The sequence below is a fragment of the Hyperoodon ampullatus genome, assembly GCF_949752795.1.
Source record: "Hyperoodon ampullatus genome assembly, chromosome: 18".
Classification (NCBI taxonomy): Eukaryota; Metazoa; Chordata; class Mammalia; order Artiodactyla; family Ziphiidae; genus Hyperoodon; species Hyperoodon ampullatus.
In genome coordinates, this window is record NC_136931.1 from 36417075 (window position 1) to 36488926 (window position 71852).

The 71852-nt window shown below is 45.9% G+C and overlaps 1 protein-coding gene and 1 pseudogene across 2 annotated transcripts; both read left to right on the top strand.

Annotated features, from left to right (window-relative positions):
• Positions 1–10884: 10884 nt before the first annotated feature.
• LOC307065963 (ATP-binding cassette sub-family C member 12-like) lies at positions 10885–36366 on the top strand (the record flags this gene model as incomplete). The annotated part of the gene is given in 14 exon segments (XM_079722989.1): positions 10885–11003; positions 13731–13765; positions 13768–13885; positions 16198–16345; positions 16634–16867; positions 18171–18344; positions 18754–18786; positions 18790–18901; positions 22314–22441; positions 22445–22462; positions 24857–24964; positions 29759–30034; positions 33596–33667; positions 36241–36366. Coding segments are annotated over 14 exon segments (1701 nt in total).
• Positions 36367–62558: 26192 nt separating this feature from the next.
• Positions 62559–67592, top strand: LOC307066824 (ATP-binding cassette sub-family C member 12-like; annotated as a pseudogene). Its single transcript has 6 exons — positions 62559–62655; positions 63098–63257; positions 64546–64624; positions 65588–65701; positions 67239–67403; positions 67506–67592. The product of its transcript is annotated as an ATP-binding cassette sub-family C member 12-like (transcript).
• The last annotated feature ends 4260 nt before the right edge of the window (positions 67593–71852 follow it).

Here is a 71852-nt window from a genome sequence, read left to right on the forward strand (position 1 = left end):
AGGGTTTGTGTTTTTTGCAATTTTTTTCTTGTAGTTGATATTTAGTCTCATAACTTGTGGTCAGAAAAATGCGTGATATGACTTCAATCTTCTACTAAATTTATTTGGACTTGTTTTGAGACCTAGCATGTGATCTATCCTAGAGAATGTTCTATATGCACTTCAGAAGAATGTGTTCTGCTGCTTTTGAATGAAATGTTCTGTATGTATACCTACTAAGTCCCTCTGGTGTAATGTATTATTTAAGGCCAGTGTTTCCTTGTTGATTTTCTGTCTGTATGATCTGTCCATTGTTGTAGGTGGAGTGTTAAAGTCCCCTAATGTTATTGTGTTACTGTCAATTTTCCCTTTTATGTTTGTTAATATTTGCTTTATGTATTTAGGTGCTCCTATGTTGCTTGCATATACATCTACAATTTTTATATCTTCTTGTTGGATTGATCCCTTGATCCCATGTAATGTCTTTCTTTGTCTCTTGTTACAGTCTTTGTTTTAAAGTATATTTTTCTGATATATGTATTTCTACTCCAGCTTTCTTTTCATTTCCATTTGTGTGGAATACCTTTTCCCCCTCACCTTCAGTCACCTTGTGTGTGTGTAGATCTGAATTAGGCAGCATGTATATAGGTCTTATTTAGGTGTCCACACTCTATGTCTCTTGCTTGGAGCATTTAGCCCATTAATATTTAAAGTAATTATGAATAGGTATGTACTTACTGCCATTTTGTTAACTGTTTAGGGGTTGTTTTTGTAGTTCATTTTTGTTCCCTTCTTCTTTTGCTCTCCTCCATTGTGATTTGATGGCTATTTTAGTATTATGTTTGGATTCCTTTCTCTTTTTTGTGTGTGTGTCTAATACAGGTTTTTGTGTTGTGTTCCCATAGGGTTTATATATAACAGATGGTATATATAGGTGATTATTTTAAGTTGATCATCTCTTAAGTTTGACCACATTTTGACCCTGCGTTTTACTCCTCCATCCCTCATGTTTAATGTTTTTGACATCATATTTTACATCTTTTTTTTTGCTTATCTCTTAACTACTTATTATGGATATAGTTGATTTCACCACTTTTGTCTTTTAACCTTCCTATTAGCCTTGTAAGTGATTGATATATTACCTTTACTGTATATTTGCCTTTACCAATAGATTTTTTTTGTAATTTTCATATTTCTAGTTGTAGCCTTTTTCTCGCCTTAGAAAAGTCCCTTTAACATTTCTTGTAATGCTGGTTTAGTGGTGCTGAACTCTTTTAGCTTTTGCTTGTCTGTAGAACTCTGTCTCTACATCAAATCTGAATGATAGCCTTGCTCAGTAGAGTATTCTTGGCTTTAGGTTTTTTCCTTGCATCACTCTAAATATATTGTGACACTCTCTTTTGGTCTGCAAAACTTTTGCTGAAAAGTCATCTGACTATCTTATGGGAGTTCCCTTGTATGTAACTCATTGCTTTTACCTTGCTGCTTTTAAGATTCTCTCTTTATCTTATTTTTAGCCATTTTAATGACAGTGTTTCTTGCTGTGGGTCTCTTTGGGTTGATCTTGTTTGGAACTCTTTGTGGTTCCTGGACCTGGATGTCTGTTTCCTTTCCCATGTTAGGGAAGTTTTCAGCTATTATGTCTTTAAATATGTTCTCCACAACTTTCTCTCTCTCTCTCCTTCTGGGACCCTTATAATATGAATGTTAATATTCTTGATGTTGTTCCATAAGTCTCTTAAACTGTCCTCATTTTTTAAAACTTTTTTTTGGAGGGGGGCAGCTTGGGTGTTTTCACTACTCTGTCTTCCAGTTCACTGATCCATTCCTCTCTATCATCTAATCTATTGTTGATTCTTTCTAGTCTGTTTTTAATTTCAGTTATATTCTTCAGCTCCATTTGGTTCTTGTTTTTATTTTCTAACTCTTTGTTAAACTTCTCACTGTGTTCATCCATTCTTCTCCCAAGTTCATTAAGCATCCTTATAGTCATTACCTTGAACTCTTTATTGGGGTAACTTGTTTATCTCCACCTCACTTAGCCCTTTTTCAGGGGTTTTATCTTGTTCCTTCATTTGAAACATTTTTCTGTCACTTCTTTTTGTCTAATTTTCTGTTTTTATTTCTATATACTAGGTAGGTGGGTTAGTTTCCTGATCTTGAAGAAGTAGGCTTATGTAGAAGACGTCCTATGGGGCCAGCAGCACACTGTCCTCTGGTCACCACATCTATATGCTCTAAGGGTACACCATATGCAGGCTGCATGCTCCCTTCTGTTGAGGTGGGGCCAACCACTGTGGGTGTACTGGTGGTGGGGCATGCCCCTGCCCCGTCGGCTTCTAGGCTCTGCCTCGTGTGTGAGCCCACTCCACTGGTGGGCAGGTTCAGGTCTCAAAACTGCTGGCTGCAGGTCCCAGAAAGTCTTGAGGCTGGTGCTGGCCCACTGGTGGGTGGGGCCCAGAAGGTCCCTGAGCTGGTGCTGGCCTGCTGGTGGGTTAGACAGGTCCTAGGGTGGCTGGCTGTGGGGCTCAGATGGGCCTGGGGCTGGAATCTTAATTTTTTTTCAGTTTACATTTTAAAAAAAAATTACGTCTTTTGATTAATGACTTGTTGCTGTTGCTGTTTACCTTGATCAGTTGGTTGGAGGTAATGCTTATCAGGTTTCTTTGTTGTAAAGTTACTCTTTTTTTCCCCTTTTCCATATTTACTGTACTCTTGGAAGCACTGTATTCCATTGGATAAAGCTGGTTCTCAAAATGCTATGGGTTGATAATTCTGATACTGTTAGCATGTTTTTTTTCCCATCTTTTTATTTTTCAACCCATTTATGTCTTTATATGGAATGGATCTCTCATAAGCAGCATATCACTGGGTATTGCTTTTATATCCAATCTGACAATCTCTGCTTTTTAATTGAAGTGTTTACTCCATTTATATTTAATATAATTATTGATTTAATTGTGTTTATGTCTGTCAGCTTGTTATTTGTCTTCTATTTGCTCTTTCTCTATTCCTCTTTGCCTATATTTTTGGGGGGTTAATTTACAATTTATCGCTCCATTTTATTTCCTAGACTGACTTTTTAGCTTTAAGTCTTTATTTGTGTGTGTGTGTGTGTGTGTGTGTGTGTGTGTGTGTGTGTGTGTGTGTTTTCTAGGGCTAACGCTATGCTATGGCTTTATATTTTCATGTGTGTTATTGTGTGCTTATTTCTCCCTCTTTGAGGAGAGGAGTTGTCTTAGACTTCTCTCATACCATCATTATTCATTCATTCATTTATTCATTTGACATATTGTTATCAAACATCTACTATGTGCCAGGGACTTCTAAGTGTTAGAAATATAGCTGTGAATCAGACAGATATGAAGCCCACAGTTTTCTTGGGGAAATAGATAAGCAAGTAGGAAGGTTTTCCCAAAGGAGGAAATGTCTGAACTGAGCCTTGAAGGCTGAGCAGTGAAGTGCAAGTTTCTTCAGGTGAAGGGAGTGTTAGGTTGTTTCAGGTTGTGGCAGTGGTGACTGCAAAGACCCAGAGGCAGGAGCAACTGGCAATTTGCTCAGGGAGCAGTAAGACATGCAGTATGGCTGGAGCATAGAGTCAGGTGAAGCAAATGGGGGTGGAATGTGGAGTATGGTGCAGGTTGGCAAGAAGTTTAGGGAGTACCTATTTGATAACTTCTAATTTTTTTCAGGAATATAAAGCTGCATCCATGATATTCATGTCTTTAATATTCACTAATCAAATGATGGAAGAGATTTTGAACAGAATTATTGCCTATAAAACATGTGCCTTGTCCAGTTGTCTATAATGCTTCAGTTTCCACTTTGGGGGATTTGTCTTTTTGAGGTGAAGACATTTTGATTTTCAAATTCTATTATAAAAAAGAATATATTATTCCAGAGGAGTGCTTTTTGGAATATAATATAAGCAAGGGATTTTCTAAGGTTATTGGAGAAGAGAGTGTGCATCAGTTTACCTATATCTAGACTGCCTCAGATGAGAAAGTGTTACTCATTTTACATATACTGTCCCCCCACCCTGGCTTTATTGAGACATAATTGATATATAATATTGTGTAATTTTAAGGTGTACAATGTGTTAATTTGATAATGTATATATTACAAAGTGATTACCACAGTAGCACTAGTTAACTCCTCTGTCTACTCACATAATTACTATTTCTTTTTTTATGGTGAGAACATTTAATATTTACTGTTTTAGCAACTTTCAAGTGTATAATACAGTATCATTAACTATAATCACCAAAAAGTACATTAGACCCCCCAGATCTTATTCATCTTATAACTGGAAGTTTGTATCCCTTGACCAATGTTTCCCTATTTCTCCCCCCACCCCCAGCCCCAAGCCCTGACAACCACTATTCTACTCTCTGTTTCTATGAGTTAGGCATTTTTAGCTTTTCGATATAAGTGATACCAAACAGTATTTGTCTTTCTCTGTCTGACTTATTTCACTTAGCATAATGTCCTCAAGTTCTATCCATGTTGCCGCATATGGCAGGATTTTCTTCTTTCTCATGGTTGAATAATATTCCATTGTATATACAGTTGACCCTCAAACAACGTGGGGGTGCGTGGCACTGACACCCCATGCAGTGTAAACTCATGTACAGTTGTCCGTTGGTATCCAAGGGGCATTTGTTCCAGGACCTGGCACAAATATCCAAATCTGCAGATGCTCAAGTCCCATAGTCAGCCCTCTGTATCTGTGGTTCTGCATCAGTGGATTCAACCAACCCTGGATCATGTAATACTGTAGTTATTGAAAAGAACTGTATATAAGTGGGCCCACACAGTTCAAACTGATGCTGTTCAAGGGTAAACCATATATACACTGCATCTTCTTTATCCATTCATCCATAGATAGATACTTAGGTTGTTTCCATATCTTCATTATTGTAAAGAAAGCTTCCATGAACGTGAGGGTGCAGATATTTCTTTGAGATCCTGATTTCATTTCCTTTGGATATATACCCAGAAGTGGGATTGCTGGATCATTCAGTAGTTCTATTTTTAATTTATTGAGGAACCTCCATACTGTTTTTATAGTGGCTGTACAAATTTACATTCCCACTAACCATGCTCAAAGTTCCCTTTTTTGTATATCTTTGCCAACACTTGTTATGTCTTGTCTTTTTGATGATAGCCTTTCTCACAGGTGTGAGTTCTTATGTCCTCATGATTTTGATTTGAATTTCTCTGATGATTAGTTATGTTAGCACTTTTCTTTGTACTTTATGCCCATTTGTGTGTCTTCTTTGGAAAAATATCTATTCAGTTCCTCTGCCCATTTGAAATTGAATTGTTTTTTGTTTTTGTTTTGTTACTGAGTTCCTTATATATTTTGGATATTAACCACTTAGACACATGATTTTAAAATTTTTTCTCCTTTTCCATAAGTTACCTTTTCGTTTTGTTGATTGTTTATTTTGCTGTGCAGAAGCTTTTTAGTTTGACGTAGCCCTACTTAATTATTTTTGCTTTTTATTTTGCTTGTGCTTTTGGTGTCATTAAAAAAAATAGTCGCTAAGACCAATATTAAGGAAAATTTTCCCTTTGTTTTCTTCTAGGAGTTTTATGGTTTCAGGTCTTATGTTTTAAGTCTTTAATCCATTTTGAGTTAAAATTGTGGGTAGTATAAGATAGGAGAACAATTTTATTCAGTATGTGATTATGCAGTTTTATCAACACTAATTATTGAAGAGATTATCCTTTCCCCCTTGAGTATTCTTGACTCTCTTGTCAAATTTTAGTTGACAGTATATGTGAAGGTTTATTTCTGGGCTCTCAGTTATGTTCTATTGGTCTGAGTTTATTCTTATGCCAGCACCATACTGTTTTGATTAATAAAGCTTTGCAGCATACTTTGAAATCAGGAAGTGTCATACCTCCAACTTTGTTCTTCTTTCTCAGGATTGCTTTGGCTATTTAGGGTCTTTTGTGGTTTCATACAAATTTTAGGATTTTTTTTCTATTTCTGTGAAAAATTCCATTGGAATTTTGATAGGGATTGCATTGAATCTATAGATGGCTTTGGGTAGTATGGACATTTTAACAACATTAATTTTTCTGATCCATGAACGCAGGATATCTTTCCATTTGCATCTTCTTCAATTTCTTTCCTCCAAGTCTTGTAATTTTCAGTGTACAGATCTTTTACCTCCTTGATTAAATTTATTCTTAAGTATTTTTATTGTTTTTGATGTTATTGTGAATAGGATTATTTTCTTTATTTCTTTTTCAGATATTTTGCTTTAGTGTATAGAAACACAACTTGTTTCTATATGCTGATTTTTTTATCCTACAATGTTACTAAATTTGTTGATTAGTGCTAATGGTTCTTTTGGTGGAGTCTTCAGAATTTTCTATATATAAGGTCATATCATCTACAGAGACAATTTTACTTACCAATTTGGATGCATTTTATTTCCTTTTCTTGCCTAATTGGTATGGCTAGGACTTCCAATGCTACATTGAATAGAAGTGGTGAGAGTGGGCATCTTTGTCTTTCTGATCTTAGACGAAAAGCTTTCAAACTTTCTCCACTGAGTGTGATGTTAGGAGTGGGCTTGTCATATATGGCCTTTATTATGTTCAGGTACTTTTCTCCTACAGCTAATTTGTTGAAAGTTTTTATCATGAAAGGATGCTGTATTTTGTTAAATGTTTTTTCTACATCTATTGAGATGATCATATGATTTTATCTTTTATCCTATAAATGTGGTGTATTAATTTATTGATTTGTGTATGTTGAACCATCCTTGCATCCCAGGGATAAATCTCACTTGATAATGACATATAATCCTTTTAATGTGTTGTTGAATTCAGCTTGCTTATATTTTGTTGATATTATTTGCATCTATATTTATTAGGGAAACTTGCCTGTAGTTCTTTTTTTTCCTTTCTTGTAGCATCCTTATCTGGCATTTGGGAGTGTTTCCTCCTCTTTAATTTTTTGGAAGAGTTTGAGAAAAACTGTCATTAACTCTTCTTTAACTATTAGGTAGAATTCACTAGTGAAGCCATCTGGTTCTGGGTTTTCTTTGTTGAGAGATTTGTGATTACTGGTTCAATCACCTTACTCATAATTGGTTTGTTCAGATTTTCTATTTCTTCATGATTCAGTCTTAATAAGTTTTTTGTTTCTATGAATTTATCCATGTTCTCTGTTATACAATTTGTTGGTATATAATTGTTTGTAGTCTCTTATGATCCTTTGTATTTCTGAGGTATCAGTCCTAAGGCCTACTCTTTCTTTCCTCGTTTCTTCTTTTCTTAGACTAGTTAAAGGTTTTTCAATTTTATCTTAAAAAAAAGAAAACTCAGCCTTTGGTTTCACTGGTCCTTTCTATTTTTTTCAATATTGTATTTCATTTATTTCTTCTCTGATACTTATTATTTCCTTCATTCTGCTAAATTTATTAGGCTTAGTTTGTTCTTTTTTTAGTTCCTTGAGGTGTAAAGTTAGATTGTTTATTTGAGATCTTTCTTTTTTCTTAATGTAGACACTTATCACTATAAACTTTTACCTTGGTACTGTTTCTGCTGCATCCCATAGGTTTTGGTATGTTTTGTTTCCATTTTCATTTGTTTCAAGATATTTTTTATTTCCCTTTTGATGTCTTCTTTGACTCATTTGTTGTTCAGCAGTGTATTGTTTAATTTCCACATATTTGTGATTATTTTCAGCTTTCCTTCTGCTATTGATTTCTACTTTCACACCCTTGTGGTCAGAAAAGATACTTGATATGATGTTAATCTTCTCAAATTTGCTAAGTTTTGTTTTGTGACCTATCATGATCTATCCTGGAGAATGTTCCATGTGTACCTGAGAAGAATGTATGTTCTACTGCTGTTAGTTGAAATGTTCTATATATGTTTGTTTGGTCCATTTGATCTAAAAGATAGTTCAAGTCCAATGTTTCCTTATTGATGTTTTGTCTGGATGATTTATTTAATGTTGAAAGTGGGGTACTGAAGTCCCCTACTAATATTATATTATTATTCATTTCTCTCTTCACATCTGTTAGTATTAACTTAATATATTTAGGTGCTCCAATATTAAGGATATATGTATCTCCAGTATAATTATTATATCTTCTTAATAAAAAGACACCTTTATCATTATGTAATAACCTTTATCTCTTCATATATTTTTTGGCCAAAAATCTATTTTTTCTGATATTAGTATAACTACCCAGCTCTTTTGGTTTCTACTCTCATGGAATATCATTTTACATCCTTTCACTTTGAGCCTACAAGTGTCCTTAAAGCTGAAATGAGTCTCTTGTAGGCAGCATATAGTTGGGTCTTGTTTTTTCAAATCCATCCAGCCACTCTATGTTTTTTGATTGGAGAACTTAATCCATTTACATTTAGAGTAGCTATTGATACATAAGGACTTTCTAGTGCCATCTTATTGTCCTCTGGCTGTTTTGTAGTTCCCTTGTTCTTTTCTTCCTCTCTTGCTGCCTTCTTTTGTGAACTGATGATTTTTTGTAATGTTATGATATGATTCCTTTCTCTTTATCTTTTGTGAATCTATTGTAGGTTTTTGCTTTGTGGTTACCATGGGCTTACATAAAACATCTTATAGATATAATAGTCTACTTTATGCTGATAACAACTTAACTTTTTGCATACAAAAACCATACCATTTTATTTCCCCCCTTGTGTTTTCGATATTAAAATTTACCTCTTTTATATTGTGTATTCATTAACAAATTATTTCAGCTATAGCTTTTTTTAATACTCTTGTCCTTTAGCTTTTACACTAGAATTGAATGGTTAACACATTACCATATTATATTAGTAACATATTCTGAATTTGGTTATATACTTTTTACCAGTATGCTGTATATTTTCATATGCTTTCAGAATACTCATTGGTATCCTTTAATTTTAGCCTGAAGAACTCCTTTTAACATTTCTTGTAAGGTGGGTCAGTGGTGATGAAGTCCTTCAGCTTTTGTCTGGAAAAATTTTCTCTCTTCTTTATTTGTGAATAGTATCTTTGCCAGATAGAATATTCTTGGTTGGCATTTTTTTCTTTCAGTGCTTTGAATATACCATCCCAACCTCTCCTGACCTATAAGGTTTCTGCTGAGAAATCTGCTAATATCTTTATGGGAATTTCCTTGTACGTAACAAGCTTCTCTCCTCTTGCTGCTTTTTAGATTCTCTCTTTATTTGATTTTTGACTGTTTTATTAAAATATGCCTTGAAGAGGATCTCTTTAAATTCAGTTTGTTTGGTGACCTATTAGCTTCATGAAATGGGATATCAAAATCTCTAGATTTGAGAAGTTCTCAGTCATTATTTCTTTAAATTAGTTTTCTAGCCCCTTTTCCCTCTCTTTTCCTTCTGGAACTCCAATAATTTGCAAATTGTTTCCTCTGGTGGTATTCCATAGATTATGTATGTTTTCTTCACTCTTTTTCCTTTGCTCTCCTCTGTCTGGATAATTTCAAAGTTCTTGTCTTCTAACTTACAGATTCTTCCTCCTGTTGATACTCTATTACAGTTTTCATTTTATTTGTTGTATTCTTCAGATCCAGCATGATTTTTTGGTTCTTTTTAATGATTCCTATCCCTTTGTTAGACTTCTCATATGCATTTGAAGTAGCAGTCACCTCCTCCAGTCTTTACTAACTGCCTTTGGGAGAGAAATACCTTCTGTCAGCCCTGCTAGGGACACTGAGGTTTTCTCAGACGTTCTGTGGATTCCCCTGCAAAATTGCTCTTGTTGGACAGGGGTCAGGGAAGCACAAATGATGTATGTCTTAGCCATGAATCTGATGTCACTACTACATATACTCTTGAGTAAGTCCCTTTGCCTCTCTGGGCCTTTGTTTCCTCTTCTGTTCAATGAGGAGTTTATAAAAGATTGAATTTGAGGATACTTCTAATTCTGACATGCCATAGGTTTATCAGCCATTAAAACCTCAATGGGAATTGGTTTATTTTATGTTTATAGCCATGAAAAATTCCAGAGAGAATTCATAAGATGGGGACCCATGTATTTATAATAGTGATTTTTCTGGTTGCAAGTGACAGAAACCAACTTTGTATATTTAGGTTAAAAAAGAGAATTTATTGATAGGATATGGGGAGCAGAATGTCATAGAACTCTAGGGCAAGAATAGAGCTGTGTATCAGGGAAGAACTGGAACTAGAAATAGAAAACCTTCAGGAATCATTCTCTTTTCTTTTCATTTAGGTGATTGGTGAATGGGGTGGTTGGTTTGTGGACTGGACGGGCACTCCCCAAAGTGTCCTCTCTACCTGGATTGTTGGTTTCCCTTTGGGGCAGTAGTCACAGAAGTGGGGGGAATGTAGGATTGTTCAGATATGCCTGGTCCTGAGAGGTGGTCTCGTTGAAGTTCTCTGATCCTTGGGTGTGGGGACATGGGAACGTGGGTGCACAAGCTTGGGTATCTGAAAGGATCAGAGAGAAAAAAGGGTTTGTATGTGTGACAAACTTCATTCTGGGTCACAATAAGGCAGAAAATCCACCATCTTGTTGTTCTTTTGCCGGGCTGGGACTCAGTCTTGGTCATGGGCTGACTCCTGGTAGAAAACCTGTAACAGGCTTTTCTGCTCCCAGTCAACCCAAAATGGGAAAGAAGAGGAACAGAATGTCTTTGCTAATAAGGAAGGCTCTTAGTGGAGTTGAGAGAGTTGTGGGGTCTCTGGCCACACTCTCCCATGAATGTGGAGGGTTGATTGGTGAAACCAGGTCTGAGTGGTCAGAGAAAGGGAGCTGGTCTGGGAGGAGTAGGGGCTGCCTGATATCATTCCAGAGTATCTTCTCATCTCCTCATCTCTCTGCTGCAGAGTGGAGGTCCCAAAGCCAGGATCCCAGGGCTCTAGACTGCCATCAAGATGGTGGGTGATGGCCCCTGCCTTATCTCTGATCTGGACCGGCAAGGCCAGCAGAGATCATTTTCAGAGAGATATGACCCCAGCTTGAAGACCATGATCCCAGTGAGACTCTATGCAAGGTAAGCCAGGAGGAGGATTGGAGGGAGGTCCTGGGCAGAACTTCTAGGAATCATTTCCAGCCCATCAGGAGAGTGGACCCTGACCCTGTTCCCCATGCTGCTGCTCTATGTGCTTGTTCTTTTGTCTTTCCATCCATCCATCCATCCATCCATTTTTTTCATTTATTGACCATTCACTTCATGAATCCTCCTGTCCTTTGGTGAAAGGGAGACAATAACAAATGTTTAAGAGAGCTTTCCGTGTGCCAGAACCTGTTCAGGTGCTTTACAAACATCTTCTCATTCACTCTTCACAACCACCCTGGAGGTGTTGTGATTATCTTTATCTGATGGGTGAGTAAGTGAGACACAGCAAGGTTAAATAACTTGCACAAATTTAAACAGGTAGATTTTGCTTTGTAACAAACTGCCTCTACATTTAGTAGCCTGAAACAATTGCCATTTATTTAGCTTACAATTTTATGGGTGGGTCAGCAACTTGGGCTAAGCCTAGTTGGGTGATTCATCTGGTCTTGACCAGGCTTTCTTATGCATCTGCTGGTCAACAAGATGGTTGTGCTTCTGGGGGTTGACTGGCTGGGGGAAGGTGGGCCACATGGGCTATGAACCTCGACCAAACTAACCTGCCCTTGATCACATAGTAATGCAGTAGGTGGCCAAGAGGATGAGATGAAGCATATAGGCCTTCTTGAGACTCAGGCTCAGAACCGGTACACCATTTCTTTCACTGCCTTCTGTTGGCCAAAGCAAGTCACAAGTCAGCACAGATTCAAGTTGTGGAGAAATGTCTTGAAGGAAGGAGCTCCAAGGGTCTGGGATACAGGTGAAGAGAGAGAATTGGGTCAGTTTTGAACCACAGAATAAGAACTCAGGCAGCCTGATTTCCAAGCTCACATGCTTAACTATAACATCATATTATAATATTATATATGTATTCTTAACATTACATTAACTATAACATTATAGAAAGCTGCCTTTTCTACATGAGAAGTGCCCTATAGCTTGCCCTCTGAGCAGCAGAAGGCCAAGTGGCATCTTTATAATGAGGTGATACAGCACTGCTCTCTCCTAGAATCCATGGACCAAAGATACACCTGTGAGCCCTCTAAGGTGAGAGGTGAAGGTTGAAAAGTGAGGGCATGGTGCACCATCCTTAGCCCCTTGCAGAAGAGCTCTAACTACCCACTGTTTTGGCTCAATTTACAATTTCTTTGTGGATAGGAAATGTGGGATAGTGCTTAAGAGAATGATGGGACCCTGGAGTCAGCAAGAAGTAGGTTTGAATCCCTACTTCACCACTGACCAGCTATAAGATTTTGGGCAAGTACCCTAATGTCTTTGTGCCTTGACTTTCTTGTCTATGAAATGGGATCATAATATTTCTCAACTTCCTATCTCACTGAGCTGTTGTTAGGATTATATGAGGTAATGCATGACTTCATCATTAAAGTTACCCTTTAGGAAACATTTACTATGCACCAGGCACATAGTACCTTATTAGTATTATCTTAGCTTGGGTTCTCCCAAAAGCACAGCCTGAATCAAAAACTTGGATGCAGGTAGCTTATTTGGGAGGTGATTTCAAGAAGCAGGAGGGAAGATTTAGGGGAGAGTGAGGCAGGGAAGGAGAACATGGGGTGTGTCATCAATGTCACTGCTGTAGACATGGGGACTGGATTCTACTAGGTCCCCCCAAGAAGTGTAAATTTTCCACCCATAGGATGGGTGGTGGGGGCATTTGTCTGTGGGCTCCTGTACTCCATTAGTTAGGTTTTCTTCTCAGCAATTAGTAGATAACACTCTTGTGTCTCTGACTCTCATTCCATCTTAGATGGCTAGTTCCTCAAGGGCAGAAACATATCTCTTCCTCCTTCTTCATTGTTTCTTCCTTTTCTTCTTCCTCCTCTACTTCCCTTTCTCCCTCCTTTTACCCACCCTGTCCTCCATACTTATCTGCTAGCTAATATTTATGTAGCAGCTTACATGTATTAATCCTCACAATAAACCATGAGTTTGCCTCTAGCTCTTGCCTCCTTGGACAGCCTCACCTCTACTTTGGCACACTGTGCTCTGGCCCTCCCCATCCTCCTGAGAGTAAAAGCCAGGCGTCCAACTCCTCTGATGATCAGCTACTGGGTCTCCATTTCCTCATGCCAAATGGAGCAGGTACCCTCTTTCCCATGGGGTGGTCACTGGTAAATATTCAACAACTGGCTCACTAAAAAATTCCCTGGTTCATAGCATTTATCACTCTTTTGGTGTAAATTCTCCTACCATGGCTGATTTCAACATGATGTCACTAAGCGCAAAGTTGGGAACAGATGTATGGTAATAGAGCCCTATCCTGTATGGTATTTCCACCACAGACACCATAAACTTATATAATCTAAAGAACAAATACGAGTAAAATCTAGTAAAATAATCTTGGAAGCTATGAGTTTTGAGTATTGATTGCCTTTGTCTTTAAGATAATGTACTTACATTTATGTAATTTAATTTTTAATATAGGCTGTGTTTAAGAACTGACTTGCAGAATTCCTAAAAATCGAACAATCAGCTCTTGCAAGCTGGTAGGAGCTGGCCCAGCACACCGCTGCTCATGGGGCTGCTGATGTGAGTCACAGGTCTGAGCGTGGCTCTGGTTATCACTGTAGTTAAGAATTCCAGCCAGGGACTCAAGGCAATGACCCCAAAAACCTGGAACACCGAGTGTTTCACTTGTTTTAGGCTGGCACCCAACCCTGTGGATGACGCAGGGCTGCTCTCTTTGCCATATTCTCTTGGCTCACGCCAGTGATGGTGAGAGGCTACAAGCACACGCTGACTGTGGACACCCTGCCCCCAATGTCACCGTATGACTCATTTGACACCAATGCCAAAAGGTACCAGGATTTGTCTGGGTCATATCTAGAGAGGAGCCCACTTTGGGAAGGGACCTGTGAGTCCTTGTGTGTGCTCCCATTTCCCTTTGCGGAAATCAACGCCCACTGGTTGGGTGGCTGTTCTCATGGCTTATCTCTGAGATGAGGGCTGGGCTGACTGACCTTCCTGGTCTAGTCTAGGGGAGGTGAGTATTGGGGAGGTTTGGTAGGGAGAATGAACTTCTTGAGAGCCTCAGGCTGCAGGACCATTCTGGCAGGGCTATCAGCTATTTTGTAGGAGCACTGCATCAGGGCAAGAGTGGCCGGAATCTCACTTTGCTCTGTGCTGGCTGGACACCACCTGGGCTGCTTCTAGGCACGGTGTTGTATTTCACTTTAAAAATTGTCATTGGACTTAAAAAAATTTTTTTTATTTTATATTGGAGTATAGTTGATTAACAATGTTGTATTAGTTTCAGGTGTTACAGCAAAGTGATTCAGTTATACACATATATGTATCTATTCTTTTTCAAATTCTTTTCCCATTTAGGTTATTACAGAATATTGTGAGCTTTTATATTACAAAATATGTTTAGGTTGAACCAAATGAAAACTTCCAATATTTGACAATTTTGATTTGCAAAAACATGTATTTCATTGATTCAACCTAATTCAGATTCATTATAGAAATGTCAAAGTAACAGAAGTTTAAGCAGTGGAAGTATCCCCACTGTACTCCAGGCCCACTCCCCAGAGGTCAGCACTGTTAAATGCTGGTGTGTATCTGTCCTGGATTTTTTCTACTCAGATTAAACACACCCTGTGCTACCATCTTCTGCAGATCAATACCTCTTCTTCTTCCTCCTTACTCACAGGTCATCTTTTTTTCTTTGAACAAAAACTGAAGCATACTATCTCATGGTTAACCATTTTGCTATTTTCAGTGAAGAGTTTATAAAGATTTTTCCACAGCCCAAAACCTCAACTTCATTCTTTCTAACGGCTGCATTGAACTTCAAGGTTCATGTCTTAAACAATGGGGAAGATCTCATCGCCCTCTCTCTGCATTTGTTTCTTCTGGAATTCTCCTTTTCTTTGGCCTCATATGCTTGAAGGGCTGGGACTTATAATCATGCTCTTGCAATTGCTCCTACAATTGTCATCCCCTCATCTGTGTCCTGCAGAAATCTCTGTCAGTGGTAGTTTCCAAAATCTATAGTCTGGAGAAAGTTGCCAGGGAGCACGGAGGGAAAGGGGCTGGACTAGTGCCTGTGGACCAGGTTTTCCTTCTACCTCTCTGTCGGTTTTTAATGTTGCCTTCCGTCTACCCAACATCAACTTAGATCCTCTTCCCTTCTGTGCTAATGTTCTCCTGCAAAGGCTGACCCACCAAACACATGTTGACGACCTTAATAACGCACTATCTTCAGTCCATGCCTCTCTTCCAGACTCTGAGTTCATACACCCAGCATCCGACTGGACTTGGATGATTCACAAGCATCCTATATCTAAAGCTGCATTCTTGATCTTCAGCCCCGCCTGACGATGTTCCCTCTTCCCCCTTTCCCCATCTCTGTGAACTCTATTCCCACAGTTGGTCAAGTCAGAAAACTGGGGCTCCTCCTTTTCTCCCACATCTAATTCATCAGTAAGTCCTGTTGTCTCCCCTGACCACCTTTCCCTAAATCCAGTGTCAAGCCACTGCCACCTCCCACCTGGATGCCGATGGTCTCCCACTGTGGTCTCCCTGCTTCCGTCTTTGCTCCCCACCCCCATAACCCACTACCCTCACAGCAGCCAGATGTTCTTATAGATATGTAAAATGATCTTGTCACGTCGCTTAAAAGCCTGCAGTGGCTTCCTTTGCAATCTAATCTCCTTCCTGAGGACTGTGAGATCCCATGAGATCTGGCCCTGCCTTGCCTCCCCGTGTCCCCACACGCCTGTCACACTGGCCTCCTTTCAGGTCTTTGAAATGGACAAACTCCTCCCTGCCCTGGAGAAGATTTTTTTCTTGGTTTCTCTGTTGCCTCAGTGTTTTTATCACAACTGGTATTGTGCCAGAGACAGGCAGGAGGAGGAAATCAAGGCCCGGAAAGAGCCCAAATGACAGATACCAGCTTGTGCTGTGTCAGGGCTCTGCCCGCTGCCTTGCTCATGTCCCATCCACCCTCCAAAAGAAGAAGGGAGAACAAATGCTGTTCTTCTGAAACCACCACTGCCAGGGATGGGGGTTGTGCTAAGAATTCTTGCAAAGTTTTTTCCATCAGAGTAGCTTTGAACAGCAAGTGGGAATGTAAATCTTTTTCCTTCTTCCTGTTCTTTCATCGCAGATTTCGAATCCTTTGGGATGAAGAGGTAGAAAGGATGGGTCCCGAGAAAGCCTCTCTGGGCCGAGTGGTCTGGAAATTCCAGAGGACGCATGTTTTGATGGATATCGTGGCCAATATCCTGTGCATGATCACGGCAGCCACAGGGCCGGTGAGCGCACTGGTTCTTCTTCGGCCTTGTCTCCCAGGTCCCCAGACTGGCAAAGAATGTCATTAGTTACTTTCTCTACGATCTGGTGGGTTTAGTACGTTGTTGTTATCTTTGCGCTCCTTGGGGGCGAGTTTTCATAAAGCTAATCCTTGTCAAGCACAGCAGCAGCCACTGAAATTAATTAAAAAGTTTGCCTCATAAAGTCAGCTTGCTGACGTTATCTGAGGCCTCCTGTACCTACCTTGACCCCCAGCAGCACTCTTCTCTCTTCACCGCGCTGTTTTACAGATGATTCTCATTCACCAAATCCTCCAGCAGACCGAGAGCATTGCCAGGAAGGTCTGGGTTGGCGTCAGCCTGTGCACAGCCCTTTTCACCACGGAGTTTACCAAAGTTCTCTTTGGGGCCCTTGCCTGGGTCATAAATTACTGCATGGAGATCCGGTCGAAGGTGACCATCTCCACCCTGGTTTTTGAAAACCTGGTGTCGTTCAAGAGGCTGACACACATCTCTGTTGGTGAGGTAAGTTGGTCCAGAAGGAGTTTAACTTTAGGAAACTAAATTCCAAGTTTTCTGAATATGTGTGAGATGTACTTCCTGGATGGAATATCTGCCCCCCTTTTGGTTGTCAATATCCTGCCCATCATGTCCCATCTCCTTGCTAAATGAAGTGGTGGAGACTCAAAACACCAGAAGAATTCAGAGAAAGGAGAGCTCCATTCAAGCTGGAGAATTTGGAAAGGCTTCCCTGTTCCAGTTGGAACAGGGCTTAGGGGTGACCTCATCCAATCCCTTTGATCGTCAGTGAGGACACTGAAGCAGTACAGAGAACACTACAGCATTTAATAAAATTGATTGACTAATGGATCTGATGATTCCAACTGTGTAGTATTTGGGATGCCAAGTCCCAACAAAGACCATGCCTGTTGGACTTAGAGCTGACATTTTCTTAAGCCCTTAATCCTTAGCAATAAAATCTTCACCCTTTACACGAGAACATTTCCCTGGCCAAGGGAAACCTGGGTGGCGTGAAGTAAGGGAAAAGACTTCTTTCTTTCTTACACTTGTTCTTTCAGTTTGTTCAAAATATCCTGTATCAATTACGATTAGATTCAGTTGCATAAACCAAAAACCCCCAAAACAGTGGATTAAACCGGATGGATTTATTTCACTCTGTGTAAAAGGAGTCTGGAAGAGGATGATCCGGGGCTGGAGTGGGGACTTCCAGGCTTTTCTATTTTTCTTCATCACTACCTTAGCACATGGCTCCCATAATGGTTCAGAATGGAAGCTGCAGGTCCAGCCATCCCAACCATGTTTCAGAGAGCCGGTAGGAGGAAGGAGACTTCCAAGTTGAGTTGGCTCCCTGTAAGAATTCATCCCCAAAGTTCCATTCAGCACTTTGGCTTATACCTCACTGCCCTTAACATAATTACATGGTCACCATGCTTCCACAAAGGAGGCTGGGAAATGTGGTCCTTTTGCTGGGCCCATGGATGCCCTGATTAAGCAGGGTTGTGCTAATAAGGAAGAAGGAGATAGATAGAGCTATGAGGTAGGCAGCTGGCAACCTCGCCGGCATGTTCCCAGGTGGTACTTAAGCCTTTCTTCATTGGGATTCTCAGTTCTAAAAGACAGGCCTCTCCAAAGTCATACTAAAATGAGACCCACGAAACTCACCCTGTTGGTCCTCTGACAATTCTCTCCCCCTATAAGTCAGTTTTTCTCTTCCTTCCTCAGACCCCTCAGCCATTCCAAAAGCCTTCAGTTGAGGAAATGTTTAGGTGGCCCTTCCAAAGGCTGAACCCATGTGCTTTCTTTCCAGGTGCTCAATATACTATCAAGTGATAGTTATTCTTTGTTTGAAGCTGCCTTGTTTTGTCCCTTGCCAGCCACCATCCTTATCCTAATGGCTGTCTGTGTGGTGTACGCCTTTTTCATTCTGGGGCCCACAGCTCTCATCGGGATATCTGTGTATGTGCTATTCATCCCCATCCATGTAATGGCAGGTCTTTGCTGTTGTACTTCACACACACTCTCACTGAAGTGAACTTTGTGTCTAGGGCCTGGCCCTGAAGTCTGGGCCCTTACTTTGAGCTCACAAACAGTACAGTATTTTTACAACTTGAATTTGAATACCCTGGGGAAGGGGAGTATGCTTCTTCAGTTTGTCAAAGTCCCCAGCACTTTCCTTGCATCCTGGCAATTCATGCATTTGCATCATCTGCCCTGACCCCAGTCGTGTCCCCCAGAGCACATCAGCCACAACTCAAGGGAAGGATTCATCTGAGAATCTCGGGCCAACTTCCCTTAGAACTTTTCCTGACACTTACACTCCAATCCCTGGATTTTTAGGCCAACTGCAACTCATCAATTCTCTGAACACACTGTTTGTACCTCGATGTCAGATATTTATGGCTAAGCTCAATTCAGCTTTTCGATGATCAGCAATTTCAGTGACAGATAAGCTAGTTCAGATAATGAATGAGTTTCTGACCTGCATCAAGCTGATTAAAATGTACACCTGGGAGAAATCTTTTACGAATGCCATCCAAGGTAGGATGAGCAGTTGCTGAAAGAACCACTTACCCTGTAGAATGTGCTCTTCTAAGGGGTTCTTAAGGGTCCTGGGGCCGGGCATTCTGGAAGTTGGCTGAAGCGACCCCCGAGCTGATCTGTAGGCTTTTCAAAAAATTACAGAGATTTTAGAATAGACCCAGGCATCTCTTCTGCTGAACCCAAGGGCTCAGCAGGTGAGTGACATATGGTTTAGCCATACTGAGGTCAGTGAATTCTTGTACTGGTCAGTTACCTTTCACAAAAACAGTCCACTAAAACATTATGAGCAGGAGAAGAGCTGGCTCAGCTTGATTTCCTTGACTTGGAAGATGTCCACATGGACACACACACACACTAACACTTACACACATGTCCCCTCCTCGCCGGCAGCAGCCTCATCAGGATCGGATGTCTCACTGACTTGACATGTTTTGGGCAGATAAGAGAATGCATATATAGCTGTTTTGTTTTAAAGACGATATGAAGACTATTTCAATCAAATAAAAATGCAAATCTAATTGCAGGAATATTTACATAATTGCTGACATAGACTCAGGTGGTTGACCGGTTAATGATTTGAAACACCCTTACAACTAACTCTCTGGATCCACAATTACACTTTTAGACCAGCATGTAATTGGGCCTGAAGCTGTTTATCCACATTTTAGGAAGTGGCTTTAGAAAACCTGCTTTTGAGACTGCCAAAGGAAGTGCCCCAGGTTGGGATGCTGGCAGCCCTATTGTACCCTCTTTGAAGACACAGAAATACTTCCTCACACACTGAACTCACTTTAATACAATTTATTTGATGTGATTAAATTTGATTCCATTTGACATAATTCAATTTAAAACTCAATTTAATTCCAGTCAGTTTAACTCAATAAATATGTACCAACTTCCTACTATGTGCAAGGCCATGGGAGTCACACAAAATAATTAGGAAAAGGGTCCCTAGTTTTAAAATTGAAGGAGGATGAGTTAACTAAGCTCAAAAATAGCTATTAGTTTGTTGGCTCTACTTCTAGAATATATCTGGAATCTTTCCGCTTCTCTTCATTCTACTGTCACCCTAGTCCAAGCAATATCCTCTCCCTTCCAGACTATGGCAAGAACTTCTAGATGCAACCCCTGCTTTCCTCCTTCCCCCTAAAACCCATGATGCACTCAGCAGCCAGAGTGACCTTTTAAAAATGTCAATCAGATCTCGTCTCTCCCCTGCTGAAAAAGCTTTAGTGGCCTCTTATCACACTTAGGTTTTTTCAAATTTAGCTCTTTTGGATGAAGTCCAGATTCCTTCCGATGGGCTATTAGATCCAGCACAGTCTGGCCCCTGCTGACCTCCCGACCTCATCACATCTTATCCAGGCCTTGATACCTCTGCTTGAGCCACACAAACCTTCTGTTTTTAGAACAACATCCACACCCATTCATGCCTCAGGATCTCTGCCGTTGCTGTTCCCTCCGCCTGGAATGTCTTCTGCTAGATGTTCATGCTGACTTTGTCTTGACTTTGGGTCTCCTGAAATCAATGTCACCGACTCAAGAAAACTTCTTGACCACAGTCTCAAGCAGGTCCACTCCCCATTCACCTCTTAATCACTTCATCCTGTTCATTTCTCTCATATTACCCAGCACAGTTTATAATTATCTTATTTACTTGTTTGTTTCTTTATTGTCTATCGCCCCTACTGGAAGAGCCAAGACCCTGTTTGTCCCTATATTCCCCAGCACCCAGCACAGACCCTGGCCTATAGCAGACATCAGATTAAAATGTGCTGAATGAGTGAACATGTGAATTCATTATAGGATAAAATGGGTAAAATGCCACAAAAGAAACTGAGAGGAGCTCCACGGGTGTGAGAGATGAGGAAAAGCCTGCTGGCAGAGGTGGCGTTTTAGACAGGCCCTGAAGGATAGCAGGGATGTGGACACAGATGGAGCTGGGGAAGCCTCCTGGGCAGGAGCAAAGGCCTAGAGGCTTTGCGTGGGGAGAAGGAGGTGGCTGGTGTTCTTGAGGGGAAGGGCGTGTGGACAGCATGCTTTGGATCCCAACCTCTTAAGAGACAAGTCACTTAACCTGCTAAGCCTTTCCTCTACTGTCAGAAGGGCATAATGATGGCTTCTGCTGTGTCACACTGTGGTGAGAGCAGCCTAGGGAGAGCATGCCTGTGCAGGGTGCAGCCCAACACCTGGTCTGTAGTCAGCACTGAGCGAGAAGGGCTGTGACACCATGTTGCTAATGTGAAAGGGTTTTTGCAGAGGACGCTGGAATTGCCATTAAGGACTCTTTAAACAGCAGGGGAGGGAAGCTTGAATTTTATGTGTGAGTGGTGCGGAGTCATGGCCTCATCTGGACTTATGGAAGGGAGATGTGCTCTTGGGTTTTTGTAGCTGTTCCTGAGACAAAGGGCAGGGGCCTCAATCTGGCAGTCTTCAGGCTGCCATATGTGTTTTGTTTGGCCCCTACAGTACTTTAACTTTTTCAATTAGTTCCCAACATTTAAGAGTAGGGAGATGTCTCATAAAATTCCACATCTCAGACTTCAAAACAGTCTGGTGAGCCTGGGACATCCTCGCTCTGGTCTTGCTCTCTGCCCACTCCCTTCATTTACCTTACTTGCCTGACCCCTGTAGGCATCTGAGGGTATGACTCCTGACACACAGAGAATCAGATCAGAAGGGACCTTGGAAACCATCCAGCAATGGCAGCTGACACGCACTGAACCCCCAGTACATGCTGGCATTGTGCTCCGGGCTGTCTGTGCTTCCTCCCATTTAAACTTCACAACAAGAGCCCTTAACACTTATTTGCAGGAGAACAGAGCAGGAGTAATATGTTCCTTTTTTTTTTTTAATTGAAGTATAGTTGGTTTACAATGTTGTATTAGTTTCAGGTGTACAGTAAAGTGATTCAGTTATACATATATATATTATATATGTATATATATAATATATATATGTTCTTTTTCAGATTCTTTTCCATTATAGGTTACAAGGTATTGAGTATAGTTCCCTGTGCTCTACAGTAACTCCTTGTTGTTTATCTATTTTATATATAGTCGTGTGTATCTGTTAATCCTAGACTCCTAATTTATCCCTCTCCCTGCCCCTTCCCTTTCGGTATCCATACTTTGTTCTCCATGTCTGTGAGTCTCTTTCTGTTTCCTAGATAAGGTCATTTGTATTACTTTTTTAGATTCCACATATAAGTGCTATCACATGATATTTGTCTTTCTCTGTCTGACTTACTTCGCTTAGTATGATAATCTCTAGGTCCACCCTTGTTGCTGCAAATGGCAATATTTCATTCATTTTTATGGCTGAGGAGTATTCCATTGAGTAATACGTTTCTTAATGCTGGTGCTTGACAAGCAACATAAGACCACCGTGGACTGTTTCTATTTCACAGATATAAGGAAGAGGGAAAGGAGATTACTGGGAAAAGCTGGATTTGTCCAAAGTGGAAACTCAGCGCTGGCCCCCATTGCATCCACCATAGCCATTGTACTGACATTTACCTGCCACATCCTCCTGAGATGAAAGCTCACTGCCCCAGTGGTAAGCACCTCTTTAGAGCTGGCCTCTTCTGTACCCAACTCTGCAAGTGCCAGGTGGGTAGCTCCTCTGGCACTGGCATCAGAACACCCAATCATGGTGAGACAGAAAACAGCAGAATTCCACCCTGACTTCTAAAACAAGTACTTGAGCTGACTGGGAGCCGAGGAGAGCTTAGTAGCAATTCTTATTCAGTCTACAGCAGGGCAGGGATAGTAGTTAATGCTGGAACACAATTTTATGTTTGGACATTGAAACCAAGGAGCCCTTGGCTATTTTATTCTTATTTATCCATATATACGCCAAGAAGAGAGTTGGTGAAAGTTCTCCGGGTGGGAGAGGTGTCAGTATTGGGAGAGGCAGTGTGGTGTCCGGATCAGGGTCCCCCTCGTTTAAAGCCCGACTCCACACTTGCTAGCTATGACTTACAGCAATTCACGGAACCTCTCGTCTCGGTTTTATTATCTGTAAATGGGGTGATGACAGTCCCTTTCGTTGTGAGGATAGAAGTTGTCTTGTGAGGATAGAAGTTGTCTTACACAAAGCACTCGGTCAGCACCTCGAATGCGGTAAATGCTGCATAAGTTGTTGCTGTTCTCATTAGCCTTATGCTCAGCCAGGCCAGGCATATTCAGGTTGAAAGCCTCAGAAGGAGAATTGGAGTGAACGTGAGGGGCTCAGGACCTGAGCTAGAGAAGAAATGGCCCTTGACTGAAATAAAGAAACAAACATTTTGAATATTAAAGCAGTGTCTGAAGGGGAAGTGGTTGGAAGAAAGAACACAAAGGCAAGAAAAAGAGAGAGAGAGAATGAAATAAAAAAAGGAGAGGTATGCTCCCCAGAAAAGAATTGCACCAAAAATCAGGGATCTGGAGGGGAGTGTGAGGGGACATTTGAGAAGGCAGGATGCTCTTCTGGGGCATTCGTTGTGGCGCTGTCAATCCAATTACTGCCCCGTGTTTCTTTGGGAAATACTTTAATTCTCTTAGTTTCTTCACACACATTTTTCTCTCACACACTCTGGGGACTTGAACATAGCCACGAACCGAAAGCCAAAATGAACAGCAATGGTTGATGTACAGAATGAATGCTACTGGATTATTGTGGCTGCTGTCTACCATGCCAAACCAAAAAAAAATTTTTTTCCCAGAACACACCAGGCAAATTAATTTGAAACCAAATTAAGTGCACATTGTTAATATTTTTTAAAACAATGATTTAGAAGAAATCTAGACCAAGAACAAATTCCCTGAATGCGAGGATCGTATTTCTTTGGACTAAGAATCCCTTTCAGTCTCCTCCTCTGCCAGAGCCACATGAGTAGGAGGTCAGCCCTGAGGAGCTGTCACGTCAGGCAGCCCAGGGGCTCTGCTAGCCAGGGCCTGGGTTTCCTGAGCCAAGATAGTGCTCTATGACCTGGGGGAGCTGAATTCTCTTTGGGGATATATTTGGGACCAGATGTGATGAAGGGAGCATCCTTCATCATCCTCTTAATGAACTAACTAGAATTAGTTGAAGCCTGGGGGCCCTGTCCATGGGGCCCATTCAACAGCAGGAAGGATCACTCCACAGTTGTCGATGGAAGTTGTGTTTTTAATTTCTTAGATGGGTGGTTAGGGAGAGGCAGCTAATTACAAGTTGGACAGATGAGAAGATGAAAGCTGAGAGATGAGATCATGCCCCGTGTGGGGCACCCACAGAGCAAGGAAACTTGTCTTCATTGAGGCTATATGATATTATCCACCCACCAGGCAGGGCTCAGTGGGGAAGGCCCTAGTGAAGGGAGGTCATTGTTCATTGTTTTGGAAATGACAGTGGAACCGAGGCTCTCAAATTGGTCCCTTATGTGTGTGTGGAGACAGGGCATGGAGGCCAGACCCTGAGGGCAGGAGAACCAGCAACCAGCCTGGGCCAGGCACATCATTCTAGGGAGCTTCCACCTTCAACACTGGTCTCTGTGTGGTATGTAAAAGGATGCTCTATCTCTGAAGGGTCAGATGCCTCTGAAGCAACTGAGAGAAGGGGATAATTTAGGAAAAATCTGCATAGGTTTTTGAGCGAATGGTCTAGGCCAAATAAGGATATGGTATGGATGGAGATTTCCAAAGGCACTCAATTAGAGGCCCTTTTCAGACCTTATCCTCTGGATTGACAGAGATAAGGGGATATGTTTCCCACCATTTTGGTGAAAATCCAAACGCAAAATAGTTTAAGATGTTAATACCTTTAATTTGCCAACCCATGATTTCTGAGCCATGAAATGAGAAAATTTTTCCTCTGAGAATCCCAACTGTGCTACTGTTTCTCATCTCAGGAAGTTTAATCCCCACAGACTTAATGGTTCAAAGCCAAAGCAACATCCCATCCTGAATTCTATACCTCTCTTTTGTTCTTCAGGCATTTAGTGTGATTGCCATGTTTAATGTAATGAAGTTTTCAATTGCAATCTTACCTTTCTCAGTCAAAGCAGCAGCTGAAGCCAATGTCTCTCTAAGGAGAATGAAGGTATAAATAACACTGGGTGAGCAGGGAAGAAAGATCTCATTTTGGGGCAGGAAAATTCCCAGATAAGGGGAGGCTGTGTCAACCCATTGGAGGGCTGGGTCACTGGTTTGGTGGGTGTTGGGAGAAGACCCTCCATTCAGTGTTGGATACACAAATATGCATCAAGCAGGATACAGGCAGAGTATTATAGGTGGCCTGCCCTTTTAGTAAAAATGAGATGGAGTCTCCACCCAGGGAAATGATGTTCCTGACCCTCTACTCTTTCTCCAAGCCATAAATCTTAACTTGTTCCAGGAGTGGAGTTCAGTTTGCACTGAGCCATCTCCCCTTTGCCTACCTAGTTTGTCCTAGGATGTGTGTGGTGACAGAAGTAGATGAAGATGGTGGGGGGGGCACCATATTTATACACTCATTTAGTCATTTTATTTATTAATTTATTCATTCATCAAAGATTTACTGTGTGAGTCCCAAACAGGATCAACACAAAGAGAACCACACAAAGACACATTGTAATTAAAATGGCAAAAATTAAAGATAAAGAGAGACTATTAAAAGCAGCAAGGGAAAGCAACAAGTTACATACAAGGAAACTCCCATAAGGCTATCAGCTGACTTCAGCAGAAACTCTGCAGGTCAGAAGGGAGTGGCACGATATATTTAAAGTGATGAAAGGGGAAAAACTACAACCAAGAATACTCTACACAACAAGACTCTCATTCAGATTTGATGGAGAGTTCAAAACTTTACAGACAAGCAAAAGCTAAAAGAGTTCAGAACCATCAAACCAGCTTTACAAGAAATGTTAAAGGGACTTCTCTAAGCTAGAAAGAAAAGACCACAACTAGAAACATGAAAATCACAAAAGGAAAAAGCTTATCAGTAAGGGCAAATATACAGTAAAGGTATATGTATCAACTATGTATAAAATATGTATAAAATTGGTAGGAAGGTTAAAAGACAAAAGTAGTAAAATCATCTAAATCCACAATATATAGTTAAGGGATAACAAAACAAATTGATGTAAAATATGGAAAAACAGTACTTGTGGGGGAAGAGAGTAAAAACTCAGGGTTGTTAAAATGCATTTGAAATTAGGAGATCAGCAACTTAAAATAATCATATATATATATATATATATATGTATAGATTTCTATATGTAAACCTCATGGTAACCACAAACCATACATTTATAATAGATAAACACACACACAAAAAAGAAAGGAATCCAAACATAACACTAAAGATTGTCATCAAATCACAAAGGAAGAGAGCAAAAGAAGAAAAGAACAAAAAAGAACTACAAAAACAACCCCAAGACAATTAACAAAATGATGATAACTACCCATTATTACTTTAAATGTAAATGGACTAAATGCTCCAACCAAAAGACATAGAGTGGCTGAATAGATATGAAAACAAAACCCATATACATGCTGCCTGCAAGAGACTCACTTCAGATCTAAAGACACACACAGATTGAAAGTGAGGGGATGGAAAAGGCATTCCATGTAGATGGAAATCGAAAGAAAACTGGAGAAGCAATACTTATATCAGAAAAAAATAGACTTTAAAACAAAGACTGTTACAAGAAACAAAGACATTACATAATGATTAAAGGATCAATCCAAGAAGAAAATATAACAATTATAAATACATATGCACTCAACATAGGACCCACTTAAATACATAAAGCAAATATTAACAGATATAAAGGGAGAAATTGACAGTAGCACAGCAAAGGAAAGCATTGACAAAACGAAAAGACAACCTACTGAATGGAAGAAAATATTTGCAAATGATATGACTGATAAGGGGTTAATATCCAACATATATAAACAGCTCATACAACTCAACATCAAAAACCCAAACAACCCAATTAGAAATGGGCAAAAGAACTGAACAGAAATTTTTCCAAAGAGGAAATGCAGATGCCAACAGGCACATGAAAAGATGCTCAACATTGCTAATCATCAGGGAAATGCAAATCAAAACCACAATGAGATATCACCTCACACCTGTCAGAATGTCTATCATCAAAAAGAACACAAATTACAGATGTCGGGGAGGATGTGGAAAAAAGAGAACCCTCGTATACTGTTGGTAGAAGGTAAATTTGTGCAGTCACTATAGAAAACAACAGTGTAGAGATTCCTCAAAAAACTAAAAATAGAACTACCATATGACCCAGCAATTCCACTCTGGGGTATATATCTGAAGAAAACAGAACACTAATTTGAAAAGATACATGCACCACAATGTTCATAGCAGCATTATTTACAAAAGCCAGGATACGGAAGGAACCTAAGTGTCCATTGAGAGATGAATGGATAAGGAAGATAGTAGTACATATACACAATAGAATATTACTCAGCCATAAAAAGAATGAAATTTTGCCATTTGTAGCAGCGTGGATGGACTTGGAGGGCATTATGCTAAGTGAAATAAGTCAGACAAAGAAAGACAAATACTGAATGATATCATGTATATGTGAAGTCTAAAAAAGTAAAGCATAAAACCCTGAATATAACAAAAAGGAAACAAACTCACAGATATAGAGAACAAACTAGTGGTTACCAGTGGGGAGAGGGAAGGGGAAGGGGCACGATAGGAACAGGGGATTAAGCGGTACAAACAGTTATGTATAAAATAAATAAGCTACAAGGATATATTGTACAGCACAGGAATATAGCCAATATTTTATAATAACTTTAAATGGAGTATAATCTATAAAAACTTTGAATCACTATGTTGTGTACGTGAGACTAATATTGTAAATCAACTATATCTCAATTAAAAAAAGATTTACTGTATGCTTCCTATATGCAAGGCACTGTGGAAAGTGCAAATACAAGGAAGAGAGTCTTTACTCTTAAGAGCCTCCAGTCTAATACAGGACCAGGTATCCCAGTAATTGCTATATATAGTAAGCGTGGAAGTGATGTGTAGGAGGGGCAGATAAAGTGGTTTTGAAGTTGAGGCAAGGAAAGGAGAAGAAGAAGCACATTTCAGGCAAGTGAACAGTGCATTCAGACCTCTGTGAATTGATTGGAAGATCTTATTCACTCAAGTCTGAAATGTGGATGTCATTTTAAGCATCCTAGGTGCCTGTATCCCTCTTCTCCCTTACCATCCACACTTAACCAATCAAGAATCCTGTTGGGACTTCCCTGGTGGTGCAGTAGTTAAGAATCCTCCTGCCAATGCAGGGGACACGGGTTCGAGCCCTGGTCCGGGAAGATCCCACATGCCACAGAGCAACTAAGCCCGTGCACCACAACTACTGAGCCTGCGCTCTAGAGCCCGTGAGCCACAACTTTTGAGCCCGTGTGCCACAACTACTGAAGCCCATGCGCCTAGAGCCTGTGCTCCACAACAAGAGAAGCCACTACAATGAGAAGCCTGCGCACTGCAACGAAGAGTGGCCCCCGCTCGACACAGCTAGAGAAAGCCCGCGCACAGCAACGAAGACCCGATGTGGCCAAAAATTTAAAAAAACAAAAAAAGAATGGCACAGATAATAGTTAAAAAAAAAAAGAATCCTGTTGACTCACCTCCTGATCACTGTATTCCTTCAATTTTAAGAGGCACCATTTATGAGATTGGATTGGAAGGTGCACTGTTGAGTTATTACATTTTGAACAAAACACAGAGTTAACCTCATCACATTAATTGTGTAATGATACCCAATATCTTAGACTAGGGGAGCAATGCTATTTCTTGACTCCGCAACCTCCACTCTGTCCCTAGTGTCATCACCTTCATTCAAGACTTCATAGTCTCTCATCTGAACTATCACAGTGACTGAAGAACCAATTGTCTTTTTCCAATGTTGTCCTTTTCAAATCCATATTACACTGTTAATTGAGCTTTAAAATATTTGTCTGATCACTGACATTAACCTGCTTGAAATCCTTGTCCTTCACTCTCCAGGACTGAGCCTGAGTCCCCCATCAGCAGGTCCTCAGTTATGTCTCCACTTCATTTCCTATCCCCTTCCTACCTTGAGCTCTGGCCCTCAGTTATACTGAATGTCTTGTCTTATACCTCTCATCCCCCCAAACCATGCTACTGCCTGTTTTTGCTCATGCTGTGCCCTCTACTAGAAAGCTCTCCTCCCCTAACCCCTCCCTCATCTTTGCCTGTACAGCACTGTACAGACTCAGCTCAGGCATCAATTACATGGGCCTCCAGGATGCGGAGCCAAGTGTCCCATCTCTGGCAGTTACAGGGCTTTGTCCCTGTCACATTTCACTGAAATGATCTGTGCATGTTCCCATCTCCACCTGGACTGCAGTCTCTTTAAGGACAGGAAGCATGCCTTATTAATAATATTTGCATTTCTGCTGTTTACCCCAGAATCTGGCACAGAGTAGGCACTTGGCAGGCGTTTTGTTGAACTGAGCTGAGTGAGGACTTAGGAAGAAGACACAGCAGAGACTGAGCATGTGACCTTGGTTTCATAAGCATTAGTGTCAAGCAGTTAAGCCAACCACCAAAAGACTGGCAAAAGCTGGCCGTCTTGGGCATAAGGGTAAATTGTAGCTGGGATCAGCATTCTCCAATGTGGGTGACCCAGATAGGCCTTGTGGTTAAAAAGGCATCTGTTCTACATAGTATGAGCTAATAGACTATTTTTGCTGCAGCTTCTCCTTGGAGAATATCTTCAGAATACCTTTCCTGGATGTCCCAGGTAGAATTCCCAAGATTATGATTTGGGGTCATTAGAAGATATACTGGGATGATTCTTGCAAATGGATGACGTCTGCCAAGTTAATTTTGTTTCTTTACTCTTAGAAAATTCTCATAGCTAAAAGCCCCTCATCTTACATCACCCAACCAGAAGACCCAGATACAGTCTTGCTTTTAGCAAATGCCACCTTGACATGGGAGCAAGAAACCAGAGAGAAAAGTGACCTAAAGAAAGTGCAGAACCAGAAGAAGCATCTTCTTAAGAAACAGAGGCCAGAGGCATACAGTTTGAGTCCATCAGGTCAGGGAGTCACCAGCACCCAGGAGCAACGTGGCAGCCCCAGATCGGTTCTGCACAATATAAGCTTTGTGGTGAGAAAGGTGGGTATGTGTTCCAAAGGTGTGGCCTCCATCCTTCTTCCTTGTGTCACATGGCCATGGCCTTCTCAAGGCTGAATATAATTCAGTTTGAGCAGGAGGTTGTGGTGGGACATCTCCATTTCTCCCCAAATTTTAAAGCTATGCAAATGAACCCTGGAGACATCTCTTCAAACTGAGAGAATACCGTTGTCTTAGTGGTTGTATTAGTGTCGATCTTCAAATTCCACAGGAGTTGAGAGCCAGTTGCAGTGTTTAATGGACAATCCATTTCAGGTGGCTAGACTCAAACTGACTAGCTTTCATAAGTCTTTTCAGATTTGTTCTTAATTTCACGTTGGAGTCCAATAATAGATTATAATAGCTGACAGTTATGAGCAATTTCTATTTACAAGGCACATAATTAACTCATTTAGCTACCCCAATAACCTTATGAGGTGGGTGTATAGCTGCCCCACTTTATGACTGAGGAACCAGAGACACAGCACGTTAAATAACTCGTCCAAGTCAAACAGCTCGAAAGTGGCAGAAGAGGGCTTCAAACCCAGGGTGCCTGGTGTCACCATCTGCTCTTAACCACCAAGCAACACCGCTCTTGTAAAAAGCAAAATGAGTGCTACAAGCAGCCTAGGAACAGAAGCCAGCCAGATTCAGCTGGCTGCTCCCCTCCCCTTGGGATTGGAGGGTAGAGTCCTTAGAGCAGCTCTGCATTTGGGGAATGTTTGACCTTCTCTTGCACGTGGTTTTCTTGCCCTGGGTACTCGTCAGCTGTGCTCCCCGGATGGCAGTGCTGATTTTGCTGCAAAGGGCTCAGCATTAATCTTGTGCCTAATATTTTTATCTCCCATCTTGTTGACTCACCCTTTCCCCATGTGAGCACTATAGAGGGAGAGGTTCTTATGTATTATGTGATGCTAGGCTCAATAGCTGGTGTAGAGTGATACCTCTTGTGGCTCACAAGGCTCTCTGCACATATTCATTGGAAATGATATTTGGTTGGCTGAATGCAGTTGAGCTTGGCTCTCAGTGAAGTCCTGCTGTGTGCAGCCCACTTGCTTTCTCATCACTTTTCCCCGCCTATGACATGCAGCACCCAGATTACTTCAATCTGCCTTCAGCGTTGCTCCAGAGAGGACTCAGTGAACTGCTCTCGTGTTGTAAAGAAGCCTCCTCTTAGCCCTTCAATCGCTTTCCTCCTTTTTAGTACATTGGTGGCTCGTGACTTGTCGTCAAGGACATGGTCAAATATTTTGTGAAATAAGGTGAAGACAAAGGGTGCAGCACAATATCTTGGGGATGAGGGCTATGCCTCTCTAGCCTGGTGGACCCGGGTTCCAGTCCCAGCCACTCGCCAGCTGCATGGCCTTGAGCACATTGCCTAACCTCTTCAAGCCAGTTTCTTTACCTGCTCCATGGGTATTTTAATAATAGTACCCACTTCACAAGGTGGATGGAAGGACGGAAAGACACATCACGCACAAATGCTAAGTCCCCACGGACAGGAGCTATTGCTGTGGCCTTTTTCCTCTAACAATCATGTCCAGCTTAAGTGCTGCCCTTAAATGCCCTAAACTCAAGGCATCTATGTTTTTCCAAATTTAGTTCTAAGATCCCATTAGACCATAGCCTCCTTGAGGTCAGGGCACGTATCTGTGAACTTGTTCACAGTCGTGTGGCCTTACACTGAGCCCAGAGCCTGGCACAGAGTAGGTTTCCAATAATGTTTTCCAGATAATCAGAAACTCAGGGGTGCAGGCCTCCTGGATTTCCTGCTGAAGACAAGGATGAATCTAGAAGGCTTAGATCTGGCCACAAGTAGTGGACAGGACTCAACAAAGAGCCAGGTGTCTAGGGAAGCTGGATCCATCCCTGTGTCTCTTTGTCCCGAAGTCTTCATAATGCCCCGGTTCCTTCTAGTCCTTTTGGTGGAATTAAAATGGATCCACTTCACTTACCTGCAGCGCCAGTGACAGTAAAGGCAGGGACTGCATCTGCCTTGATTAGTTTTATTGCCAGTGCCTAGTGCAGTATCTGCTGTTCAGTAAAGACTTATCCAAGGGCTGAATGATGACAGGCAACAGCCCTCTTGTGCTGGGGGTAGCAGGCAGACGAGGGGCCCTCTGGTCTAGCTCAGGTGGGAAAGAAGCCACATTTGGCCCCGTGCTGGGCATCTTTGCTCTGAGGCATCACTGGGAGCAGGTCTCAGTGAGAATGTTCTAGTTGTTCCAGCTGCTGCATTGCAATATCTGCTTGAACACAAGAGTGGTCTCACCTCAGAGTCTCCACATGAACTCCTATTCTGCCAGCAGTGCCCCGCCCCCCCCCCCCCCCCCCATAACTACACGGCTCACTCCCTTGCCCACTCCGGGTCTTACTCAGACATCACCTGTAGCAGGCACTGTCAGTGACCCATCCGTGTGGCCTGGCCATCTTCCAACTGCCAGATCTGCATCTGTGTGCCTGAGGGCCCTCCCCACCACCCTCAGTAAACCAATACATCAACAGCCGAGGGAGCAGCTCTCAAACACTGACTGTTAGCTACTTATCCTGACTCCCTCAGCCATTGGGAGGACAAAGCCATGCTCAGTTTCCACAATTCCTTGAGTTTCCCAGCAGGATTGAGCTTCATTGGCCTCCTGTGGGAGCTGACCTAACAGCACTCCCTTGATGGGCCACCTTCCTCCTCCTGCACCATCCCCCTCCTCCCAGCTGGTGTTTTCTGCACCTCCCCAGCAAGCTACCTTCACTCAATTCCTTGCTTTGGGGTCTCCTTCTGGGAGAACTCAAGCTAAGAGGCCCACATATCCAGTAAGTCTACCCACCCCCATCTCCTCGCTGCTTTATTTGCTTCCATGGCATGTATCTGACATACTCCATATTTTACTTACTTATCTTGTTTACTGTCTCCCCAACTAAAACATAAGCTCCATGCGGGCAGACCCAGACTTTTGACTGTGATGTTCTTTGCTGTATTGTGCTATTCCTGGTGTTCAGAACAGCACCTGGCACAAAGCAGGCTTTAGCAATGATTTGTTAGTTGAATTAATAAACCTGAGGCTGTAGAAAAATCCATGAACCCAACACGCTGGAACAGCATAACCGCTCAGTGATTTCAGACTGAGTTGTGATGGAGGAAGGATGCTTTAAGAGGACTTTTAAAAAGCACCCAGCCTTCTGTACTTGCAGGCTGTCACTGTCCCTCTGGGTTGTGCAGCCTTTGACGTCCATTAGATTTACTTTCCTGGAGTCGCGGCACAGGACCACCCTCATGTTCAGGGCCTGTGTGTCCCAGAGCAGCGCAAGGCTGTTCTGCATCGGTGCTTATACATGATTTCTAGAAGCCCTCTGGGTGCTGTGCTGGGTTGTGCAGAGGAGGCTCTTAATTAAGACTGAGGCTCCTGCCTCCTATGAGGCCGTGTATCGGGGTTGGGGGGCGAGGCTGCAACTGCCACCTCACAGAGCCAGCAGTGCCCCACTGGTCCCTGCTTGGCCTGGCCAGTGCAGTTTGGTAGTGACCCTCTAAGAACTCGGAGAATGACTGTCTTTTTTCTGTTTCTCTGGTAGGGGAAGGTCGTGGGCACCTGTGGGAATGTTGGAAGTGGAAAGACCTCCCTCCCTGCAGCTCTCCTAGGACAGGTAAGCTGTGTGCTGGGCGTTGTGACGATGCAGTGGTTCCCTGCCGGCTGCGTTTGGGGCCCTGGGCTCGGCCACACTGGACTCTGTGCTCAGAGTTAACAGTGACGCCCAGGAGGTCAATGCACTTGGCAGTTCCAGGCCCATGGCAGGCGGGGCCGGGCCTTCCACGTGCTCTCCCCAGTTTGCCTCCTGAGGACATGAGTTAAGCAGCAATAGCTTCCTTGCCTGGAGCTCCATCTTGGTCAAAGGAAGCAATGGGTCATTAAATCCGTGGTTTTCTCATGACATGCTTGGCCTGTGCCAAATAGAAAGGCCGGCCAGGCAGCTTGGCGGGGAAAAACCCAGGAACCTGAGACTCTCGGTGACTTTAGATCCATCTCCATTTCCCCAGCGTCTGCCCTGAGCAGCTGCTCCTCAATGGAGGAGGAGCTGAATGAATGTGTGAACCAAAGCACACCTCGTGGTAGCAAGGGAGGGCGGGTACACTCTCCTCCTTTGTCTGCTACTTCTAGCTGCTTGACCCCAGGGAAATGGCCAAGCCATTCACTGTATCCACAGTAAATGAATAGTTCACAGTTGCCAAGGCTTCTCATTCCAAATGAATGAGAAACTTCCTGGGGAAAGAAATTAAGTTCTCTTTCTCTCCACTCTGTGTTCTTAAAGGGAAGGTTGGAGGGCTTCCCTGGTGGCGCAGTGGTTGAGAGTCCGCCTGCTGATGCAGGGGACACGGGTTCGTGCCCCGGTCCGGGAAGATCCCACATGCCGCAGAGTGGCTGGGCCCGTGAGCCATGGCCGCTGAGCCTGCGCGTCCGGAGCCTGTGCTCCGCAACGGGAGAGGCCACAGCAGTGAGAGGCCCGCGTACCGGAAAAAAAAAAAAAAAGAAAAGAAAGGGAAGGTTGGACACCTGGGATTGTCTTCGCCTGCAATAGAGACAGGGGGATGCTAGGCTCTGAAGAGCCCCTCCAGACCAGGGTGACTCCTTCTGGCCTCAGCTGACTCATTTGTAGAAAGAGTGACAACTCCTTCCCTGCTTGAAGGCAGAGGCAGGGGCTGAGTCAGGTGAGCTGTGGCGGTCCCTCAGGCTCCAGGATTCAGCGTGAGTGCCTTTGATCACCCTAGAGTCGGCAGGGACATTACAGGTGACCCAGCCCAATTCTCCACCTCATAACATGAGTCCTTTCCACTGAATCCTATAAGAGATGAGTCAGTCTCTGCTCAGATGCTTCCAGTGATGGGGAACTCATGATCTCTTTAGAGAGATTTGAGGTATATGGGAGTGAAATTTGCCTCCCTTTAACTTCTACCCTATGGTCTGCTCCTGTGGAATGTCCCAGAGAAAACAGAATCCATCTCCCATGTGACAGTGGTGGGATCAGGCCCCTCACGTGGTCACTGGCTTAAGTGAGTGGGCTCTGGACGACGTGGGTTCACCAGCAATCTCAGTCTCATGAGCATGGATAAGTCACTTAATCTCTCTGAGCCTTGGTTAGCTTATCTGTAAAATGGGGCTAAGGATGTTGTGATGATGATTAAATGAGATAACTGATATAATAGTAGTTACAGGACAATTCCCAGCGCCAGCCACAGTGATTAGCGTTTTATATGTACTTAACACAGTGCCTGGCATACACCTTATTCATTTTAGCTATTATTATTATAGTTGTTGTTGTTGTTGTTGTTTTATTATCATTCTCTCTTCTCCAAGTCTAATGTTCTCTATCCCTTAGACCATTCCTGAGGAGGAAAGGAGTCACATCCCTCGGCCACCTTGGCTATGGTCCTTGGCTGTCCCCAATACACTGCCACTGGCCCATGAGCACCAGCCCTGAGTACCACGGTCTGCCTCATACACCCTTTCCTGACAGCTACAAACATGGCACCACCACTAGCCTCTCCCGTTATCTGTAGAGGCTCACCATGAAGGGCCATCTTAAATGAACATGGGTACTCAGGGTCACAGATGGGAGCCCATGCATGTTTCTTAATTGGATTCCTCATTGTTTTGAAAGTTCAGAAGTTCCACATGACACTAGACTTTCCGATCCTCTTGAAAAATTAGAAACTCGCCACAGCAGGCTTGCAACCTTGCTTGGCACCAACTGTGCAATGGAGTCAAGGTTGCTTCCTTAGGATGGGGCATGCCAGGGCCACCATCCACAGCAGTGCAGGCTGTGCCCTCTCCCTGGGGGCCTGGCTGAGGAGGGTGGGGTCTAGCCAGTGCACCTGGGGGAAGAGGGAGCCTTTGCGATGGGTCTGCTCAGAAAGCATCTCATCCTAGCTGCACAAAGGTGCACGTATGCCAGCAGCAGCCCTGCAGCCTGTGCTCTCCAGAGCACAGGGCTCACCTCTGCCCCTTCTGGAACATTCCCACCTGGCCTCTCGCAGATGTTTGACTTTGAGACCCTTGGTCTGGACAGCCGGGCTTTGCAGTGTGTGGCAAGACAACCTGTCACCCTCTTGCACCTTCCGAATCAGTGCTCATACAGTAAGTGGGGGGCAAGTGTGCAATAGGCCCCTGAGGAGAAGGTGGCAAGGCCTGGCTCCTGAAGGTTCTCTGGTGTTGTTGCTCCAGATGCAGTTACAAGGGATCGTGGACGTCAATGGGACTCTGGCCTGCGTTTCCCAGCAAGCATGGATCTTTCAGGGAAATGTGAGAGAAAACATATTAGTTGGAGAGAAGTATGATCACCAAAGGTAATATTAACTTTGAAAGCCTGAGGCATTTTAGTATTTGGTATAATCTGCTACAGATGCTGATGCCATTGGTAATGATTGCTAACTGGGTTTCTTTAATGAGCTCTGATTAAACATTCGTCAGATCCGAATGGGTGTTGCTTTTTCTCTTCCTGATCCAAGAGTTCAGGAGAGGTGCCTTCTGCAGACCTGTGATCACGCTCTCAGAAACGTACGGAATCGCCACTCAATCCCAGTGCAGAGTAGCATATGTTCTGAGGTTCTCTGTAACAGCGCATATGGTGTCTGACTGGAGGAAGAGGAATCTGGCAAGTTTGCTTTAGGCCAAGTAACAAGAACTTTCCTTGAAATTGAGTGCAGCAAGTATGCAATTAGTCAGCCCTGAAACTATTAATTGACACCAGTTTTCAGGATATATCACTGTTGATGTCCTCAAAACGACCTCATGGAATGAAAACAAAGTTCAAGTAATAATTTTTGAATTCACTTTGGACCATTATATTTAAGCTCTGGAAATAGCTTCCTAAGGTTCTTTGCCGAGTTTGGTGTGCTGCCATGTACATTCTCTCGTTAGAGCCCCATAACCACCCATTTAAGGGAGATCCTGGCATCATATCCCCATTTTACAGATGAAGAGGTTGAGGCCCAGAGAGGAGAGTTGACCTGCCAAAGGTCAGAGCTATTAAATGTCAGAGGAACTGCAGGCCAGCATCATTTGTTCCCACTGGAGCTGCCTGACAGCCCCCTCAAGTGCCACGATGCCAAAGGAAAGACAAATGGAGTTGGTTTTACAAATCTGGCTGTCAGCTCTTTAACTGTGGTCTGGACTTTCACATCTTATTGCCTGAATCCACAAACTCTATCCTTACTGACGCCATTGGCCAGCATGTGGGTTCTCAGCAAGAGATCTGTTACTTCCCCTCCTTTTCCCTGGCCACGGCATCCTGTCATCAGGAGGCTCAGTCAGGGCATCCTTGGCACCAGCCGAACTGTTCTGCTCAGCATCTCCTGGACTGCCTCTGCCTGTGCCTCCTCCCAGCCCTGCCTGGAATGGCTCCTCTTTTGCCAGAAGCAGACTAGAGGGAGGGATTCCTGTCTTTTATTATTAGGACATCAGAGAGCAAATATTTACCAAATACCTGCAAGACACAGGACTATGCAGGACCATGTGGGCCAGCAGGGTGGCTCAGATATAACTTTGCCCTTGAGGTGCTCAAGTCTGTAAAGGGTTGTAGGAGATGCACAATGGGCCAAGGGCAGGAGACTGTGCTGGACTGTTCAGAGGCAGCAGAGATCACAAGAGGGAAGAGAGGGTGGCGATTGAAGTGGGCCCTGAAGGATGGACTGAGCACCCTTCCTATGTGACATCTCTAGCAGGGGTTCTGCTCCTGGGGTGGATATTGAGACTCTCAGGACCACAGGAGCAGGAGTGTGGGAGGAAGTTTAAGATGGGAGTGGAGCTGGCAAGAAGATGAAGATGTGCTGAGCAGTCTGAATCTCATAGTCAGAGATTGGCAAAGGTGATAACATTCATTATAACTACCGCTGATGGAGAATTTGCGCACCAGACAGCGTTCTCTTGGCTTGATATGTGTGTGCCCACTTCTCACAACCCAATGAGAGTTATTAGCCTATTGTGTAGGGTGGAGAGTGAGGATCAGGGAGGTACAGTCATTTGTTCAAGGTTACCCAGCTGGATTCAAGCCCAGGTTGTTCTGATTCCAAAGCTACTGGTCTTAACCACCAGACACACCAGCCCTAATGTTGATACCTGGGCACAATGCTCAGGGCGTCAAGTGCTGCCAGGACGTAGTGCGCCACCTGCCGGGCAGCTACCTGTGATCTGCCTGCTCACTCTAAGCTGGCACCACCCACACGCTTCTGCTCGTCTACTAGTGGTCTTGCGGCCTCTGGGAGGCCTCCTCCAGCGACCTCAGCCCTCATTGGTGACTCCCTGCTCTGACTCCCACGAGCAATTTTCCCTTCAGTTGTTTCACGTGCACTGATTTCATCTTTCTTGAATGGTGGGAAGCCTGTGAGCAGAGGGGCCCTCCCAAGTCAACTCTGCATCAGGTGAGCAGGGCAGAGGTCAAGAGGAAGCTGCCCTTGGACATCAAAGACCAAGCAATCAGCCACCTCCTTGCCTGCCCATGACACCAGTGCACCTTTGGAGCAACCTAGGGCTGCATGGATGTGGGGTCTTTCTCACCGTGCTGACTTCTAGTTTCCACCCACAGGTATCAGCACATGGTTCGTGTCTGTGCCCTTCCGGAGGACCTGAGCACCCCACCTTATGGAGACTTGACTGAGGTGAGTCGAACCCAGAGCTCAGCCCCACAGCGGCTCATGGCAGATAACCGCCAGGTCCAATGGGCTGAAGCTCTGCAGGCACCAGCTCCTTCATATCCATGTGCCCCAGAGGACAGAAAGATCCCAGGAAATGTGGGGAAAGTCAGGTTCTACCATTCTGCATCCTCCACCTGGGTCCTTTCTTGGGAGATATCACAATGGATGTGACACTGACTCCACTTCTGCTGGGCTCAGCCTGGTCACTCTTGGGGTCACTTCCAATTTGCCTGTCATCTCAGGGAAGGTTCCTGGTGAAAGGTGCTTCCTCACCTCCTGGGCCAGCTCTGTCATCCTAAGACAGAGGTCAAGGGTACAGCATTGTGGCTGGAGGCTCAAGGGTCCCTTCCTGCCTCACTGGCCCTGCCCGCTCAGGAGTATAAGGGTCATCTCCAAACATTGGCCCCCAGGGTTTTGTTTAAAGGGCTGGCTGGGTCCTGGGCTGAGCCTGCCAACTCAGGTGGCCCAGGGGAGTCACCGGGCCACCTTCTGTCTTCCCATCCCAGTGCATCCTCTGCACAGTCTTCCCACTCTGCCCAGGAGCCCAAAGAATGAGGCATCCTGAAGAAAGCCCAGTTCAGAGCACATTGTCATTCTCTGCTGGTACCTCCGTGTGCCTGCATCAAGGAAATGGCCATCACAGCCACTGCAGCCCTGGCCTCCCTGCCAGGGTTTGCCTCCACCCACCCCTACCTGCCTGCCTAGGTGTGCACTCACCTTCCAGGCTCTAGACCTTTTCTTCTGCCAGTTGCCACCCTTCAAGTTCCCACCCCAAATCCACACCCTTGAGGAAGACTTTCCCCAGACCCAGAGTCTAAAGTAATTTGCCCCAAAGTACTTAGTCTATGCTTCTCAGTTGGCACTTGTTAAATTCTGCTTTGTGCCATTATTATGTGTATAACTAACCACCACCACCACCCCCGCACACCGCTAAGATGCTAGTTCCCAGTAGATAGGGGAATTTTCTGGTCCTACTTCATGTGTCCAGCCCCAGTGCTCAACAAAACACCTGGCTGAACTCCTGGAGGCTCACTTGGGGGTCAGTTGGATAGAATCACCTGAAGTAGGTAACCTGAGCTTTTCATCTTTTCAACAAATGTTTATTGAGCACCTGCTCTGGGCCAGGTGTGGTGCCGGGCCTTAGGGATGTAATGATGAAAAAGGCTGACATGTCTGTTGTCTTCGTGGAGCTTAGACTTGCCTAGTGGGGGTGGGGAGTTGATCCACAGGTAAACAAAGAGAAACACCTTGTCCCTCTTCTCCCAGACAGTTTTCCTTCCTGTTCGCTTGTCCACTTGCCCAGAGCTTCCTGCTCAACAATGCCCTTTGGTGTTAGTGGTCAAGAAGTAGCCCCTCCCTACAGGGTTGCACTGGGATGGGGCTGTTGTGAGCCAGGTACCCCTCACTCAACACTGGAAGGAGCTTTTCCCTATTCGCCACTGCCCACCAGGCTTCCTGCAGAAGTGGAGCTTTCCACTTTCCAGGGTAACTGGTGTGGCCAGGGGGTTCCTGTAAAGGGATGATGAGCAGTCTGCAGAAGAATCTAGAGAAGCTTCAGGAAGTTCCTGGTCCCCAAGGACTGCAGGGTGGGGAATGGGGTCCAGTGATGCACAGTAAGTAGCATTGCCCTTGTCTGCAGATCGGAGAGCAGGGCCTCAACCTCTCTGGGGGGCAGAGGCAGAGGATCAGCCTGGCCCCAGCCGTCTACTTGAACCATGAGATCTACCTGCTGGATGACCCGCTGTCGGCCATGGACGCCCATGTGGGGAAGCATGTCTATATTTTTTTTGTGGTACGCGGGCCTCTCACTGCTGTGGCCTCTCCCGTTGCGGAGCACAAGCTCCGGACGCGCAGGCTCAGCGGCCATGGCTCACGGGCCCAGCCGCTCCATGGCATGTGGGATCTTCCCGGACCGGGGCACGAACCCGTGTCCCCTGCATCAGCAGGCAGGCTCTCAACCACTGCGCCACCAGGGAAGCCCGGGAAGCATGTCTTTGAGGAGTGCATTGAGAAGGCGCTCAGGGGGAAGACCATCGTCCTGGTGACCCACCAGCTGCAGGTGACTGGGAACAGCAGGACCCATGAGGTCATGAAATGGGTGTGGCACTTGATGCTCACAGAGTCTCTTCTTCTGCCTGAACCTGTTGTCCTCACCTGGACCAGGTCAGGGAAGGGGAGAGGTGCACAGGAGACACCGTGGTGCACAGGAGACACCGTGACCGTCCTCAGCCATCCTGGCTCACACCTGGCCCTGCCTGCTCCTCTCTGTGCACAACTTCCGTTGCCCTACCTTTGGACTCAGTGGGGCCAAGACCTTTCCTCCATCAGAGGGAGATTCTCCAACTCTGGACCACTGACCCCTACCTGTGGGGTGGACACGAGGCACCTTCTCCAGCTCTGGACCACTGATGCTGGGGAGATGGGAAGTCGGGTAGGAACATTTAGACCAACCTTTCCTCCCGCAAGGGCTGGGCAGGCCTGAGGCCAGGGGTGCCCGGGTGTGGGGTGGCAGGGGATGATAGATCCCTTGATGAGAGGCCCAGATACCCCTGGCATCACTCTCCAGGGGAAAAAGGCTGGAGACCAGGACTTCAGGACTAAGGCAAGAAGCTTCTCCCTGCCCAGAGCCACCCTCTCAGGCTTAGGAACATGAATATTGCCCAGGAAAGGGACTGACTGAATCCCCTGAATAAGCTTGGGAATTTGTCAGGGTGGGGACAGTTCTTACTGTGTCAGCCCCATGTAAAGGGCTCTGGATGCCTGGTGGGAATCCAGGACCCCTCTCTACCCTGAGATAAGCCAGGTTACCCCTGTCCTACAGTGACTCCCCAGAGATGTGCTCTGTGTGTGTGTGTGTACGTGTGCACGCATATGCGTGTGCATGCACATGCGTGTGCGTCCCCTGCAGGAGGAGAGAGCCCACAGGACTGGTCTGTAATGAGAGGTCAGTTGGAGCAGAGGCAGCAGAAGTCCTGTCTTCTGACTCTCCTACCACCTGTGGGGAAATGTTAAACTAGGGGTAAGAGGCAGGACTCTCAGCCTTTGCAAAGGTAAGTCAAGCTGGGATGGGAGCTGGCAGCAAATGAAGTTGCCATGGCTACAGGGTGCTTTAGCCAGCATCTTTAGGCTCCTCTGTCAGTGGCCAGAAGGACTGGCCAAAGAGGGAAAAGTTTCTTCAAGACCCAGGAAAACCAGGCCTTCCTATACCTGTGGCTTTGCCCCCAGCCTCTGCCTCTGTTTGCTGAGGGCTAGAGACCTCAGAATAGGCTCCAAGCATCTGAATTTTCCGTGTGGGGATTGCTCAGGTTTCCTCTGAGTGGCATCTGTCACCTCCAGGAAGCATCCAGCTGGGCTGGTGCAGACAAGACCTCCTCGTTCCTCTGCTGGGCAGGGACCAGGGTGAGGAGAAGGTTGCATTTCTTCTGGGCCCCCATGAGGTGACTGGGAACGGGCTCTTGCCCATCTAGGGTGCTAAATATGGTGACCACAGCTCTGCACTGCAAGGGTCCAGTCCCTGGAGACCATGTGTAGCAGGGAGGGCTGCCCTCCTGGAGTCCTGGGGGTGCACAGGGAGACTCCCAGCACCTGACGGATGTGGATCAGAGCTGTCTTTGCAGGAGTCCTCAAGGGGGGAGAATGTGACCTTGGCCCTGGCCCAATCTCTGAACCTCCCTCACCAGCGGTATGAACTCAGGCAAGAACCCAGGAGGCCTAAGAGACTCTATTTTTCACCAAGGTCATTTCATCTTACTTTTTGCGTGTTGAAAAATACAGGCAGCCACCAGATGGCACTGGAGTCTCAGTCCGGCCATCCATTGTTGGGGAGGAGGCGCTCAGAGCCCGGAACTGGAGCCCGTGGGCTTTTCCAGAATGTTTCTCGGGCCGCGGGCAATCTGTATGCTTCCGAGTGCTCAGGCTGGACGATTGCCCTTCTATTTCTTGAGGAAACAAATGAAATGAGGCTGCTGGCCTGCTACTGAAATCCAACCCAGGGCCAGATTTTGTGAGTTTGCAGAACAAAGCTGCTCAGATCACACCTAGTCTCACTGGAGAGAACTGGGAGCTTGCTGGCCAGAGGGGCTGCACAGGTACTTCAGGGGCTGGAATGTGTGCCCCTACATCTGTGCCTCTGTTTCCACATCTGAGAAATGGGCTGATAATAATGCTGCCTGCTTTCTTCACTGGGTTGTGGGAGACAGAGATAGGAGACGAGATCGGCCTTTGAAAGTTAGAAGATGCTGTGCAAAGGTGAGAGGTGATTTTCAGGAAAATGGCTCTGTCAGAAAGTGTCTCAACTGGACATTAAAAGCCAGACTGTCCCTCCTTGGGCTGTCTGGGAAAGTGGACAGGGCAGTTAGTACAAAGGAAGCAGAAAGGCTGGAGCTGTCCAAAGCCAAGCGAAACTACTGTCATTTGGCCTTTTGGGCACCACCCTCTTCCCCTCAATCAGATGCATCCCCAATCAGATGCACAATTACCAAATGTAGCTACTTCTTTCAGGGTTTCAATCAAGAGCATCAAAGGTAGATTTTACCTTGGGTGAACCCCAAAGCACAGGGGAAAGACCTGTATTTCAAGGCCCTGTTTTGGCTGAACCATCTTAGATCTCACAGCATCTTGTCCACCTCTAAGAGGGTCTTCCTGCCCCTAGATGGGCTGATCCTATGGGGAGAGCTTGGTTCATTCCAAAATGAAAGGAAACTCCTCTTAGCAGCTCTTTGATTTCAGGCATGATATGGAAATGAAGGGAACTCAAATTAGAAAAACAGAAGTGCTTTGGGCAAAATGTAGGATGCTATCATTAAATGCGGCTATATTTTTATTGTACAGATAAAGCTGGTGTAAACTCCTCAGGCCAGGTAGTGTGGCCTGGAGGCCGGAGACTGCATGGTAGGCTACATCTCCTGGGCTAAATGAGAATGATGAGGTGGGCTTGTAATGTTACAACAGAAGGAAGCCATCTCTGAGTTCATATTTCCCCTCTTCACCAAATCTTGGCTGCAGTGACTTTGTCAATTTCACACTGCCAAGTCTCCATGATGAGATTTCTTAGCACAGCAGCTCACATAGGAAGCAATAGCAAAGGAAGGCTCAATATGCTTCACAGTGGCAACCAAAGGTCCCTTTTATACTCATGAGACCCGTGGGCACTAAATCAGTGCTTCTCAACTGCGGGCCATTTTGCCTCCTAGCCGGCACTGGGCAATGCCTGGAAACACTTCTGCTTGTCACACTTGGGGGAGGAGGTGCTCCTGACATCTAGTAGGTAGAAGCCAGGGAGGCTGCTAAATATCCTACAATGCACAGGTCAGTCCCCAACCCACCCCACCCCCCAACAAAGAATTATATGGCCCTCAATGTCAGTGGTGCCAAGGTTGAGAACTCCTGGACCAGATGAGCCTGGGACACTGCTGAATGGGAGTCTGGCACGGCTCTCTTCTCTCTCTTCCAAGGCAGAAGCTCATTGTAGATTGCTTTAATATCTCTGCAGTTCCTGGAGTGTTGTGATGAAGTCATCTTGTTGGAAGATGGAGAGATCTGTGAAAAGGGAACAGTTAATGAAACTGATTCACAACCTCTGAAGGTTGCAGTTCAAGGTAAAACTCTTCGGCCTTGGGTGCAAAAGATTGGGTGCCTTCCCTCATGATTTCTGGCCTGGAGAAGTTCTTTCATTTCATTTTCAGAGGAATTTCATTTTGTCTCCAGGATCCTGAGCACATTTATGATGAAGCAGTGGTAGAAGCCCTTAAGGAGAGCCCTGCTGAGAGAGATGAAGACACTGGTACAATCAGAGTTCCAATCACGCCTCTCTTATCACCCATGGCTCACGAGTGGACACAGATCTCTCTTTATTTCTCACCCTAGTTTTGGCTCCAGGAGATGAGAAACATGATGGAAAAGAACCTGAAACAGAATCAGAGTTTGTAGACATAAAAGATATTTACCTTTCATTCCCTCAGTTACATACTTTTAACTATTTGTTGGGCACCTACCATTTGGGACGGAGAAGTGTAGGCACACTGTTATGTCCTTTGGGGCAGCTAGAATTATGTGGTTTACTATAGTGTGAGCCTTGGGGCTCAACTGCCTGAGTCCAAATACTGGCTCAACCACTTACTAGTTTTATGACTTTGAAGCAAGGTACTTGGCCACTCTGAACCTTAGTTCCTTAATCCATAAAATGGGGGAAATAAGAGTACCAACTTCATAGGTTCTTGCAAAGATTACATTAGAAACTGTACATAGGATGAATAACACAGTGCCTGACATATAGTAACCCTCAGTAGTTGTTGTTATGATGATGATGATGATTAGTTGGAAAGATCAAAGCAATGCACAGAGATTAATTACATGCAAAAGTGCACACAGGAGGTGTTTCCCAGTCTTTATGGGGAGGATAGAGAAAGAATTGTGCAGCTGTGAAGAGATTGAGGTGGGATAAGTTTATTCATTCTTTCCACAAAAGAACTCAGCATTCTACTATGTGCCAGGCACTAAGCTAGGCTGGGGAGAGAAAGAAAATATGCCCCTGTCCTCGGAATCTTTTGGTCTGGTGGGAGCCACCTGCAAGAGGGTAATCATGGGAAACTGTGATAAGAGTAATGGGGAGCTGGGGTGGGAGTGAGAAGTCAGGGAGGGCTTCACAGAGGAGGTGACCTTTGGACTGGTCCTTTAAGCATATGTAGCAGTTTGCCAGGGACACTCTGGTGACAAGGAGGGGAAAGGGGAGGACTTGGGCTCGAGGGCATCAGGCAATTCCAGGAAGGCAGAGAGGAGAGATGTGGGAGATAAACTTGGCGAGCTGTCTCTCCTCCTTAGACTCTGTTGCCTTCCATCCCTTTATCCATTCAACATTTGTTGAGCACCTGCTCTGTGCCCTGCCCCTCACTGGGCACCGAGAGGGCAGAGATCAAAATACCCCTAGCTCAAAGTGCCCACAGCAAGGTCCCTCAAAAATGTGTAGCTGAAAAAAACCCTTAGTATATTTCATCACATTTAAGATGCCATCCATTTTGAGAGCACCATCACTTTATGTAGCACTGAGAAAAGTCTCTGCCAATTAGATGATATGGCATACTACCGAATGGGACACATCCTGATTTCAGAGATGCTAAAATGCGGGAAAAAAATGTGAGTCTTCTTATCGATGAAAGTTGGCACCATTAATGGTGCTTGTGACAAATGCGTGCCCATTTGGAGAGACAATATATTTTTATCGCTCTGGAGGCGGCCAAGGCTGAAGGGTGGGGGGCGCCTGTAGTCTCTTCCACGCTTTCCCAGGAAAGCTCCAGGCTGCTCAGGATTTGGGGTCCTGTGGGGAGAGTAAATCCTGCTCCTCTTTTCCTCCTCACGCCCCTTCTCTGGAGAGGAAAGAGAAAGTGTGAAATTAAATGCTCTGAGAGCTCTAGGAAGGGAAGGGTTGAAGGTGACAGCCCACTGGGCTGGCACGAGGGCATTTTCCGAGGGCAGCAAAGGTGAGCAGAGCATCAGCAGCACAGCTGACTGGGCTGGGGCTGCAGGGGGATCTGACAGTTCCTTTTACGCTCTAGGGTGCCATTCGTTAGGCTCTGCCGACCCATCGAGGTGACTCCCTCATGCTGCAGCCCCAGAGGGAGACACAATGAGTGAAAGTCAGGCTGAACATTTCAAAGAAGCGCGAGGGTTCCCAGGCAGAGAGGATACTGGCAGCTCTATTCACGGAGGCGCCTTTGAGGTGGGACAGTTTTCCTTGCCAGGGCAGGAGGCAGAGAGCCCTGCGAAGGGGGGCCCCCTTGTCTGGCTCTATTTATCTCTGTTTACAAGAACCAGGTATAACTACAGCATACTGCTTTGGAGCAGACATTTTCCTGCTCCTCTGTGTAGGAGAGGGAAGAGACGTGCATTCAACCCTGGCTGCTGGGAGCTCTTAGGCAGCCTCCCGGCTCCTCTGAAAGCTGTTTCAACGAGAGCTTGACGGTCATTTGCCCTCACCCCTTGGAAAATGGAGAGGACTTGGGACAGCCATGTGGAGGGAATCAGGAGTCCACCTGGGAGGATGCCCCAGGTTTCTTCTCATGGTGTGAGCTCCATGGTGGATGCCTTCTTGTTGGCCCTATAGTAGATGGTGTGGGTGCCCTTAGCACTTCTGCGCACACAGCCCAACACCCAGCTGCCATACCTGCATCCCTTTGCCTGGGGCTCTCTCGTAGCTGCCAGCTGCAGGTCAAGGTAGAAGTGTTGGGGAATTAGCCCCTGGGGAGAGCCCTCACCCCATGGCCAACGGGAGTTGGTGTAGAAACATCCCAGATCCCGCTGATCATGAGAAAGACCTCTGAGTTGTAGTTCGGCCCCAGCCTGAGATTTCTCTGTGCTGGGTTAAGATCCCATCGCCCATGGGTGCTGCTGCCCTGATGAGACACCTTTTATTGTTGCATTCCTTTCCCTGTACCCTTTAGCTCTGGAGTAAACTTCATGCGTTCACATCCTCTTCTTAGGATCTGCTTCTGCAGAACCAGATCAAGACAACCCCTGTCTCCCCAGGGCTGAGCACGTAGTAGGTGCTTAATAAATATATTTCTCAAAACACTGAAAACCACCTGCCTCACAGGGCTGTAATGAGGACCAAATAAAACAAAATAAGCAAAAGTATGTTGGAAATTTCAAAGCATAGGGCTAGTGGAAGAAAGGATGGCAGTTGGCCCTAGTGGTGGCCAGGAGTGGGCGGGAGGGGGCCTGCCCCGCCGGGGGCGCTGCAGGACTTGTGTTTGTCCCCACCGTTCCTCTGCACCAGCTCATCCAGACTGAGTCCCCCTGGGGAGGAACCGTGACCTGGAAAACTTATCACACGTACATTAAGGCTTCTGGAGGCTCGGTAGAAAACAACGGGTTTCTTGATTTAATTTGCATTAAAAAATTCTTTCTTAAACTGTTGGGTTCATGTTTTATGGTTTCTTTAACAATTACTCTCTTTATTCTAGGGTCATTTATCAGTGCTTTTATTCTTTCCCCCTAAAAATCTAAAGTCTGATAAAACAGCCTTTTAAATGGAATCATCCTTTATCTCCATTAAAGCTGCCAGACTCTCTTTATTGAAACTGAGTGAGCAGCAGCATGACCCAGCTATGGTTCTTGTGTAACCTCGCTGTCTAATCGCTGAGGACAGCAGCCACCCGCTCGTTGCCTGCCTTCACTGCAAGAGTCATCTCCATGAGCAAAACATATCTGATAATTTCATTCCTTGTCTCCCCTCAGCAAGACTGGGTTTTTATTTGTTTGTTTTAAAATACTGAGTCACTTCTATTAAAGTGAATAGTGGTGTTTTTTTTTTTTTTTTAATATGTTGACAGTTTGGACCCATGTTCCAACCAGGTGGAACAGATGTTCCCATTGGGGGTTCAGGGACCTAACACTCAGACTTGTCACATCAGCCTAGAAGGTGGTTCCCGGGGTAGAGGCCATTTTCCTACAGGCTTTGATTTTCCCACCAGGGTTGGACCCAAGGAAGAGGAGCCCCCCACAGCTCCCTGGCCTCTACCCTCCCCTGCGGGGTACTTCCTCTCTCTCTTCGTGGTCTCTCTTCCTCCTGATGACCGGCAGCTCCGCCTTCAGCAACTTGTGGCTGGGTGTCTGGTTAAACGAGGGCTCACAGCTGAGTTCCCTTTTGGCTTTGGGAAATGCTGAGTCAGTTGTTAATGGAGAGTCTGAACACCATACAATGAGCCTTCCACAGCCCTCTCCACAAGGCTGAGGTCAGCTGCCTACACTACACAACTCAACTCCTGAAATCCCCTTTGATTGTTCAAGACAAGCAGGGCATCCAAATTTGTATGTGCCACCTTCAAATTTTAAAGGATTGGCTAAAAAGCTTGTGCCAGGCAAGTGCAGCATGGCTGGAGTCGTGCACATGCAGGATAGGGTCAGTTCTGCAGCCTCTGTTGTCAGGCACCTCTGAGGAGTGTCTGGGAAGGGCTGGGGAAGCCTAACACCGATTTCTGTCTTCTTGCCTCTGAAGAGAGACTGGCGTCTTGTCATGGACACTGCCTGGTGTCAGAGAGTTCCACCTGACTCTGCTTCCCTACAGGAATAGGACGTGCAAAAGTCAGACTGGGTCCCTGGATGTGCTGTAGGGCCTCTGGGGGGCCTCTCTCTGCCTCCCAAGCTCTCATCTAGGCCAGGCCCCTCCTGGGAAGGACGGATAAATCTGCTCTCTCTCAAGCTTGCTGGAAACTCTCCCAGCTTTTGGCCTATGGTTTCAAAGCTTTCCTGGAGCCCCGGGAAATGCTGTGGGGTTGCCTGCCCATCCTCCAAGATTACATTTTGGTACAGTTCTGTTGCTATGACCAACCAAAGTGAGGAGGCCCTGGGAAGACATGGGCAGGGGAGAGGATGTGATTGCCCTCCTGGAGTTTGGCATAGCTCCCTGAGACCAGTCCCAAGGGGAGAAGCCAAGGGGTGGGCTTCTCTGTGCAAAAAGAGAGCCATCTCTGGAATGTCCCCCAGATCCTTGCTTGCTCATCAAGAGCCCTTTCCTTGGAGAACCCAAGGGGTGAGTCAGAGTGGAGCCTCTCCCTATGCGTGGTGCTTCCCCAATAGGCCAGTGCCATTCTAACTGGGCAGCAGCAATGATGGCTGACCCACGCATTGGTGCCACCACCAGACACTGTGGGCATAGCCCACAGTGCAGCGAAACCTCCTCTTCAAGATGGTCCTTTGGTCAATTAGCTCCCCAGGGATGCTTTTGCTTTTATGGATGTTCATCCATCAGCCACCACCTCTGGTTTACATTTCTGCTATTGCTGTAATCAGCAAAATGGCATTTAGAAGAAAGATGCTTGTTCGCTCCCCAAAGGCAGTCTTGGCTTTTAGCACATGGCTCAGAGAAAAGCAAAACTGCCAGTTTTTCAGGAGGAGGAGATGGCCTCCCTCCAGAAATGCAGGCAAAAACACGTGTTCTCCTCGTGCAGGATGGAGCCAAGTGTGGTCTCCTTGAATCCTCCAAGAGTCCTTGGTTCATCAGGCTCCCTCCTCCCCACCGCCGACTCCAGGGCAATGGACCAGCACCCTCCTAGGTGCACCCTGAGAAATGGAAAGGCAGAGGGCGCTGGGGGAGCTGGCCCATCATACAGAGAAGCTCCTGAGTCTCCCTGAAGGCCTGATGGTTTCTGCCATCAGGTCTCTGATTCCCTGGCCTGTCTGGGCTGCCTGAGTATTGCTCAGCCAGCCTATGGAATCCAGATATTGTTGCTTCTGTGATTTTCCTGGCCCAGCATCACCTCTGGTCTCCTGAGGTGCAGTTGGTTTCTGAGATGACTGCCCTATACAAGTCTGGTTTGTCTGCTTTGCTTTTCTCACTGACTGTGCTGAGCCTTATCAGCCAGGGGCCCTTGGGGGCCCAGCGGCCCAGCAGGAGGACCCATGCAAAGCTCAGGAGTCCCCACAGGGAACTGACTTGGTTCCCTGACTCATTCTTAACAATTATGCACCCCTTTTTAGTTTCTTCTCCCTGGAAAGATTCTCTGAAAAATTCCCATTCTTTTGACAGTTGATCAATTCTTGGTGCCTCTTGTTTTCCTCCCAAGATGACGCATGGGCCTCACGGCATCATGAGCACGTGCGAGGTGGGCCCGGTGCTGGCAGACACCGGGCCGGGGGTGTACCAGTGGGCATACGCAGGGAGCATGGTGTCCGTGCTGGTGTTTGCTATCACCCGAGGCTTCACTTTCACCAAGACCACGCCGATGGCATCCTTCTCACTGCACGACCGAGTGTTTGACAAGGTACAGGCTCCCCATCTCCCGCCCCAGGGGCTGCATGCGCATCGGTACATCAGTCAGTGGGGTTTATTGATCACCTGCGATGTGCCAGACACTGTGCTCAGCTCTGGGATGGACACGGCTCACGGAGCTTACAGTCGAGTCTGGGAAGAGTCTCCCAGTATCTAATTATCAACTGCAAAGGCAAACTTCAGGGAGATGTGGGTGTGTCATGGGCCCAGGCAGGGCTGGGGGTGAAGGTGTGAGTGGTCAGGAAGGTCTCCCTGGGACACTGCCCTGGAGCAGACGTGTGCAGGCCCAGAGGGCATCTCCTGCTCCAAGGACCTCTGAGGACATCAGGCCCCCTCTTCATTCCGCTGCTGCCGTGGAGGGCCCTGGCTGGAGCGCACAGGTGTGCCCCCACCCCCCCACAGGGGAACTGGGCCTTTTATTGCCCTGGACAAAAAAATCCCTCCCTCCTCCAAGGAGGCTGAATCTCTCCACGGTCACTCTCATCCACGGTGGTGGCGAGAAAGGGCCACATTCTCGCTTTCCCAGGACGACCTGGCACATTGTGCTGGCCCCCAGAAAAAACCTCAGGCCTGGCTCGCGATCCCAGCCCCAGGGAGCGCCGGACGGGGCAGGGGTGGGGGTCACCAAACAGGCGTCTAGCCCCTGACCCTCCATCGTCGCCCACAGATCCTGGAGACCCCGATGAGCTTCTTTGACAGGACTCCCTCCAGCAGGCTAAGGAACTGTTTTTCCGAGGACACGAACGAGCTGGATGTGAGGTTGCCGGTTCATGCCGAGAACTTTCTGCAGCAGTTTTTTTTTTTTTTTTTTTTTTTTGCGTTACGCGGGCCTCTCATTGTTGTGGCCCTCCCGTTGCGGAGCACAGGCTCCATACGTGCAGGCTCAGCGGCCATGGCTCACAGGCCCAGTCGCTCCGCGGCATGTGGGATCTTCCCGGACCGGGGCACGAACCCACGTCCCCTGCATCGGCAGGCGGACTCTCAACCACTGCGCCACCAGGGAAGCCCCTGCAGCAGTTTTTTATGGTGCTGTTTATTCTCGTGATATTGGCTGCTGTGTTTCCTGCTGTCCTTTTAGTCCTGGCCGGCCTGGCGGTAGGCTTCTTCATTCTTTTACAGTAGGTCGATGCACAATTTAAAAAGGAACACACGAAACCTATGCATATTTGGTTAACCCTGTGCAGTGACCCGGTAGTGTCTGGTGGTACTGAGTCCTTGCTGTCTTCTCTGAACGGTGGAGCACGTTGATTTTTGGTGATGTGCTAAGAGCTCGGCATACATCTGGCATTTGAGCCTCAGAGCAACGCTGAGGGGTGGATACGGCTGGGAGATTAAGTCACTGGTCCCAGACCAGGAACTAAGCGACTGTGGTTGCTGTCTACCTGCTGTTATGTTCTTAACCACTGGGCTTTGCCATTCCTGCTGCTGGAGTATAGAGGAGGCCAGTCTCTCCGAGCTTTGAGAAATAGCCCCACCTGACCACTGACGTGGTGAGAGAAAGACCTTGGCTGCTTGGCACTGAGGGGTCCCCGTGCCCACCTTCACACCCTGGGGGAAAGCAGGAGGGCAGCATTGGTCCCAGCTTTCCAGGAAACCCAGCTCCTCAGGTCCTCCCTCGCCCTGGGCGAGCTGGAGTTCTCAGCAGGCAGCCTGGTGGGTATTGCGTGAGGGCTAAGGATTGGAAATCAGATGAAATTTGCATCAGAGTCCCAGCTCTGCTGCAAAACTAGCTGGAGGACCTTGGAGAAGTTGAAGGAACGCTGCAGCCCTCAGTCTCCTTATCTCTAAAACGGTAATCATCGAAACATGCACCTCGCCTGTTCTGGAAGGGTTCTCACGAGGATCAATAAGTGTCTTGTAAATTAGAAATGGGACACAATATTATACAAACTTTGAGTTTCTATAAAACTCAACGAAATGTTTATTATGTTCCTAAATGTGCCCAGCCCTGGTCTGGACACGGAGGGTCTTGAAGAGGGTGCCCCAGATTGCAAGGATTCAGCCCACAAATCGTGGACCCACATCCACCTGTAAGCAGGAACATCACACTCAGAGCTGAGTTTTAGAAATATTGCTGTGGCCATTGCACAGTGTGGAGGGTGGATGAAGCTACAGAAAGATTGAGACAAGGCTATAGGATTGGAGACTCTTGCAGTGTAGAATCTGAGTGAGAACTGAGACATAGGCAGCAGCAGTCAGGACAGAAAAGAGGTGGATTCGGGAGCCATTTCAGAGATAGTCCGCTGGGGTTGGGGGATGGGAGAGGCCAAGGATGAGTCCAAGACGGGGAGTGCTGTGAAGACAGATATGAGTGATACAGGAGGAGATGCAGTTGGGGGTGATCAAGATTACCGGTTTGATTTTGGATGTTTTAAGGTTGTGGATCAAGTCCACAGATGATGCCACAGACAGTGGGGAATGTGCGTGTAGGGATGCATGGGCAGGGAGGCTGACTCCACATCCTTGGCTGAAGTTGGCGTCGCCATGGGAACTAGCACACGTGCCCTGGGAGTTGGGGGAGCCGGGCTCTCGCTTCAGTCTCCCACTGCCTCCTTCGTGACTCTGAGAAAGGACACATGGGCCCCAGTGTCCAGCCTCAAGAGTTTACTGCAGTGACCAAATACAAAGAATTTCTGCAAGTCCTTTACAAGCCATAACATGTCCTGGGTGCCACTTCTTAAAATGGATTCCTTGGGCTGGTGTTTGTTTTTGTGATCTGTGTGTTTGTCTGACCATTGTTCCTGTCTGTTCTCCCCTCTGTGCTGTTGACTTACTTAGCAAAAGGGTCTTCTCTGCCCTGCACCCCTACTTCTTGCTACAAGACAGGCCAGATCAGGCTGATCCAGACTGAGTTACCCAATGTTTCCAACTAACTCACTTGAGCTCTGAATGAGGTTTCCCTTCCTCTCCCCTGGGTGAGTGTCAGCTGAGTCTGGAGGCCAGATCAGATTCGCCGTCACGGGCCAGCTGCCAATGTGCGTGCCGAGGGCAGTGGTCTAGCACTCACCGGGGCCCTGGGGGAGTTATATCCCGTGGAGCATCTGGTTTTAAAATCAGCTCCTGAGGCAACAATGTTCCAATGTTGTTCAAAATTACCTTTGCAAATGTCTTTAGAAGATCACATATTGGCAGTTGACACACCAGATCCAGATTTTCCTCCACAATTGGAACAGATCCCTTTTCCTTTGATTGGGTACCCAGAACCGGTTGGCTTGTATTTAGGGGCTGCACTGTGTGAAAAACACTAGTCTTCAAAGACTAGAGTCACAGCTGGTGCAGCGAGACACTCATGCTGCAAGAAGCCTTCAGAACTGAGACCACAGGAAGGAGTGGCTCAAATTTCTGAGACCCCACCCTCACACACAGGGATGGGCCCCCCAAGAGGAGAATGGCGGGCCAGCCCCTCCTCCCCCGTTAGATGGCACCGTCCGTCTTAAATTTGTCTTGAGTGCCCAGTTGGATTTGTGTGAGCTGAGGGGAGCACTGGGTGGCCCCATTTGGGGCCCTCTAGGCCACTCTTGGTTTTCCCGCAGCATTTTTCACAGAGGAGTCCAGGAGCTCAAGGAGGTCGAGAGCGTCAGCCGGTCCCCCTGGTTCTCCCACGGAGTCTGGTCCATGCAGGGCCTGGGAACCATCCACGCCTACAACAAGAGGGACGACTGCATCAGCAAGTAAGTCCTGGGCAGGGCCTGCCCCAGGGCTTCCGCTCCCTGTCAGCCCCAGCGGGAGGCCCAGAAACGCCGGCTGCTCTGGCTCTGAGGAGGGAAGTCTGGGTGGCGTGGCCTGACTGTGGACGGAGAGCCGGTAGAACGGAAGAGGTGCCCCTCACACACTAGGCCTTTCTTCCCAGTGTCCGAGGCCCCCAAAGACTCGAGGTCATCCAATGACAACCTCAGTACAGGGTTTTACATGTTTTATTTTTTTCTCCCTAAAAGTAAAATGTGTTCAGTTCAGGAAAATAGGAGAAAACAGAAAAAAAAAAAAATCACCCATGGGCCCCCAACCCAAATCCTATTAATATTTTTGTGTATTTCCTTCCAGTCTTTTCTTTTTTTCTATTTCTGAAGTATTTATAATCATTTTTCTCTTGTTTTATTTTTAAATAGCATTTTTCATGTTATTACATATTCCTTGTAAAAGTCATTTTTAAAGACCACATTACATCTCACTTCGTAGATGGACCAGTTCTCTTCTTTTTAAAATGTCGGGGTCGGGCTTCCCTGGTGGCGCAGTGGTTGAGAGTCCGCCTGCCAATGCAGGGGACGCGGGTTCGTGCCCCGATCTGGGAAGATCCCATATGCCGTGGAGCGGCTGGGCCCGTAAGCCGTGGCCGCTGAGCCTGCGTGTCCGGAGCCTGTGCTCCGCAACGGGAGAGGCCACAACAGTGAGAGGCCTGCGTACCGCAAAAAGAAAAAAAAAAAAAAAAAATGTCGGGGGCTTCCCTGGTGGTGCAGTGGTTGAGAGTCCGCCTGCCGATGCAGGGGACACGGGTTCATGCCCCGGTCCGGGAAGATCCCACATGCCGCGGAGCAGCTAAGCCCGTGAGCCATGGCCGCTGAGCCTGCACGTCTGGAGCCTGTGCTCCACAATGGGAGAGGCCACAACAGTGAGAAGCCCACGTACTGCAAAAAAAAAAAAAAAAGTGTCAGGACTAGATTAATAAATTTCTCTGGAGTCCTCCAGCTCCAAACTTCTAAAACACCGTATAATCACATATAATTAGTCTGTATCAATCACAGTAGGCTCACTGTGGTAACAAACAACTACAAATTTTAGGGGCTTAACACAATACATATTTATTCTTCCTCAAGCCACACCTGAATGAGAATCCATGGGGCAGGGGTAGGGGATTCTGCTCCACACTCAGGTACACGGTCTCTCTCCATCTGGGGCTTTTCCATCCTGAGGGCCTTGGGGACCTTTCCAGGATCCTCTGGTCTAACTGGAAGATAAGAGTTGTGTCTCTCTCTCCCCACCACCCACAATCCCAGTGTGGACTTGGCACCCCGGACTGTCTTTAGTTCATTCAGCAGCTAGCCCTGTTACTGGCGTGACCTGAACAACATCTGTCAAAGAGTCCCGCATCACACATCCATCCACCCTTCCAGTGTCCTGGTCATGGGCCATTCATCAACTCACAACAAACTGAACAGATTCAATCCTTGTCTTCCTGCAGATTCTCCCCCAGGGTTTCCAAAATGATCCTATAGGACAGCTGAGCCCTACGCCATTGATGGGCTCGCCCCTCTTTTAATCCTTTCGTTCCTTTCATGGACTTTCCAGAGGGCTTGGACTTCTGACTTGTACTGCTTCTGCGAACAGACAAAAATGCTACAGCACTAAAAAAAGGTTCGAGGTCAAATTCCAATTTGATCCCCGCCAGTGATTCTGTTTCTGCACAACCTAACCAACCACACATGTAAGACCGCAGATGACTCCTAAGTCACTTAAGCTGTCAGTTGAATTTGTAGGCTTTATAGAGACATGGTAGAAAGACCAAAGTGTTTGGAAGCATTTTTTTTTTTTTTTTTTTTTTTTTTTTTGCGGTATGCGGGCCTCTCACTGTTGTGGCCTCTCCCTTGCGGAGCACAGGCTCCAGACGTGCAGGCTCAGCGGCCATGGCTCACGGGCCCAGCCATTCTGCGGCATGTGGGATCCTCCTGGACTGGGGCACGAACCCGTGTCCCCCGCATCGGCAGGCATACTCTCAACCACTGCACCACCAGGGAAGCCCCCTGGAAGAATATTTTAACTAAGCTCTGGGAAAAATTAGTTGGAGTGCAAACAGAGAGGAGGGTGCTACAGGGCCCAGTCTGGGTAGTCAGAGGGGCTTCCAGCCAGAATCCTTTGAGGAGGGTTAAAACAGGATGCAGCAGCAATGCCCGAGGACGTCATGACGGCACCAATGGAGGAATCTCAACTCTTTAGGGGTTTAAGCATGGAAAGTTTTAATTTTTTTTCTAATAATTTCTGCCAGTTGTTCTGATGAAGCCCCTTTCCCAGTAAATCAGGGGAACCTTCAGTGGTAATTGTGATTAATGTCCCTTCTGGTCAATGGTTAGCTCAGTCCAGTTAAAACTTCAATCTTGAAGGTACTCAGGTCCAGCCCCCCACCCTCCATCTGCTCAGAGGCTTGGAGTGGGCATGCTATGCTGCTCTATGTGTCAGACAAGGGGGCAGGGTGACTGTTGGGAAGCACCCAGTCTTTTCTTTTAAACACTCTCTCCCTTTTCTCTGAGCCTGGCTCTCTGAGGCTGGTGCAAGGGGATGGAGGCGGGGAAGGACACATCCTCAGGTGACCACCCTTTCTGGGTCATTCTCCTTTCTGCTGCTGATTTCTTCTGGTCCGGATCCCCGTGCAGGTGAGGTGTGGCAGGAGAGAGCCCCCAACAGTACCCAGGTCCCAGGCCGCTCTGCTGGGCACTGCCGATGGGCAGGCTCTGGCGGGTCCTCCCATGAGCTCCGCCTGGCCGCCTCACACTGCTTTCCTTTTATGTGGGGCCTCTGGCCTCATGCCGATCAGTGTGGAATCAAGACTGCAGCCTCACATGCCATCTTCCCTCTGCACCCTAACTCTAGAAACTGCAGGAACGGGCAGGACCCACCTTCCATACATCTGGGGACCGAGCAACTCTGGGGCTGGGTCTTGCCTTCATCACTCGGCGGTGTCACCTCTCTGTCGCTCTGCCCTGTGCTCCTTCTCCTCTTTGGCTCAGGGGACATGCAGCAGGGGTACAGATGTCAGCTTTCTTTTTTTTCCTCCACCTTTATAAACAATTGCCTTGACTCTTCTTTCCCTGAACTGGGGAGGAGAACCAATCCAGCACCCTCTTTTCCTTCCTCTGCCATCACAAATATTGAGATCTCCTCACCTTCCACCCTGTAGAGATCAAAGGGGTCAACGGTCATTTCCACAGGGCCTTTGGGGGTTGGCTGCCCCCAAGACAGTGGTCCTTTGGAGGCAGACTGTGAGGTTCTCAGCCCCTTTTTTTCTCAGCTGTGGGTTCCAGTTGCCAGTTCTGGGAAAGACAGAAAGAGCCCACTCAGCACCATATGCTACCGCCATGTAGGATTTCTCAAAATACGTGCAAGTCAAAGATGCCCATGGCAGCAGATTTTTAAGAGTATGAAGATATGCTCATCTTTGTAGGAGATTCCTATATAAGAATGCATTGGCCCTTGAGTAAAAATTCCTCTCACCCTATTTCTCCAGTAGCCCTAACCCTAAGTCTATGGAAGCACAACCTGACCCCCTGTTTTGTCTGATTTCTTAATTTTAGGTTTAAGATGCTAAATGATGAAAACTACAGCCATCTCCTGTACTTTAACAGATATCTGTCCACTGAGCACCTGCCAGGAGCCGGAACCATGCCAGCTGCCATGGGTTCAGCAGTGAACAAGCTGGACAGGTCTCTGCACTCATGGAGCTTACACGCTAGTGGGATATAAAGGGATATAAAGTGGGATGGAATAAATAAGTGCACAAGTAAATAAATAAGGAGACTTCAGAAATTGTTGAACTGTTATGAAGATAATGAAGCAGGGTAATTGACTGTCAGTGGGGAAGCAGCGTTAGACCCGATATAGTCAGGGAAGGCCTCTGCCAGGAGGTGACTTGCAAGCTGACACCTGAATCTGATAAAGAAGGAGCCAGGGAAGTGCTTCAGTCTGAGGGGCCAGGGAAGGCTGGGGACAGGCAGGAGACTGGTGCCTCTGGGGAACTCAGAAGCTCCTGTGGCCTGAGCAGGGTGGTGGAGAATATGATATGAGGGGTCGGCGGGGCTCCGTCAGCCGTGGGCAGGGGTGTCACCTGTCTTCTAAGAAAGGCTTTCTCGCCTGCAGCACTGTGGACATTTGGGCCAGATAATCCTTTTTGACAGGGGCTGTTCTGTGTGCTGCAGGATGTCAGCAGTCTTCCTGATCTCTAACCAGGAGATGCCAGTAGAATCCCCCGCCTCCAAGGTCGTGACAACCTAAAATGTCTCTAGACATTGCCAAATGTCCAGGGGATGGGGTGCCTAATCACCCCAGCTGAGAGCCAGTGCCCTAAGAGAAATGGGAGGCCAGTGGCATGTGTAAAGCTGGGAGGCAGCAAGGGAAGCCCACTGAGATGAGCTCTCGGAGGGTCTGGACCCACACTGTTCTCACCTCATCCAGCTGCTCAGGCCACTCTGCCTCCTTCCTGTTAAGGCCACTTGCTGCTACCCAGAGTTTGCCTGGCAGACTTCTTATCATGAATGCTTCAGCACACACCGTCTTCTTAATCACCCCAACCAAGGTAACCCCCAGCCCAGCCCTAACCCCTCTTTCACATCTTACCATATAACTGACATTCTTAGGGTTCCTTGAAATTGCCTGTGTCTCATCCCGCCGGCCCACTAGAATGCAAGCCCTGGGGCTGCAGGGGTCTTGTCTATCACGTTCACCCCTGAGAAACCAGCCCCGACTGTGCCGGCACCCAGTCACTGCTCACCTAGTGAGGAAGACCTGGTCCTTTCTCCAGCCCACTAGCCCACCCTGCGACCGAGGCAGGTGCTGTTGGTGGCCCCCCTTCCAGGGCAGGCCAGCTGGTCTCCCACTGCTTCGGGAAGGTGCTCAGTTCAAGGCTGAGGCAGGTTGTACCTGCAGTATGGGAAGTCCTCCCAGCGCCCCAGCAATGCCTGCAGGGAGTTAGTGGAGATGGAGCAGCATCCTCGGGACAAGTCAGGTGTGTTCCGTGAGGACTCCCAGGACCCCCAGGGGCATCAAGCTTCAGTTGCCCACAGTGAAGCCTATCCAGACTCTCCTCTTCTGTGCCTCAGTTCTCCCAGCTCCTACTGGGATTTTTTGGGTCCACCTCCTGGAGGTGTTTCCTAGGGCTGTTGTAACAAATTATAAACTAGTGGCTTAAAACCAGAGAAATGTATTCTCTTGTGGTCCTGGAAGTTGGAAGTCTAGAATCAAGGTGCCTGTAGGGCCATGTTCCCTTGGAAGGCTCTAGGGGAGAATCTGTTCCTTGTCCCTCCCAGCATCTGGTGGATGTTGGCTTCCTGGGCTTGTAGCTGCATCCCTCCAATCTCTGTCCTGCCTTCATGTCTCCTCCTCCTCTGTCTCTTATAAGGACACTTGTTGGATTTAGGGTCCACCCAGGTAACCCAGCTTGATCTCAATGTCCTTAATTACACCTGCAAAGACCCTTTTCCTAATGAGGTAACATTCAAGGGTCCCAGGGATTTGGATGTGGAATATCTTTGGGGGGGGACCTCCATTCAACCTGCTTGCCCTCAAACCTCAGGGTTGGCTTCTGGGGTATCCTGGCCTAAGGTGGGTGACCTTAGCAGGCCACCGTCTAAGCCTAGAGTTTCTCATGTCCGAAGCAAGCAGATGGGCTTGATGGTTTTCTTCCACTTCTGATACTTGTGGTGATTGGGTTTCAGGTGCTTCCAGGATGTGGGGTAATCGGGGAGGGCACAGAGGTGCAGAACTCTACCAAGTGGCCGTAGGTGCTGGGTTTCCAGCAGTGTGGAGGCCCTGGGAGAATTCCTGCTCACAGCAGTTCCCCACCCCTCCAACCAAGAAGCTTGTGCCTGAGCAGTGCTGCGGTGGGATGACTCTGCCCATCTGGAGTGCCAGGGAGAATATAATTACCATTTGTTTCTAAATACAAAGGAAGTGTTTAAAGGCAAAACACCCCAACAGGAGTGTCTTTACATCTGGGCACTTGGCTGGGAATGCAGGCCTGCTTTTGGTGTGGTCCTGTTTAAGATGGGAGGGGTGATTCACAAGCCAGCCCTGAAGGCAGAGAGGGCTCTGACTGCGGCTGCTTGTCGCCCCCTCCACAGCTGAGTGGGCTGCTCCAAGTGTGCATGCGGACAGGGACGGAGACCCAGGCCAAGTTCACCTCTGTGGAGCTGCTCAGGGAGTACATTTCGGTAAGAAATCAGTGCAGGAGGAGGAGTCAGTTAACTCTGGCAGAATTTAGGTATTTGATCTTTTTACATGTGAAAGGGGTCTCTTTAAAAACTGAAATCGGACCACAACCCCTTTTCTTAACACCCATATTTACAATATAGTTTAAAGTCCTTGATGATGAGGGAGAGGTTCTTTTCAAAAAAATTTCCTCAAGGGTGGTTTCTGTACACAGAAGAGAGAATTCAGTGGCTTACTTTAGTTTCTAAAAATTAATACTTGCTTGACTAAAATTGTAAATTGAAAAAACTAGTCTTCCTCTTCTTTAAAAGCTTTTTTTTTTATTATTAGTTTCTGCTTTATAACAAAGTGAATCAGTCATACATATACATCTGTTCCCACATCCCTTCCCTCCTGTGTCTCCCTCCCTCCCACCCTCCCCATCCCACCCCTCCAGGCAGTCACAAAGCACCTAGACGATCTCCCTGTGCTATGCGGCTGCTTCCCACTATCTATCGTCCATGCCTCTCTTTCGCTTTGTCACAGCTTACCCTTCCCCCTCCCCATATCCTCAAGTCCATTCTCAAGTAGGTCTGTGTCTTTATTCCTGTCTTACCCCTAGGTTCTTCATGACATTTTTTTCCCTTAAATTCCATATATATGGGTTAGCATACGGTATTTGTCTTTCTCTTTCTGAGTTACTTCACTCTGTATGACAGACTGTTCCCCTTACAAATCCTGCTATTCTTTGAAAAGCAGTCTTGCCAATTCAAGCAATCACTTTTAAGGGCCTTTGAACAGCATTTGGCCCCTTTTACAAACTTAATTAAATACTTTAAAACATTTTAAACTGCATTTTAAAATTTAATGCATTCCATTTCCTTTTTAAGTACCTCGATAATCTGATTTAACAAACCTTCCTGAGGTTATATAAATCTAATAAATTAAACTTATAAATATGGTGAGCTTAAATTCTCATGACAATCCCAATGCTGTATATAAACAGTAAGTTTTTAAACTTAAAACCATGTTAAAATAAGTTATTCAATTTTACATTTTAAATTAGAATCACAAGCCTGAATGTTATTAACATTATGAATGCTTAAAGCACCAAATATGCAGATTACATAAACTAAAAATATTCCAATCTTGCTTCTCTTAAATATTATTATTACTAATTCTAAATCTTCTAGGGATTAAAAATACTCACTGTCTAGGAATACAATTATTTTCTCAGCTAATTGTGGTTGCCTTTCGACCAGTGATGTGGGCGGGTCAGCCACCGTAATGGGGAACACGGGAGCTCTATTTCTCCTGGTTAACAGTGACTTTATAATTCAGAGGAAGGGTTAGTCTTATAATGCAGTCAAGTTGCTCTCCTCCTTAATTAGAGGAGATTTGCATTTCTTGGGCTCTTATAAAACTTTAGTTCCTTTTCCATGTAACTCTGAACTTGACACCGGGTGCTACTGTCATCTTCCTGCTTCTAACACCACAGCGACTCTTGCAGATAATGAAATTGTATCTGATCGAATTCTGAAAATCTCAAGGCTTGGTCTGGATTTGTCACACAGCTTCAAGGTCACACTGCTGACACTTGCCCAGGCTCACAAGGCCCAGTATGAGCTGCCACTTACAGTCATCCATTCTATTCACTAAGCTCTAGCCACACGACTTTTCTTTCTGTTCCTCAAAGTCCCCACACTCATTCTGGCCTCAGGGCTTTTGCACTAGCTGTCTACTCTGCCTGGAATGAATCTTCCTGTCGCTGACATCTTCTCAGCATTCCAGGTCTCAGCTTGAATGTCACATCCTCACAGATGCCTTCCTCAACACTTAAGTAACTTTTACTCCTCCTACCCTTCCACCCCACACATTGTGTGTTCTATTACAATACTCTGTTTTATTGTCTTCATTTCTCATCTCTTCTCTTGTTTATTATCTGACTTCCCCACTGCAATGTGAGTTTCTGGAGTGCAGTGTCCTTATTGGTCTAGTTCACCAGCATGAATACCAGTACCTAGAATTGTGTGAATGAATGAATGAATGAAATGAATGGAAAAGCAAGTGACTATTAACCCATCATTTGTTATTCTGCTTTTCAGACCTGTGTTCCTGAATGCACTCACCCCCTCAAAGTAGGGACCTGTCCCTGTGACTGGCCCAGCCGCGGGGAGATAACATTCAGAGACTATCAGATGAGATACAGAGACAACACTCCCCTTGTTCTCAACGGGCTGAACTTGAACATCCAGAGCAGGCAGACAGTTGGGATTGTTGGAAGAACAGGTTCTGGTGAGGACAAGCTCTGATTGTGCTTCTTTCAGGTTGTTTTCTTTGCATTTCCACTGGGCATGCTAGTTAAGTCACACCAGAGGGTAATGTGCATGTGTGGTGGATTGGTTGTTTTTTCCCTGACATCTCTTTACTGTAAATTAGGATTTCAGGTTGGATGGATGTGTGGAGTTAGAAGTAAACACACATCAGTTTTTGAATTAATTAAATGAGAGTCATTCTGGTGAGATGAGGCCCAGAGGATGAGTCATGTGTTAATAGCCCCTGCAGGGATGGACAGGTTAACTGTATTAGGGTAGCTGAGTGCCCCTGCAGAGTGGGATTTCTGTCTGCACAAGGCCATTTTCACTGCATTAAAAATTCCCTTGATTAGATAGATACTCAGGTATGATGGAATACAAACTGATGTTTGATTTGCTCCTGTTGCATTTCTCGTTCCCAGGCAAGTCGTCCTTAGGAATGGCCTTGTTTCATCTGGTGGAGCCTGCCAGTGGCACAATCCTCATAGATGGCATGGATATCTATACTGTTGGTTTGGAAGACCTCAGAACCAAGCTGACTGTGATTCCCCAGGATCCTGTCCTGTTTGTAGGTACAGTAAGGTAGCTGTTTTTTTGTTTTTTTGTTTGTTTGTTTTGCGGCACGCGGGACTCTCACTGTTGTGGCCTCTCCCGTTGCGGAGCACAGGCTCCGGATGCGCAGGCTCAGCGGCCATGGCTCACGGGCCCAGCCGCTCCACGGCATGTAGGATCCTCCCAGACCGGGGCACGAACCCGTGTCCCCTGCATCGGCAGGCGGACTCTCAACCACTGCGCCACCAGGGAAGCCCAGGTAGCTGTTTTTGATCGTTGTGCATCCCTATTTTTGGATAGTGAAATCAGCCCAACAAGAGCTTTGTGAAGCGCCCACGCCGTGGCTGGCCTGGGGCTGTCCTATCCTGAGATGCTCACAAGCCTTGGGAGGAGCTGAGGACTAGGGGCCTGAACATTACTTGTGTTTTATAAACTATATCACAAATACACAAGATGCTTATGTGCAGGGTGAGCAGACATCCCAGTTGGCCCTGGACAGCCCTGATTTATGCCTGTTTCAACATCCTATCAGGTTTAGCAGTGGCCACTCCCTAAATTACCCCAGTTTGCACAAATAAATGGATATTCTACGTATGTAGCTATCTTTTCAGAAGTACGTCAATTCATTCCCACTAAGACGTGAACAGAACCTGCTCAAGTCCAAGAACAGTATGGCTGCAACTTCTACAGGGCTCAAGATCTGTTGTCATGGCACAAGGAGAAAACCACAGTTACTCACTTACCCCAGTGTAGTGGCTGCCCCTCTAACAAGAGGGGGCATTTCCCCCATTGAGCACCAAATGAAATAGGGGACTGTATTGAGAGTTGAATGAAAAGGACCTTCCGCGTCTTGAAATGCTAGACTCACACCCTGCACGTAAGGTGCTCATCCTCTGCAAGGCCCGGGAGCTGCAGATAAAGCTCTTGCCTCTGAAGGCAGAGTGAACACACCGGGAGGTGGAATTGCTCGCTGCCTCTCTCTCTGCCAAGAATTTGCATGAGGTCAGATCCACTCTGCTGCACATGGCCATGGAGAGGACCAAATGTGTCTTCCCAGTGCCTCGCTTGGAGCTATCTCTTGGCAGGGTTGGTGGTCTGCCCGCCTTGGTGGTTTCTGCTGCATCCCGTAGTCATGGGTCCATGCTCTTTCGGCCTGAGGTTGGTATTTCATGAACCACTGCCCTGGACTAAGCACTGCTCTTGTTGCTGCGGTGTCATCACACACCACCTCCCGCTCTCCCCCTCATGCTGTGGAAAACATGCTCTCCCATCCTCTCGTCCTCAGAAATTCAGCTTCCTCTCCTTTCCTTCATTGCAGGTACAACTTGGATCCCTTTGAGAGTCACAGCAATGAGATGCTCTGGTAGGTTCTGGAGAGAACATTCATGAGAGAAACAGTAGGTCTCTGGGGCTGTTCTTGATGTGTCCGCTTCCCAGCACCAGTGCCCCAGACACCCGGCTCAGGTTTAGATTTGGCCAGTTGTTTGTTGGCACCACCTATGTCAATCCTTATTACTCCTTGTTAAATGCAACAATAGATAGTATTTATTAGGCCACTGCAATGATTCAGTCAAGAGCTCTACATGCATTATCTCAGTTGGTCCTGACTACAACCCTCTGAGGTTGGTACTCCTACCCCTACTTTTAGAGATGCAGAAATTAAGACTCAGAGTAGTCAGGTGTTAGTAGCAGAATGGAGACTTGACCCCAAGCCCATCTGACTCTAGACCAGAGGAAGTGCCCTACTGCTCTGCCAATAGCCTCATTTGCTTATTGAAGCAGATAAACTCTGGGAATGTGAGAGGGCATGGCATGGAATGAACCATTTGTGAGATGGAACCCTGTCCTATAAGAGCTGCAGCTGGGGTCAGCAGGTGAGCGTGGCCACCTCTGCAGCCCAGAGGGAATTTTTTTTCCCAGGACTTGGTACCAAGGTGAGCATCACCCAAAGCCACTTTGACTTGTCATGCTAGATAAATCAGACCCTGTCTTTACCTTTCCTTGATGACCAGAAATCTCCATCCCATCTCCATTTTATGCATAAAAATAAGGATCCTGAAAGCCATTTACACTTGTTTGTGTTTCTCTGGAGCCATATGTGCATCATTTGTACTCTTTTGCCAAGGTGTCTACGGGGTTCTCTGAATCACACTGTGATTTTAAATTATTAATGACTGCCTACTCCTTGGTCTTTCCCTGGTGCCTGTTCGCAATATAGAAATGATTGTTGTTTTGCACTTTCTTTTCCGCAGTAAAATAAAGCCAGCCGATAAATGCAAGAGAAGGGGGCAATCAATATGGAGGATACAGGACAATTTTATAGATCATCAGCACAATATGGCATTCTCTGTGTTCTATAGATAATGAAACTCCAAGAAAAATTACAGGCAGAAGTCACAGAAAATGGAGAAAACTTCTCAGTAGGGGAATGTCAGCTGCTTTGTATGGCCTGAGCGCTTCTCCGTAATTCAAAAGTAAGGAAACAACGAGGAAAATGGATTGGTCCAATTTTGGATATTTCCTGCAGCGCCACTCAATCCAAGAGGTAGAGCCAGGCGTTTGTCTTTCAATAAAGAGAGAGCAATTGGGCCATTTAAACACCGATCACTTTTTCTTAAGACAAAGTTGTGAGGGGAAAAAACTGAAAAATAACAGCTATTGACAGCAATAGCACTTGCCTCCCCTGGACCTTTCCCCGGGAGGTCTTGCTTAGGTATTCTCTCTGTCCTCCTAAGTGGTTTGGGTTTGAGAAATCTGCCTCTCAACTTTTTCTCTTTGTCCCTGAGTAATTCTGAGGCCTGATATACAGTACTCAAGATACTACAGAAGGCCTTCAGAATGCCAGGATATAAGGACTGTAAAATTTATACTCATTTTTCTTAGTGACTTAGCCATCTTTGCTTACTGATTTCGGAGAAGGGATTGCTGTTGCTTTAGAAATCCCAGTCTCTGAACGCTGATCAAAGTGTAACCCATCGTGTGTGCTCTCTACATGTGCTAACGACAGGGAAGGGAGCAAGCAGGCATTCAGTCCTGACTGTGGCACTGCACAGTACTGAGTGGTTGATGTGTTGTCCTTGCATTTCACGTTTATGATAAGGTGTAACCCCCTTTTACAGACAAAGAAATGGAGCCTTGGGGAAGTCAAGTAATTTAGCCAAAGTCAAGCAGAGTTAGAGCTGAACTCAAGCCCTCTGACTGGCAAACCAGCACTGTGGCAGGCAGAATAATGGCCCCCCAATGATGACCATGTCCTGATACCTGGAATCTGTGAACATGTTACCTTACCTGGGAAAAAGGGGCTTTGCAGATATGATTAAGTCAAGGATCTTGAGATGGGGAGATTATCCTGGATTACCTTTGTGGGCCCAGTGTAACTACACTAGTCTTTATAAGGGGAGGAAAGAGAGTCAGAAAGAAAGAAGAAATGCAATGATGGAAGTAAAGGTTAGAGTGAAGCCAGAAAGAGGCCACGAGCCAAGGAATGCAGACAGTCTCCAGAAGCTGGAAAAGGCAAGAAAACCATTTCTTCTCTTGAACCTGCAAAAGAAATGCAGTCCTGACAATACCTTGGCTTTAGGACTTCTGACCTCCAGAACTGTAAGATAATAAATTTGTATTGTTTTGAGCCTCTAATTTGTGCTAATTTGTTATAGCAGCAGTAGGAAACATAACAAGTACTGTTATTATATCTCATGCTAACTCATGTAGTACAGTAGATAAAGACCATGGGACATTTCTTCTTATTGGTTTGTAGGATTAGAATAAACCATTCACAAAAAGGGGAGCAAAGAATATACAACTTTGTTTCTCCAGCAAGTCCCTCTGAGGAAGATGAAGGTGGTGTGATATGACTTTTATTCTCTTGTTCTTTTTCTAACTTTTTGAGATGGATACTTAGCTCATTACTTTTCAGCCCTTCTTTTTTAATAAATTGAGCTAAGACTATAAGTTTCCCTCTAGGTATAGCTTTGGCTTGGTGTGACTTTCACAATGCTCCTTCCTCAACATATCATTCTCCTTGATGAAGCCACTGCCTCCATGGACTCTAAGACTGGCACCCTTGTTCACAGCACCATCAAAGATGCCTTCAAAGACTGCACTGTGTTGACCATTGCCCACCACCTCAACACGGTCCTCAACTGTGACCGCGTCCTGGTCCTGGAAAACGGGAAGGTGCAGGAAGTTGGCGTCACCTCTCCAGAGACTTCAGTGGTTTGGGCTCTGTGGTGGGTGGATATTTTCTGACAATTTCAGCTCTTCTTCTCTGACTTTCAGGTGGTTGAGTTTGATAAGCCTGAAGTCCTTGCTGAGAAGCCAGATTCTGCATTTGTGATGTTACTAGCAGCAGAAAACAAAGTCTGACTATAAAGGTCCCCATAGGGGCCCCATCAGCTGATTTTAGAGGAAGAGAAGGCTGTGTGAGATGAGTCAGATGTGCCTGCAGGGGGAGGGGCCGTTATCTCGGGGGCAGGTCTGGTCCACCATCTCTCCCACACCTGGAGCACAGGCAGAGCTGGGGTGGAGGTTGTTTCCTTGCCTCGCCCAGCACATGCCTCCTGACCTCACTTGGAGGGCGTGGGTCTGGTCCTAGGTGATGAACAGAGGCAGAAGAAGCTTGTGGGTTAAAAAACTGCCCCTCACCTTCTAAAACCCCAACCATCCCTCATGTGTCCTTATCATTACCCCCTCAGTGCCTGGGAATGGAACCATTGTAACTTTCAGTTAAAAACTGATCAAACAGAATGGAAAAATACCTACGGATGGACTTTGTAAAGGTTTCCTGCCTTGTTATCAGAAGGGAAAAGAGAAGAGTTTTCTTCCTGCTTAACTCCTATTCACATCTATTTGGAGTGTGTGACAAGCAGTAACTACACAGATCTGTAGCATGAAAGATTGATTACAGTGTTTGGTGAAAAAATTAAAAATAAATCATATTGTATGTCACATTTGCTCTATTAGAATAACCAGGGAAACAAAATGTTGGAGTTTTTCTGTAAATTACATTTTTATATCTTCTATATTGGTCATTAAAATGCAGTAGGAAATTAAACTACTCTGAAATGTTGCCTTGCAATTATTTTGCTGAAGATATTCCAGTTTCTGTACTATTTACTCTCACAGACCCTCTTTGCTTTCTCCATTGACTCAGTAACAAACGTCCACAGCGTTTCCCAAATAAAACCTTTCTTTCCAGCCTCAAAGTTTGCTATGACGGAGGCAGTAAAGACATAGTCCCAGCAGCCCAGGAGTGAGTGGCATGGGGCAGCCATGGCCAGTGAAGCCCCCATCTCACCCCTTCTTAGTCTTGGTCCCATCCTTCACCCTATCCTTCCAAACATGGAGGAAGGCAAGCCTGGCACACAGTACTCAAGAATGAGTGACATGAGTGCATGACACCATGATGAACTCATCCTGGCAGGTACCTGCCATCTCCCTACTCCCAAGGTATATTTACATGTTAAGGGTTTAATCTGGAGAGGCTGAGATTTAGGGCAGACAAGCCATCCACTAGCATCTCAAAGGCTGGGTTTGTGGCGTGTGCTTCCAACAAATCAGTCTCCAGCTCTCCTCTGGCCAGGCCTGGGCAGGTGTCTGCAGGACCAGAAGTGAAGCAGGCACAGCTGGCTACAAGTAGAGCTCCCCGTCTGGTGACTGTTAAGGCCCTGGCTAAGGTAGTTGGGCAGCAATTCTGCCATCAGCAGAGGGCACAGAGCAAGAAAGATGTGGTTGAAAAGGCCACGAGTGAGGGGGCTCCGTTCACGGCAGCTCCGTGCCAAGTTCAGATCTCCCTGTGAAGGGACACAGTGCATCTTAGAAGGGTTCACTGTCCTGACCTGATTCTTGCCTTATCACAGTATGTGAGGCTGATCTGAGGTCTTCAAATCCACATCCACTGAGCTCTGGAGCAGCTGCTCCAGGCTGAGTGCGGCCTTCACATTGATGGATGGATGTCCAGTGACTCCTCCACGTGGCAAGCAGACCAGGCAGTCTGTGCTGCTCGTGGAAATCCATGCCAGCTGTGTGATGGAGGAGGATGCTTTGTTTTCTACCAACTCAGCACCAGCCAGACAATCAGTCTATGATTTCAGGAAGGTGTTTCCAGGAGGGCAGGAGGGTGCCAAGGCTACAAAGATCCCTGTGGCTCATTTAGGTGCACTAAAATATGAATTGTCTCCTGCTACTTGTTTCTGCCCATGCTCCCCTTGGCTTGTACTGTCCAGAAGAGAATAACAATCCTGACTCACCCCTGTGATGTGCCAGGCGCCGTGATAAGCATTTTTACATGAGTAATTTCATTGACTCTTCACCTCACAGCATGAGATGGATGCTTTTATTATTCCCATCTTCCAGAGGTAGAAACTGAGGCTCACTGAGGTTAGTAACTTAGCTATAGATGTACAAAAGGAAAAAACAGAGGCAGGATTTGAACCCTAACCTGTCTGACTCTAGCACCCTGCTCCTAACCCCTCCACAAGAGCCCCTCATGCCCATTCCCCTCATCCTGTAGCAGGGACAGTGATGGTTGTCAGTATGGCACCCGGCAAAGAGTGACTTCCAGAGGGAAGACTATTGCTTGCATGTGCAATGACACGGATTGGTCTCAGGCAGCCCTCCCCTCCCACCCCTACTGTCACTGAAATGTTGGCCAGGGAGAAAGTATGTTGAATAATAATAACCGATGTTTAGCCAGTAAAGACAGACCTCGGAGATTCTGCAGGTTTGGTTCCAGACCATGGCAATAAAGTAAATATTGCAATAAAGTGAGTCACACATTTTTTTTTTTGGTTTCCCAGTGCACATTAAATTTATATTTGCACTATACTGTGGTCCACCAAATGTGCAAGAGCATTATGTCTAAAAAAAAGTACATGTCTTAATGAAAAAATATTTTATTACTAAAAAATGCTAACTATCATACAAACCTTCAGTGAATCATAATAACATTAAAGGTCACTGATCACAGATCACCATAACAAATACAGTAATAATGAAAAATTTGAAATATTGTGAGAATTACCGAAGTGTGACAAAGAGACAAGAAGTGAGCAAATGCCATTGGACAAATGGCACTGAGAGACTTGCTTGACGCAGGGCTGCCACAGACCTTTGATTTGTAAAAAACGCAGTATCTGTCAAGTGCAATAAAGCAAAGAGCAATCAAGTGAGGTGTGCCTGTAGTCCTCAAAACACAGACTGAGTTCATTGAATCCTCACCATATTGCTGTGGGGAAGGTACCAGTGTTACCTTCATATTACGGATGATGACACTGAGGCACTGAGAGCCCCTGCACCAACGTCACACAGAGAGTGAAATCTGACTCCAGGCAGGCTGGTGCTGGAATGTGTGCTCCTCAGTCCCATGGAGCACTGCTGGAAACCTGAGATTCTCCAGGTGAGAAAGAGCCCAGTGTTCAGAGTTGTAAAGCCTGTGTCAGAATTAGGCTCAGTTATGCTGTGGTAACAAACAGCCTCACAGCTCAGTGGTTTATTTCCCGTTCACATGACATGTCCACCATGGGTCATCTGTGCCTGTGCTGTTTATCTTCTTCATTCTGCAGCCCAGGCTGGCAGAGCAATCAGAAGTGCCACGTGTCACTTCACCACATTTCATGGGCAGCAAGTCCCATGGCCATTCCTGAGTTCAGCAGGGAGGTGAGGCATGTACTCCACCTGCGGCGGGGGGCGGGCATGTCAAGGCACATGGTCAAGCTTGTCCCTGCAGGGATTTGTATAATCCACCTCTTGGGAGGGACAGCAGATATTTTGAGCAACATTACAACCTACCACAGCCTGGGTTTGGGTGTTAATTTTGGCACTGAGTGGCTGTGTGATCTGGGGAAAGTAGCTTGCCCTCTCTGAGCCTCCATTAACTCATCTGTAAAATTTGGGGGTTTGGACTGAGTTCTTTTCAGTCTTGACTTTCAATACAGGAGGAATAAAAAGGAGATATGAAAATAGTTTCTACAGACTGGAATTTGGACTTCCAAGGGGATTATAGTGAACCCTAAATGTAATTAAACATTCTTGTAAATGTTGAATTTGTGAAGTAACTTGAACAAGGTTTAACTGAGTTCTGACTCTTCCTTTAGTGTCTACTGTGATGCTCATTAGGACATTAGAAGGACTTTGAAATTTTTATTCTCACTTTATTTGATGCCCCGGTTTTGCTGTCTTCTCTTAATCTGCCTGTCTATTAGGTGATCATACATTCAATGTTATGACTTAGAACTTCTCAAATATCCTTTATTAGGTGCCAGCAAAGAATAGAATAAGCCACCAATAAGCATTGTTATTATAAATTAATAACAAATTGCCTGTGACATGCTTCAGAACGGCTGATCTAGAGTGGGGATGGGCAAACTACAGCCCATATGCTAAATCCAGCCTGCCTGTTTTTATAAATAAAGTTTTATTGGAACGCAGCCATCCTCATTTGTTAATGTATTACCTCTGGCTACTTTTTGGCAGAGCTGAGTAGTTGCGACCAAACGCATGTCCTCAAAGCCAGAAATATTTACTCTCCTGGCCCTTTACAGAAAAAGTTTAGGTATTGGTGTGTAATGCAATTCAGGTCAATGAGACGTAAGAGGGAAGTCAGCTGAGGGTTGGAGGGTGGCTTCT